The 68,994-nt window shown below is 58.9% G+C and overlaps 1 protein-coding gene across 4 annotated transcripts; it reads left to right on the forward strand.

The window, feature by feature from the left end:
• Positions 1-14,186: 14,186 nt before the first annotated feature.
• Positions 14,187-52,516, forward strand: Rxrg (retinoid X receptor gamma). 4 transcript variants are annotated; one of them, XM_005319858.4, is made up of 10 exons: positions 14,187-14,817; positions 27,574-27,821; positions 34,700-34,844; positions 36,700-36,879; positions 44,645-44,805; positions 44,905-45,034; positions 46,105-46,237; positions 46,952-47,043; positions 48,040-48,145; positions 52,058-52,516. In XM_005319858.4, the coding sequence occupies exons 1-10, from the start codon at positions 14,769-14,771 to the stop codon at positions 52,203-52,205; spliced, it is 1,392 nt and encodes a 463-aa protein (XP_005319915.1). In that variant the 5' UTR covers positions 14,187-14,768; the 3' UTR covers positions 52,206-52,516. The 4 variants fall into 4 exon arrangements, with proteins under 4 accessions (XP_005319915.1, XP_021578373.1, XP_013211646.1 ...); XM_021722698.3 differs by having other exon boundaries at positions 14,189-14,817; positions 27,574-27,671; XM_013356192.4 differs by lacking the exons at positions 14,187-14,817; positions 27,574-27,821 and adding an exon at positions 28,516-28,846.
• Positions 52,517-68,994: the final 16,478 nt, after the last annotated feature.

Consider the following 68,994-nt stretch of genomic DNA (forward strand, 5'->3'; position numbering starts at 1 on the left):
GATGTGTCTTTAATCTGTAATAACTGTTTCTTGTTGTTTGAGTCTTTAGTTCTTATAGCGACTGCTTTGGTTTTATGGGTGTAATATCTCTCTTAGTCTCTGTAAGCACACAACTGGAATGGTTTTAAAAGTTCTATTTTTCCAGGACCCATTGCACTTGCCTATAATACCAGTGACCTGGGAGCCTGAGGCAGGAGGATCACAAGTTTGAGACCAGCCTCAGTAATTTGGCAAGACCCTGTCTCAAAATGAAAACTAACCAGGGCTGGGGATGTAACTCAGTGGTAGAGCAACCTGGGTTCAATCCTGGTACCCCCCATCCCTGCCCCAAAGCACACACACAGGTGTGTGTACACGTAACACATCCTGAAAGCCCTGTTTTGTTGTCTCTGGGGTCAGGGCTTAATTTATTCATCTAGATTTTTTGTGTGTGTGTGATGGTGATTTTTCTCAAACACCTAGAGATCCTTGGAAATGTGTGTGTGTGTGTGTGTGTGTGTGTGTGTGTGTGTGTATTTCGTACCAGGGATTGAACCCAGGGGTGCTTAACCTCTGAGTCACATCCTCACCCTTTTTTATTTTTTGAGATAGGATCTTGCTAAGTTTCTCAGGGCCTTGCTAAATTGCTGAGGCTGGCTTTGAACTTGTGATTCTCCTGCCTCGTCCTCCTGAGTCACTGGGATTTTAGCTCCAAGAGTCAAGTGGTTGGTTTCTGATGTTGGCATGCACCTCGTGGGTGGATACAGTCCCATTTTGTACCCAGGTCTCTCTTCTAGGCGCAAGTCAGCAGGCCCCAGTCAGCAGGCCCCAGATCCCTGTGCTGGTAGAAACTAGAGTCTGAGGGTGCAACATCATCTTCACTGTGGGTCAGTGGATACAAAATGATAAAGATGAAATGACAGGGAGGTATCTGGGAGGTCTGTGCCGGCTGCAGTCCCCGGGGTGGCTCTCCTGAGGAGGGGACCGTTTACGGGGGCTGGCAAGGCCGACAGGGACAGACTGCAGGCTGGAAGATGGTGGGACAGGAAAGAGCGTGGTGCGTTCCAGGCGTCCAAGAGGCCTGTGTGACCATGGTCCATTCATCAGTTTAGGATGACAAAATAGCCAGGTCATGGGGACCTCAAGGCCAAGTTATGGACAGGGATTTCTTCTCAGTGCAATGAAAAGTCCTTAAAGGATTTGAAGCCTGGGAGTAGCCAGACCCAACTTAGGCTTTGAAGCCCACTTTCTGGCTGTCTGAGGCTCACGGTAGCAGTGGGGGCAGAGAGGTCGGAGGTGCTGCAGAACTCTGGGCAGAGGACGTGGCAGGACCAGGCGGGCTCCCGGGAGAGGACGTGGCAGGACCAGGCGGGAGGTGCAAGGTGGCTTCAGGGACGACCCGGGTTGCTGGCGTGAACAGCGTGGGAGACAGAAATGCCGTGCGGAGATGGAGACCCTGGAGGACCAGCAGACCTGAGGGAGAACCGGAGCCTGGCTGGGTGACGCTGGGTGTGACATGGACGGGGACCTGGAAACCTGTATGTCCAGGGGCCTCGGGGCACATGGGTCTGGAGAGGACTGCCACCAGGCTGACACAGGTGACTTACGTGGACCGTGGCTGTTGGGGCTGAGGGCTTTATGGGGGAAGATTAAGAGAGACCCCGACATCTTGGAGAGTGACAGGGACTGGTCGTGGGGCGGGACCATCCTCTGTGGGGTCAGCACTGCAGACCCACCTCGTGCTCACCGAGCCACCGTCCGTGTCATCGCCAGCTCAGGGTCTTCACCTGCTTCTTGGTCTCGTTCTTACAAATATCGCTCACATCCCGTGGCTGATAGAGGGCAAGTACAGTTTTCAAGGTCGTATGCATTAGGAGTCGCTCTGCCAGGATCTGGCCCCGTCTCCTGATCCACTGGACACACCTCACAGAGCTTGTGGTCCCAGGGTCTTATGGCCCGCCCCTCCAGGAGGGCCTGAGGGCGTCCTGGGCAGAGGGTCACCGAGCGGCCAGGGACTGCCCTCACTAACAGGACAGACGGTGGCACTCAGGTGAGCGACACTGTGAGGGCTGTGCCCAGGAAAGCTAAAAAATCGGGTTTATCCTGAAATTTTAAAAAAGAAATGAAACTATGCTAGGCACGGACATGATGCCACAGGGTCCCCAACAGTGAGAGGCCACCTCAGGGAGCCGTGAGAGGCCTCTACTTCACGTCCCCTCTTCCTGTGTGGAAGGGCAGCTGAGTGCTAGTGTTCGGCGGGTCCTCCGCTGCACGTGGCTCTCCAGGCCTGCTGGCCCTGGGTGTCTGCTACTCCTCGTCCTCTGGCCTCCACCTCCCCGTTTCCCCCCTGGGCCTGGCAACCTGTTCTGTCCTCCACTCTGCGTTTGCCGTTTAAAGAGACCTCACGCACAAGTGAGGTTGCGCCCGGTGGCGTGTGTCTGTCTGCCTGTCTGGCAGCACCTGGCCAGGCACACCCAGGTCGTGGCAGGGGACAAGACCGGGCTCTGTCACTGCACTCAGCAGAATGAGGCCTTGGTCTGGGCGCGGCGGTTCCCTTGTCCACTCTTGGCCACTGCTGCCTCTCGGCTGGTGAGTAGTGCACCATGAACTTGGGGACTGATGCCCTCGCAGGTGGGGTCTCTTGGAGTGTTATTGTTCAACACCCTCACTGTTTCCCACGATGACTGTACCTAGCAAGGTGCCACCACCAGGGCACCAGAGCTGCCTTTCCGCCCACCCCTGTGACACCGGCCATCTTCGGCCTCCTTGACCCTATCTGGCCTTCGGCTGGTGGCTCTTCCAGGGAGGCTGGTCTGTTTGTTGTTCCTGGCCGCCTGCCCAGGGCCGTGGTTTGCCCGTGGCCGTGGTTTGCTGTGGCCGTGGTTTACCCCTGGCCAACCAGACAGTGCATAAGGCTAGCGGGTGTTTCTGGGCAGAAGCCAAACATGTTGCAGTTCTTCCTCTTGTAAGCGCATCGTTAGTGGAGATGCCATAGAGAATCTGTGGAGTCTTGAGAGGATGGCGGGAGGGACCGGAAGTCACCTCACCTCTCATGACCCTGAGGCGCCCTGTGGGCTCTCTTGTGGCTCTTTCCAATCTCAGGCGCATTTGGCCAAGTCCACATTCAACTGTGTTCACATTCACAGGAATCAGTGGGCAGCACGTGGGCCTTCTTCCCCCGGGGCACTGACCTGACCCTGGAGCCCCCCCGCCCCCAGAGCCTGGCTCTGCTCTAAAACGTCCACCGAGGAACCATTCCCGCTGGCCTCCATGGCCCCCGAGCCTGGCGGCTGGGCCCTGGGTGGCTGGAGAAGCCGCCCTCACCCCTCCCCATCCCAGCAGCGGGGGTGGGGGTTGTTTCCTAAACACAAAAGGTGGCTCTGCTGCACCTGCCTCCACGGCTGCTGGTGTGTGCGGGACCAGCAGGAGACGGCCCTCCTCACGCTGCCCTGGGCTGGGCCTGGGTTCTGGCTGAGGAAGGAGCAGGAGCGCAGAGACAGCAAAGGCCCACAGGGGACATTTGGGACCATCTGAGGAGGAGCTTCATGACACAGGTGTCTGCCACAGACGCCTCCCTTTAGAAACCTCCCAGCTCTCACGGCTGGCCAGGCTGAGCTGCTGGACTCCTGGGCCGAGGCGGAGGTGGACGGCCCAGGCTGGCGTCTAGAGCAGGACTGTGTCGGCTGGAATCTCTGTCTAGTGTGCATGCACTGCACCGTGACGGGGACAGACAGGCATGTTCTTGGTGACAAGGGCTGCAGGCACAGCGTGGGCACAGCACACAGGCCCATGGGTTCTCCTCAGGGAGCACCTTCCGCGTGGGGCGGTGCCAAGCTGGACGGGGAGAGCGTCTGCCGAGGCCTCCGCCTGGGAACGGGAAGCAGCAGTCCTAACGCGTCTCTCGTTTTGGGTCAGATCGTAGCTGCAGGTTCTGCATGTTCTCACGTGTTGAAAGCCGCGGGACGGCCAGCTGGAGAGCACACGGGGTTGAAGCCGCACTGGCCCCTGGAAAGCACCTGAGCTGGGCGGCCCCGAGCAGAGGGCACCGTGCCCCTGCATTCCCTCCCGGGCTCACGCGGTCTGCCCACCTCTGCGCCCTCCTCCACCCCCGCCCTGGGCACGGCCCACCCCTTTCCCCCTGTGCAGGCTCTGGGTTCTTATCAAAAGCGGCTCCTCTTCCCCAGATCCTGTAATGCCCGTTACCATGGCGCCCGGGCACTTCGCATTATTAAGACAATCTCTATTAGCAAGTCTCCTCCTCCCAGGAAGCAGGCGCCGGGAGCCCGTTGGCAAGGCCATGAGCCTGCATCGCTGAGGCGCAGGGTGCGTCAGGGCAGGGCTGAGGTCCAGGTGGGCTCCCATTCCACTCCTGCCAGCAGCCCAGTGCTGGGCAGCGCCCGGGGCTCAACCACATGCCCTCCCTGACTCTCCTCCCTTCACCAGCCATGGTCACCGTCATGCCAGCTCACCTCCCATTTGACAGACGGCTTTCAAATACAGTCCACTTTCCATCCCACAACCTCCCATGCTCACCCTACAGGCTGGGGGAACTTGGGCACTGGGTTCAGAGGGCGCCCACCCCCCAGGTCCCAGACACTCAGGGGAAGTTCTGACTCCAAGCCAGACGTGGCACCAGCCACTACCTTCTCCCTTCACTGACACCAGGTGGCCAGACAGAGAGACGGGCAGATGGCGGGCACACAGACCCTGCACCTCTCAGATGGTGCTCAATCTTGATGCGCTGGTGTGTGAGCCCAGGATGCCTCTTCCTGAATCAGACCAGCAGGTGGAGGCCGACTCGCCACCAGTGGCCCAAGGCTGCGTCTCCGTGGAGGACCGGGCGTGACAGCCCTGCCCGTACCAGTTCTTATGAACAGGGCCCTGTTGGAAGGAGGGAGCGCCGAGCCTGCACCAGCCAGGCTCCAGCAGGTGGAGAGAGGCCCAGCACAGGGGGCCACTCCAGCTGAGACAGGTGCCGACATTCACTCTCCAGCTACCCTAACCCTACAGCCATGCCCCGCCCTGGGGCGCTGTCCACAGCCTGGAGGAAGACAGGTGTTGGTGTCATCCTCATATGCGCTGGAGATGGAGGGACGGGAAGACGGGACACAACACCAAGTGCTTTCTAAAGGAGAGAATTTTTTTTTTTTGGTACTTGGGGTTGAACCCAGCAGTGCTTTACCACTGAGCCACATCCCCAGCCCTTTTTATTTTTTTGTTTTGAGACATGGTTTCATTAAGCTGTGTAGGGCCTCACTAAGTTGCTGAGGCTGGCTTTGAACTTGTGATCCTCCTGCCTCAGCCTCCTGAGCCACTGGGATGACGGATGTGCACCACCACACCTGGCCTAAGGAAGAGACTTCAACTCAGAAAGGTAGGTGAGATGTCCTGCCCACAGGAGGAACGGAACCCTGCCACAAGCCCGGGTGAGGAGGCCAGGGAGCGCCCACCCGAGGCAGAAGCAAAGGGCGGGAGGCCGAGGTTTTCAGGCAGTGGGTGGAGCGATCCAGTGGGTGTGGTGCTCATTGGAGAATCCAGAGGTCACGGGCCAAGCAGGGTGCAGATCAGAAGCAGGTACAGCTGCTGGCGGTGGGTGCCGCGGAGCTTCAAGAGCAGGAAGAGACAGCGCACGTGGCACAGAGACGCTCATGGGGAAGACGGGAGATAGAGGAGCCTGCTGGCTGGCTGCAGGGGCGAGGGTTGCACTCAGGATGTCCAGGGACTGGCCGGGACTCAGAGGACGAGGGCGGGCAGGAGGGAGGAGGTGTTCACCTGGGGCACCAGTGTGAGCAAGAGCAGGCTCTGAGAAACAGGGCAGGGTCCCGGCAAGATTGAGCTGGGCCTCGTCAGCAGACTTCGAGAGCTGTCCACTACGGAGGCAAAGCCTTGGAGGAGTGGGACGCGGCCCGGTGTGGGCGCCGCTGCAGACAAAGGGGACCCATTAAGAGTCCGTGGTCCCAGGAGCCGTGTTGGAGCTGTGCTTTGTGCATTAGGAGGACCGACGGAGTTTCCTTACCTACAGGCGCGAGTGGCCCTCCCTGAAGTGTGGAGCTGTGGCCTTGGGCCTGTCGAGAAGGCCTGTCCGCTGACCACCACCCTGGCCTCCCTGGGCCAGGGGCACTCCAGCAAGGCCGGTTCCCAGGGTCTGGTCCCAACCCTTCTCGACAGCGGCCGTCTTGGATCCGGGTTTATGGTGTTCCATGCCCGTTTGTGACCGTGTGGGAGTGGCCAGCTGCCACCTCCCAGGTGTTGTGGTCACAGAGGTGCAGGACCGTGGTTTATTTAGGGGCAAGCCCTTCTTACAACCTGACGATCACAGCACAGAGCAGGGTGTGCTTCGCCAAGCTCTGTCCTGTGCTGTCCGCCTGTGGGCCTTCAGAGGGGACGGCACAGTAGCTTTTCCTGTCACATAAAGCCCACCCCTGGGAGCTCTTAAATGAAAACCATGTCAAGTATGATGGACACTTGCTCTTGTGTAAATATAGCTCTCATGGCCTTCGGGTCGTGCCGAGGCTGATGGTGGACGTGTGAACGTCTGCGTCTGCCCTGCCCTGTTCAGCTGCTGCCCTGATGGTCAGCCTCCTGCTGTCACTGGGTGGTGTATTTGGAGCCTCTGCCCCAAGAGTGAGTGGGATCTGGAAATAGACTGCTCTTCTGTGTGACAGGGCCACAGCCTCCAAACCCACACCTGAGTGTGCACAAGTCCGCGGCTGGGGCCAGCGCCGTGGTCAGTCTCCACAGAGTCCGAGCGGCAGGTGTGGCCTTGGGCTGGCTGTGCTGAGGACCCCCTTCCTCCTTGTCAGGGACTGGAGCAGGTGTCCCTGAGCCCCAGGACTGTCTCCTGTGGGTGAGGGCTCTGGGTCTGAGGGCCCTCATCTGCCCTGCGGCTCCTCTCCAGGGAGGACCAGACGTTTCCCGGGGCGTGTGAATCTTCTCGGCAAGATGGCGGTTCTGTGTCCTGGGAGCTCCCATGGGCATCGCAGCTGTGGTGGGCTGCTCACCAGAGGGAGGGTTCCGTGATCTTCTTGTAGCCGGGGAACAAGATCTGGGGACACCTACGTGATCCGCCCTCCACCTCGAGGATTTATGGCAACGTGGGTCTGTGGAGAGTCGTGTCAGGGGTCTCGAGCCCGCAGCCCACGGCTCCGAAACAGCGGGCAGGGAGTTGCCCTGTGGGTGATGTCTGCCTCGGGTCCACTGACGGGCGTTTACCAGACTCGCTGTGTCCAGGCCTTGGGTGGGGTAGGGCCAGTGAGGGCCGTGCCTGTGCCCGAGCAGACTCCAGCTCAGCAGCCAGACAAGGTTCAAAGGGAGACGACTTAGTGCAGGTTGGACACTGTTGTTGGACCAGGTGGAAGCGTTACCTGCTGAGAGGGAAGATGGATGGATGATGGGCCTTAGAGGAGTGAGAGTTGGACAGCAGAGGGTGGGGTGGGCACCAGCCCCCTGAGCACGCGGTGCCAGCAAGCCGGAGCCGGCGTGGGCTGCGTCTGCACGGCAGATGGCCACAGCCACCACCTCCCCTGCTCAGCCAGAGCTTCCTGGGCTCGCGAGCCCCGTGTCCTGGCAGACGGCAGAGCGTGTTGAGAGCCAGAGCCGAAGGGGCCCCAGCAAACTTCCAGCTGCCAGCTGATGATTGGCTCACAGCGGCCCCAGCAACTTCTAGCTGCCAACTGATTGGCTCCTCTGCGGTGATGCTCATTGGGCTGTTTCCCCGCCCTTTCAGACCACGGAGCTGCTCATTGGGGGACTCTTTTGGCTCCGCCCACACGACCCAGCCAATCAGCCTCAAGAGCAGGAGGGGTGTGGGGGTGAGAGGCGTGTGGAAGCCGGTGGTGGCAGTTGGGCTCTGAAGGTATTTCCTGAGGAGCTGTGTGGTGTGGCGTGTGTGGTTCTAAAAATAAAGTTAGTTTCTCTTGACAAGTGGCTCCTGATTGTGCCCAGCCAGACTGCGCAGGAGCGGATCTTGTTGGCTCCTTGGAGTCCCCCTGGGCAGCTGTTTCTCTGTGGACAGGCCCTTCCTGGCCTCTCCTTCCTCAGGTCAGTGCTGCTCAAGCTTGGACACCCAGCAGCCCCCTGGGGTTCCGAGGCTGCTGTGGCCTCCGCCCGAGACCAAGGTCTGGAGGTGACCCAGGCTTGGGGACCTCCTGAAGTCTCCTGGAGGTCCGGGATCAGGCCAGGTTTCAGACCGCTTCCTGAGGGGTGAGCAACTCAGTGGGCTGTGTCCCCACGACTGGACCAATTACCTGACACAAGGCTAGTCAGTTCCTAGGCCACAGTGACACCTCAAGGCACATTTTAGGTGACAGCTGAGCCAGTTCTAATGTGAAGCCAATGTCCTCCCTCACGTCTGCCCTTAGGGTGTCTCAGTCACGGAGGCTGATGGACGGCACTGACCCCATGTGGGCCTGTCCACACACGAGTGTGGCTTCAGGAGGATGTGGAGACCGGCTGTGAGACCTGCTGGGACCTGGGACCAGGTCGCTCCCTGCCCTGGCCAGCGCCCTGGCTGGCCTCGGAGCTCCCAGCATGGCCGCCGACCCTTCCCCCCTGCGCTGGGCGTGGGTCCTGTGTTAGGTGCTGTGCTTTAGGGGCCACAGAAACCCCTCAGCCCGCGTTGCCAGCCTGGGTTTCCATCCAGGACGCGGCTGCCTCAGGTGCATCCACGTGACATACAGAGGAACATGTTTAGGGACAAGAGTGGTCCCCCACAGACAATGGGGGTCCAGAAGGGGGAGAGCCGCCACCTGGGGCCACCCAAAGGTGGCCTGGCGCACCCTCCCCACCTTCCTGCTTCCCCCCGGGTTGGACCTGACTCGTCCTTTAGGTCCCAGTGCATTGCTTCGCCTAAGAAGCCTGCCCTGCCCTTCTGTCTGTGGTGTCCCTGAGCCTGTCCACTTAGTGTCCCTCTAGCACCTCCCATGGTTTATGCCCACGTGCGTGCTGAACATCCTTCTCTGCCGCAGTCTGGCTGGGCACAAAATCACGAGCCACTCAAGCAGGAACAAACTTTATTTCCAAATTCCCCCGAACGCCACCCACACGGCCCTCTCAGGGACACCACACACCAACCGGAACTCCCCCTCCCACTTCCTCCACCATCCACCGGCTCCGCGAGAACTCAACGGGAACTCAACGGCAACTCAACTCAACGGCGGAGGCAGCAGGAGCCGCCCTATTGCCGGACAGCAGGGGCCATATACAACTGAATACACAGCCTGTTTCAATCCAGCATCATCCAGTCACAGCGATTACACACAGCTTAACTTAATTATCATCATCTTAATGGCTCGCTGGCGTCACCTCCTAACCACTCCCTCTGGTAATATGCCAGGCGCCATTCCGACTCTGTGGCTCTCCACACTTCTCCTCAGCCTGCGGGGCTCCACTCCATGAGGCGAGGACCATCTCCATCTCTTCCCTCAGGACGTCCCACTGGAGGACAGATGTCAGCGCCCAGTGAGTGCCCGCTGTTAAAGTACAGAGGGAATCCACACGCGGGAGCCGCCTCGCCTGGCGCACACACCGCCTGGGAGAGGGAGCAGGGTGGGGGCTCCTTGGCAGCAGTCAGAGTCGGGGCCTGGTGTTTGTCTTTATTTTAAATTTTTTAAGAATGTAAATATTGAGTATTTATTTTAAAAATTATGAAATTGGGGTGATGTAGGCAGGGGAACCCAGTATTACAGGAGGAGGAGTGGAAAATTATCATCTTCCTCACTAGGAAGACACTGATATAAAGAATCAGCAGATAGCAGTACAAATACAGTGTTTAGAAGTCCAGAGACAAGCTGGACGAGCTGGCACATGCCTATGCTGCAGCTCCCGGAGGCTGAGGCAGGGGATCACAAGTTCAAAGCCAGCCTGGGCCACTTCTGGAGACCCTGTCTCAAAATGGAATAAGGAAGTGCTGGGGAGGGATATTGGCCAATTCCTACTGTTGGATTGTGTGCTGGACGAATATGCAAGAGCAGACCCGACCACGATAGTGCCACCAACTACAAGGCACCCGTAAAAATGTGGAACAAACTGGGCCACAGTTTTAGGCCCTATTATCTCCATTTTCACAAATTAAAAAAGTAAGAAGAAATCCTGGGATGCAGCTCAGGGGTGGAGTGCTTGCCCAGCACGCAGGAGGCCTGGGTTGAGTCTCCAGTATGAAGTAAGAGAGGGAGGGAGCGAGAGAGCGAGGAGAAAGGAGAAGCCTGGAGATAACCGGCAGGAGTCCCAGTAGGAAGAGAGGAGGTGAGGGCCTCTGGGGAGGGGGCAGGTGAGAGCTATTTTTCTTCTATTAAGTTTTTTACTTATTTTTCTTTCTACATATTTTTTGGTGCCTTATAGTTGTACATAATGGTGGGGTTTTTTTGTGTTTTTGTTTTTGTTTTTTTGCACCAGGGATTGAACTCGGTGGCACTTGACCACTGAGCCACGTCCCCAGCACTATTTTGTATTTTTTTATTTAGACACAGAGTCTCACTGAGCTGCTCAGCACCTCGCTTTTGCTGAGGCTGGCTTTGAACTCACTGTCCTCCTGCCTCAGCCTCCTGAGGATTTGCAGTTACATACTGTGCCTGCACACAACATAGCAACAAGATCACTTGGCCAGTACCCCTCCCCAGAACTCCCTTTTTCCTCCTCTCTTCCCACCCCTGGGCCTGATTTTTCTACCCATTCTGTCATTGTCTAGTTGTGAGACAATATCCCAAACCCAACTTGTTAGAGTAACTGTCTTCTCTGACTGCACGGCCTTGCGTCAAATTCCTCACTTATAAATTGAGATAACAGAACCTGTCCTGGTTTTGTCTAATATCTGGGAAAACATGTTGGAACATCATAACTGTTATACAGGCAAAGGACTACAAAACAAAAAACTGTGACCCACAGCATCAGTGCGGAGATGCTTTGATCTAATTCTGTATCCAGTGTTTATTGGCAATTGTCAAATGAATGGTCTTGGTTTTCATTGTGTTTGCTGCCCATGCTGTTTCAACTCACCGCTGGTCAGGCAGACAATGAGCGAGGCAGAGGCCAGGCTGCACTCTTGGGTTTCAGCGTGAATACCAGGCCGAGCAGGGACGCCTCTGTCCTTGACTCCAGGCCCTGCTCAGGTCTTCAGTGAAAGCTGAGCGTGAGAGGACCAGATCCTTCCCTCCACGAGAAGCCAGCCCAGAGTGGTGTGCAGGAATCCCTAACTCCTGCTATGGACAGGAGCATGTGGTCCTTCCTAATGCGCATCCAGCAGCAGCTGGAGACGCCCCCCCCCCCCCCCCCCCCCCGCAGTGAGCGCAGTTGTCTGGGAAGGGCTTGGCTAGAAATAGCAGCCAGTTGGAAGAACGTCATGACGCCAGTGATGACCTCAGACAGGACACAGTGGTGCCTGGCAAGGAATGTGTACCAAAGAGGAACGCCACATTCATATTTCTTGAACTTTGGCAAAGCTTTGGTTTCTTACAGGATGTAAACTATGTGGAAGGTATCACTGGAGGGCATGCTGGGGAGCGCTTCAGTATATTGTTTTTGGCATATTATAAGTATACCAAGCAGTTTTGATACAAATATATATATATCAAACACCTGTTGGCACTTTTTCGGGGGCAGGGGTAGTGGGAATTGAACTCAGGGACACTCAACCACTGAGCCACATCCCCAGTCCTATTTTATATTTTATTTAGAGACAGGGACTCTACTGTTGCTGAGGCTGGCTTTGAACCTGCAATCCTCCTGTCTCGGCGTCCAGAGCCACTGGGATTTCGGGCAGTGCCACTGTGCCTGGCCTATTGGCACTTTTATGGGGGAAAATCCTACATAATACACTATCGCCATCTTTGAAGACAAGACATATTCCAAGGAAAGACAGAAACTGTTCAGCTCCAGTGCACCGGGACACCTCAAGGCCACACGTGTTAAGAGGCAGCTGAACACTGGATGATGAGTTTTGTCCGACTTTGGCAGGGGGATGGTTTTGTGTGTGTCATGGTGGGAGCTGAGCAGGGGGGCTTTGACAGGTGGGAAGAGGAAAGGAGTGTGAACACCAAGCTGAAGGTAGAGAGAAGGTCTCATGCCCCACGGCAGACGCTGCAGCTGGACCTAAAGGAACCAAGAACGCATCAACTCTTGGCATTTACCACTCAAAGAAATGGTGCAGAATGGTGCAGTGTAAAAATGCAGACCACACCCCCGGAAACCTGGCAAGGTTGCTCAAGGTGGAATGCAGAGCGTTGTGGACCTGGGCCTCATGGCCAGACTCCTGAGTGCATCCTCTCTGTGGAGCTGGAGGGTAAGTGGAGACACAACCCTGAAGCCTTTCCAGGCTGGGTTTAGAAATTTGTTTTTTCTTCTGTGAGGAAAAGAAGCAGACGATGTACCTCACCTAGTGACGGGGAGAACAACCCAACCCACCAGCAGATCATCTTGACATTGACCTTGGATGAGAGTCTGGAGCGGGCATTTTAAAGGATGGGTTTGAGTCCTTGAGTACCTGGAAGAACCCTCACCAGCACGGAGTCGCCTAAAGCCACTGGAGTAACTCGTTTCCCCTGCGACCCGTGCGCAACAGAAAACCGTAGTCTGCACTTCAGGGAGACACGAACTTCAGGTTCCACCAGGAGAAAATGGACAGCGTGGACCAGAATAGGTGGCAGGCACGTTTGCATCCGCTTTTGAAGTTAAAGGGGATCTTGGGACTCATCGAGCCCTGCCCTGCCCTCTTACAAACGAGAAACAGGACACAGGTAAGGTAAAGTGGTTTAGGCCACCTTCCCTGTCACCGGCACACCATCTCATCAGCCCCCACATGCTGAGCCGGTGCTATGCACCTGGCGTGCTCTAAGGGAACAGGGTGCCCACTCTTACTGCTCACAGTGGCGCTGTGAGGTAACTGAGGCCCAGGGACACCCCACGGCATGAGATGCCCTCGGGCTGTGAGCTGTGGAGACTGGCCTCTGGCTGGCTCTCCCCGTGGGTGCAGCCTCTGCTGCCAGCGACTGGTGAGTGGTACAGCAGAGGCCAGAGGCACCCGTGAGCGGACTTGGCAGTGGTGGGCGCTGCTCCTCTGCCGCCTGTTTCCAGCGTTCTTACCCTGACGTGGATGCTCTGCAAGGAGGTCGCTGCATTGTCGGGGCGGTGAACGGGGCGGGAAGGAGGAGCCCTGGGCAACAGACAGGACCCAGCAGCCCTGGTGAGGAGCGAATCCCCCGAGTTCCCACTTCAGAGGGACATAGGCCCCTACTGCCCACGGGCCCCCTGACCAGTCTCCCAAGAATGGAATGAAGAATGCGTATCAAGGGGCCATGGCTTGGGGGCAGGCATGTGCCCTGACACGTGGGGCTGCCCCAGGTGCCTGTGGTGGGCAGAGTTCCTCCTGCAAAGGCTTGCGGCACTCCCTCCTTCCTCCTTCCCGCCCGTCCCTGTCACCTTGACTGTTCCTGCTCTGGTCTGGGCCTGCTCTGGCCCACCACCCTGCCATCCATGTCCTGTTTGAGCAGGAGATGGCTTGCCTGCAGTGCGGCCCCCTTAGAGCTCATCCGCCCCTTAGAGCTTATTCGTGACCCTGGCCCTTGGGGACTGTGCTGACAGCACGTCTGCCACCCTGCTGGCACAGTCACCTGGAGGGCAGGAGATAGGCTGTCTGGAAACTGCATCCAAGTCTGGCCAATTCCTTGCCCACCTTGTGGGGTCTGCAGGCTGTGGTGTGCTTGGAAGCAGGTGACGCCTGCTGCACACAGGCTGGCAAGAGGTGCAAGAGCAGAGAGCACGTGACGAGGGGCCTGAATTGCAGAGGACCCCAGTGTGACAGACCCCATAGGTCCAGGAAGTAGCTGAGGTCCTGGGGACAGAAGCCACGGAGGAGAGCCAGGTTCCAGCTCAGCAGAGAGCGCTTTTGTGGTGAGGACCACAGAGGGGCTGAACTGGGATAGTACTGAGCTCCCTGCTCCCAGAGGCATTCAAGAACAGGCCAGCAGCACCTTGTCACAAGGGCTGGACAACAGCCCTGCTATCAGCCGAGCTTAGACTCCCCTCTGCAGACTGGTGCCAGCCAGGGTTGGCGGTGCCCGTGGGCCCCAGAGTGGTCTTTGCATGAGCTGAGTCCATCCCTGGGGACCCTGAGGATGAGAACCACAGCCTGATGCAGCACGGCCTTCCCATCGTTCCCCACGGCTCGCCACGGCTCCGGCAAGCCTCCCTTCTGGGAGCGCAGTCCGGCAGGAGGGCCTGGGTTCCAGTCCTCCACAGCTGGGCCGGTGCTCATGAAAGGGCCCTGTTCTCCGGCCCCACCCCCGCCCGTCAGCACCGAGTGCGCGGAGCCGGCGTGGGAACACGCATCTCCATAAAGCCCCATTGATTTTTGTGGGTGCAAGTGGAGGAAAAGGCGCCCAAAGGGTCTCCCTGGCCTGCCCCTCCCCCTCCTGACCCACTGGGGCGGCCACACGTCGATTGGTTACCAGATAATAGATCGCGCCACCGGCGGGGACCTCTGGGGACGGCTGGGAGCGGAGTCGCAGCACAACCCGCCCGAGTTAATCAAACTAGCAACAGGGTCGGCGGCAGGAGCAGGAGCAGGAGCGCGCGGCTTTACGCGATTACTGACAGGCACCAGCTGCCGCGGCGGCTCGGCGCACCATGTGGACCTGCGCTGGGGGGCAGACGCCTGACTAATCCCGCTGGCCCGGCCCTGCTCCGCGGCTCGGAGGCGATGGCCACTCGCGCGAGCCCAAGTTGAAGCCGCGGGCTGCGCGGAGCCCGAGGGGCGTGATCCTCAGTGGGCGCAGGCGGAGGATGAACTGAGGATCAACATGTACGGGAATTACCCTCACTTCATGAAGTTTCCTGCAGGCTTTGGCGGTGAGTTGGCCGGCTGGGCTGCGGGACCTGTCCGGGGGGCAGGGAGGACGGAAGGGCCGGTGCTGGGCAGAAGGAGGGCGCCTGTGTTTACACGGAGCTGGGCAGCCTGTGCCCGAGTGCGCGGCCGGATGGGGAGCCAGGGTCCCAGCGGAGGAGGCGTTAGCACGCAGCTCGAGGGCTGGGGGCAGCCCAAGGACAGCGTCTAGCGGGGACGCTCTGAGACAAAGATCGAGAAGAGCATTGTCATACCCCACATGTTTGTGTGAGGACGCGCGGTGGAGGAGAGAGGGACGCGCTGGCTCCAACCCCTCATCTCATCTGGAGCGGGGAAGGTGGGAGTGGGAGGGCTTGGCCCCTGTCACCGTTGTTCCAGTTGAAAGAGGCTTTCACTATAATTGGATTTTCAAAAAGAAAACAGCCCTGTAACTTGCCACTCTTCTCCCTTTGACTTGCTAATGGCTCCTCTCTTCCCCCTGCGCTGCCCACCCCCATTCCTTAGCGAGGCTGCCACTCTGGGGGGTCAGCTCTGGGGAGGGGGTCCAGGCTCTCACAGGAGGCAACTGGCAGGCTGAAGACTCCAGGGGCCACACCAGGCGGGGCAGCCCGGGCACTGTTGCAGAAGCTTCCGCAGACTGGGTGCACGGTCTTCCTCCAGGCCCAGGCACACCCCTGCGAAGGGTCTCTCATTCAGGGACAGCCTCCCAGTTCCGCCAAGGGAGCCAACAGCTGACCAGCTGGCCTCTCGGGTCAGAGCGGCAGGCAGTGGCACGTAGCTGGCATTTGGGAGCCAAGGGGAGCTTTCCCCTTATGGATCTGGGCGCCAGGACAGACATTTTTGTAAGGTCTGAGAACTGAAAAGTTCCTGCCCCCTGCCCTCCTCTGGACAGCTGGTTCACCAGCAGACGGCACCCAGCCCACTTTGCAGGGTGGACGAGGCCCCTGACCTGGGGTAGTAGCCTGGGGCATTGCTCAGTCCTTCAGGCAAGCATGGGGTCTGGCCCTGGGAGGACCGATTGAGGAGGCCTGTCTGCCTCCCAGGCTGGGGCAGCTCTGAAAGTGAGCAGCATGGCATGTGCCCGCCCTGTGGGAGGCAGCCTCCTCTTATCCCTGCCAGTCTGAGACCTGGGAGTGTGCAGGCCAGTTCTGCGTCCTGGACACTTGGTCTAGTTTTTTGCTGGGCTTTTCCTCACTGCCTCTCAGCCCCGTCCAGAGCTCGGGCTTCCTTCCCCTGGGCTTCTCTGAGTCTGACTGTTGGAGGAGCAGACTTATCCTCAGGCAGATTCTTGAGCCCGCCAAGGCCCCTTGATCCTGCAGGGCAGTGGAGGTGAGAAAAAGGGACAGGTAGATAGGTATAGGAGAGGAAGCCCACTGTGAACCCCCGGGGCTGCCGGGGACCTGAAACGCTAGCCTCCAGGGCTGCAGAGACTGCCCTGTCCTTTTGTCCCTTAGATGTGTAATCCCAGACTTGTGGAAGTCAGGGACCAGTCTGGGACCACAGAGGTTGAGTTGCACAAAAGCCTCTCACAAACTTATGATGCTATTGCTTTAAATTGATGTAGTAAAGGGAAAGAGAGAGAGGGGGAGGGAGGGGAAGGGAGGAAGGAAGGAAGAGAGAGAGAGAGGAAGGGAGGAAGGAAGGAAGAGAGAGAGAGAGGGAGGGAGAGAGGGGGCGGGGAGGGACTGCTGAGTCTGGTTCCCAGCTTTTCACTTACCTAGCTGTGTGACCTTAGGCAAGCTCCGGACCTTTCTGGGCCTTACAGACTTCATCTCTAAAATGGGATTCAGCATCGCAGCCTTGGTTTCGGGGGAGTGTGAGGGGAGCTGGCCCTGGGGGAGGGCTGCTGCAGAGCCCTCCATACATTGGTGTCAGGTTTCCATTCCTTCCGTCCCACTCACAGACAAACAAGCAAATAAATGTAAAGGCACACACTGTAGAATAATGAAACAGGATCTGGAAAAATACAATTCAATCCTCATCTTTTGACTCACATATTTTGTGGCTCAGTTTCTCATAGTTGTGGGGCTCCGGTGTTTGCTGCAATGAGGTTTCAGAGAGCAGACACAAGGTGCAGCCTCAAGAAGCAGGTTTGTGCCTCCAGGGCGGGAGGGAAAGGCCTTGCGGGCTGTTTGAGGGTCCTGGAGGCAGTCCTCCCTGACCCCCAGGGGAGGATAGTCATCTTGTTTGGGTCTGTGGATGTTTTCCATTTTGTTTGCATGCGACAGTCAAGAGGAGGCTAAACACAGACCCCAAGGTCTCCACCCCAAGTCAGGGAGGCCTGAGGCCTTGCAGAGCTGAGGAGGGGGACAGGGCCTGTGGCAGGCCCGGGGTGCTGAGGACAAGAGCGGAGGTCACCCGCAGCCTCTCACCACCCTTGCCCCCATGTGCAAGCTGTGCTGTGCTCCTGATGACCTGGTGGACAGCTCCTGCCCGGGCCACACACGCAAGGGGAGCCACAGAGGAACCCCGTGAGAATCCCCGGGGAAGCAAAGTCACCCGTGGAGGTAACTGGGCTGTGCTTACCAGGTGCCCCAGAATCACCCACCAACCACCAAGAGACTGGTCAAGGTGGCCCGAGGCTCGTGGTGCTGGTGCCCACATTCCCCACTCAGCGCCTGCCTGCTGGTGGGGAGCCTCTCTCCTCCGCCGCTACACCCGGGCTGCTTGTTAAGAGGCCTGCTCTCCTGGGGCCAGGCAGCCCCACTCCAACAGTGCCCCAGGGCAGAAGGCGGTCAGCAGAGGGGCCGGCCTTGCTTCCTTAACCAGCATCCTGAATCACAAACACTGGCCCCAACACGAGCACTCAGCCAGCGTCTCCATGTCAATCCTCAGCACAACCCCAGGAGCAGGCAGGATCGCCGTCCTTCCTGTGGTCCTGTTCAGGAGGAGGAAGGCAGGGCAGTGAGAGGCCCAGAACTTCAGCCAGGCCTCCCAGTAGAAATGGCACAGCCCAGGACGGGGACCAGGCAGGCTGGCTGGGGGCTGTGCTCTGCTGAGCCACCTCTCAGTGCTTCTGTGGGTGACATGCTTGCTCTGCAAAGCTGGGTCAGTGGGGTGCCCCTGGGGGTCTGGAGCTCCCGTCCAACACAGGATCCGTCCTCAGCGCTGCACACACGGTGGCCTGGCACAGAGACGCAGCCGAGGAGCCAGGAGCTACCAAGGAGCCACGGGGACCTCGCAGAATTCCACTCATGTGCATGAGACCTCCTGACCCCCAGGGAGGACAGGACCCTCTTCCACCTGGGGACAGGTGCAGCGGAGGGTCGGATGGCAGTGCCGGCTCACACGCGTGTGCGCAGGCTTGCCTTGCTCCAACCCACCTCTCCCTCTGCAGATGTGTGGGTGGCGAATTGGAACATACCTTGGCGTAAGGGTTTATGTAGGAAGGAGTGACTGTTTATGAGATTTAGGAAGGAGCATATTTAGTATAAACTATTTTCTGAAACATTTACAATCTTACAAGAGAGGAGAGCTGAGGCCCAGCTGAAAGGAGGATCGTGCCGCCGAGTCCAGGTGGCCTGCCTTCTCCTTCCCTCCGCTGTGGCCTCTGGATCTGTGAACTTTGCCACCAGCCTTGGTGTCTGGCTGGTGAGGAAGATGGCGTTTGCTCTTGTTTTAGGAAACCAGAGGACACAGAGGCCCAGGGAATGGAAGTCTGTTTTCCCAGACGCCTGGGCTTAGGTGGCTCTCACAGGCCAACTCAGTTTGAGCTCAATCATCCTCACAAAAGAGTGAAAAACAGCGGTTAACATTTATTGGGCACCTACTGTTTGCCAAGCACTCCAGGGATTGGTACTCATCTCATTTAACACGCACATGGGAGGTCAGACTCTGTCACCACCGTCCCCATGCACCGATGAGGATGAGGACGTAGAGCAGGGAGGCTGAGCCTCTGCCCAGGAGACCTCACTGGTGAGGAAGAGCCGCTCCAGCCCCGGCAGCTTCAGCCAGGCCGGGCAGGGCAGAACCCCAGACCCGCCCCAGGGGCTCCGCGTCCCTGCACTCCTCACGCCCGCCAGCAGTCCCTTTGTCTTTGGAACACAGGTAAGTGCTGAAAAGGGACAGACACTGGGGAGCGCTGGGCGCTTTCCCAGCTGGACGGCGCCTTGTGTTAACAGGCAGAACCCCGTTCCTGCCCTGCCCAGTGCTCAGTCTCCTGGGAAGGGCAGGCGGACCTCTCAGGCTGTGCTCCAGGAGGAGGCTGCCCGGGCTGAGGAGCAGGCTTCCTGACTGCCCTTCCTTGGCAGTGATCCCAGCCCTTGGCTCTGACCCGTGTGGCCCGCTCCCTGTTGGGAGCTGAAGTTGCAGAGCGGGACGGGGCCTGTGCTCTTCTGGTCTGACCCATCGGTTACAGGTAACGACACTTGGGAAGGCAGATGGGCTCACCCAGGACTTGTGGCTGTTCTCCGTCCTCAAACTGGATTCTCCTGGTCCTGTTGGGGCCACCTGAGGTGACAGGAAGAGGAGCAGGGGCTGAGCCACAGACAGTCCTCCCAGTGCCCCCCACGGGCAGAGGATGGCCCTCTATGGCATGGGGACTAAACTTTTAAAAGCCTGGACGACTGTGAAAGAAAGCTTGCTCTCTTTCTGTGAAAATGTGGCGGCTGGTGTTAAATTCAGCCAGAGTCCCGCCTGTCGGCTTTGTCTAGAGGAGGCTGCGGGTTCTCAGTGTGCCGCCAGCGCCCTGCAGATGCTGCAAAGTGGAGGGAATGGTGCTCTACGGGGGCCGTCTTAGGAAACCCCACTATAGCAAATTCTCCCTGGACAGTGCTCAGGGGCCTTTACCAGGAACCTCCAACCTGTGATTCTCAGGAGACTGGGGCCCCAGGCCAGGGACCTGGATGTCGAGGACGGAGAAGTCCGTGATCTTCGATTCAAAAGGCTCCTATGAGAAGTCGGATGGGGGGGCTGCCTAACAGACATCTGGGGTGTTTTCTCCCAGGCTGGTGGCCTGGGGTCCTTCTGTGCCTCGGCACCTCCCTTGTCCCCTGTTCACTTTGCCGTCACCAGTGTCGTGTGGAAGCCTGCTCCTGGAGGGTGTGGCGCACAGAGCTGCTGTGCTTGGTCAGCCCCAGCAAGGTGGGAGCCCAGGAGAAGGCCCGCGGGAGCCCTGCCAGCCACGCACTGGCACGGCGTGCCAGGCTGTGCGGATGCCTTGACTGGCGAGTCCTTGCCCTGCAGGAGTGCAGAGATGGGCTGCCATCAGAAGCTGCCATCAGAATCTGGGAATTAATGACTTGTGACATTTTTTCTCGGGGTGGGTGTTTGGTCTTGGGGATCCAGAACAGACAAGGCTGTGTACGTCACCCAAAGGGAATGGCGCTGCAGGAGGTGGCTCATGGCGCTGCAGGGCGGTGTGGTGTTCAAGGACTCCAGCACCGAGAGCCTCCTGGGCACGTCTCGGTGGCCCAGTGGGCACAGGGGGTGCCAGCACGTGAAACAGGTGCAGAGGGACAGACGGGTCCTCTGAAGGGGACCCCAGGTGCCTCTCGTTTGTTAGCGACGGCATCCCATTCATCTGCACCAGCCAGCCTTGTGACCTGGTCCTGGGTGGGAAAGGGGCGCACAGGCGAAGGCAGGCACCGCCAGAGGCTCGACTCGGGTCCTGGGTCGCAGTAATTCAGGGCAAGCCCTGGGGTCCTGCTGAACCTGCTTCCTGTCTGTCTGAAGGGGCCGAGTCCTGCTCTGCGGATCACTCCCAGGCAGACTGAGGTCTGTGTGCAGCTGCAGCCTCCAGGGAGGGTCTGCTTGTCTGCCGTGCTGAACTTGGGGCCAGGCACAAAATCAGCATCCAAAAAATAGTTTGATTAAATCAGTACCAGTAATTGCCATGGAAATAATAGCACATATTTATAGAGTTCTGTGTGTGTCAGGCATGACATAGTGGCTGGTGTATACTCAGACCCATGAGCTGAAAGAGCTGGTGATTTTTGTGCTGTGCTGTGTGGCCCTGAGCAAATCTCTCAACCTCCCTGAGATGATTGCTTCTTCTATGAAATGAGATGCTCCTTTAAGTCCTAAAAGTCCGATTTCTAAACAAAAATAATATGGGCTTATTAATTTATAGCATAATTAATTTGGAATTGAGATTAAATGGGTCATGGTATTAACTAGTTTGTATTTTCTCATTCACAAAAAATAATAAGGAAAAAAGGTTGTTAAGCAGCTGAGATGATCCGAGAGGTGTTGAGCCCATTTAAGGTGCATCTGTTTTCAACAATTTAGAAAGCATAGTAGGAACGTCATTAGCATATTAACGGGGTGTTAATTACAAAAGAGTCTTTTAAAGCAGGTTTTATAAAATCCCCACTTAGTAACCATTAGCTTGTGGTACTTGAAACACAAACTATTCACGTGTGTTACTTAGAAGTAATAAAATTCTAATTTAAAAGTAATCTGCCAACTTGTCACGAATTTAGACTGATTTTTCTCTCAATTGATCCAAATGAGTGAGGTTTTGCTATAATTATATATAATGCTAGTAATAATGAGGCCGATTATCAATCTTTCCCTGCTTTTCACTACCTCGTCATTACAGATTTTAGGGGAGGGGCAGGGAGTAGGAGAGGAGAGGAGGGGGGCAGGGGGTGGGGAGGGGGAGAAGAACAAATGCCCCCCACCAGCACCGGCGATGCACCCCTTCAGCTGTCCTGGGGCCACAAGGGTCCAGGCAGAACCATCCTGTCCACCACAAGGGTTCAGGCAGAACCGTCCTGTGTGCCACAAGGGCCCGCTGGCAGCTGGCTCAGCTGGTCCAGAGGGCCTGGGCACAGGGCATCGGCCCAGAGCTGATGCCCGCAAAGACTCCGGGGAGGGGCCGGCCTCCTCACTCTCCACCTCGTTCCTTTATTTTCCACCTTGAGAAAGCCAGGAAGGGCCCTGGCCACAGAGAAGGCCCCTCCTAAACCGGCTTCCACTCTGGCCGCCCCTCATCGGAGACTGATGGCTGTTTTCCACCCCTGTTCAGATGCAGAGCTTCGCATCTCCAGAACAGGTCTCAGTACCTCCCCGTCCAGTCTCAGGATGGCCGTGCAGCCAAACCCTCACGGGAAAGTGCTTGGAAAACGCTGATAGCAGTTCAGGGACAAGAAGTGCCAATCGACAACCCCAGCGTCTGGCTCTTTTACAGAGGGGTGGGGGTTGGCCTGGGCTGGGGCCCAGCTGAAGGGAGCCAGGGCAGGCTCTGCATTGTGACGGGCTAGTGCCAGGATGGGCCGTTCCGGCCAGAAAGGCTTAGGGCTGGATCCTCAGGCCAAGAGTCGGGCTGGCGAGGGCAGGAAGGACTGTGGGGTCACCGTGGGAGGTCAGAGTCACAGCGCCAAACGTGCTGTGGTTCCTGGACTCAAAAGACACGTGCCCCGGTTACGAGCCACATTCCTTTTGGCCGGTCACTCTTGTCTCTGGATTTTGCCTCTGTACAGTGAGGGCAACAGGAGCAGCCAAGTCCAGCCTGTGGCGAGAAGCAGGTTAATGTGTGTGGTCGGGGCCTCGGGGCTGCTGCCAGTTGCTCAGTGACACTAGCTAGGCTGTTGATGCTGCTACTCAGCGGAGGAGATGACATAAAAGTGTCAATTAAAGTCCTTCATGGGGTGGGTGGACCTGCTGCCGAGGCTTGCTCAGCAGTCTCTCTGTTAAAAGCCAAGGAGAGGAAGGACACGTGAGTTTCCTTAGACAAAGAACAAGCCAGGTGTCTGGGTATGCTGTGATTGTCAAGTATGTGCCACATCTCTCCCCTGGAGGCAGGGAGGCAGCTTCGGTGGGGCCTGTCCCATCGCAGAGAGATTGGTGGGCTGGGGCCCTTCGAGGCACTGACTTCAGTGGAAAGTCCTGCTCTGAGGAGCACCTGACCCTTCCCCATCCATGGGCTCAGAGTTCCCATTCCCTCCTGAAGAGGTTGCCAACCACAGAGCACAGCCTGCACCCTGGCACAGCAGCCCAGGGTGGACGGCCGCGCCATTGGCTCCCTTGTTGGCCAGTCAGAGGGACTCAGGCTTGACATTTCCCTCCCATTGGCTGGGAGGAGGTTGCTTAGCAACTCCCTCACCTTGGTGGGAATCGGTACTTCTCCTGCCGGCTTCTCCTTCTCAGCAAGTCTCTCTCTCCTCTCCTGTTCTCTTGCTCGCCTGCTTGAGTGAATACACACACACACACACACACACACACACACACACACACTCTTCACTTGTTGTTCAGAGATTTCCCAGGGCTTTTGTTCTGATAAACATCAGCAATGTTGATTTCTTATGCGGAGGAGATGTTGATCAGCTCTACATCTAGTTACACACAGTGATCAGCAAACACCATACTGTTCATTAATTTAGTCACCAACTATCCTTTTTTGGTATTTACTGTGTTCCAGACACAGTACTAGGTGCTGCGAGATTGCCAACAGCAAAGGGAGGGAATTCAAGAACGTGCCCTCACACACAGGGGACTGGGCTGGGCTCTGTCAGTCCATCCTGTTGCTGTGACAAAACACTTCAGACCTGGAAACAGGCGTAACAGAAATGTGTGGCCCGGAGTTCTGGAGGCTGGAGGGGCCACAGCAGCTTGGGGCCAGAGAGGACTCTGTCTTTGCTTCCAAGATGGAGCCTCTCACCCAGTCCTGAACCCCACATGAGGGAAGGAGTGAAGCTGGAACAGCCCCGTGGGGTTGTAAGAGGAAGGGTGGAAGGGCCAGGCAGCTCCCTGGCTCCCTCAGAGGCCCTCGTGGGTGGAGCCTGGAGGCCCGCTCACTGCCCACAGGCACCTCGCACACTGCCCACCTGAGGGTTAAGTCCCAGAATGAGTTTGGAGGGACACACGATCAAACCATGGCAGAGACCGAGAGTGGACGGGCACAAGAGAGAAGCTGGACTTCAGATTCGGACTTGGCCTGGCCTGGGCTGAGGGACAGGGAGAAACGACTCGGGATCAATCTGCTGGAAATGCCACTAATTCTTAAAAAGGAGCCGCCACTGCAGCTCGGATGATGCTGCGGGAACTGGTTCATAGTTTTGTGCTCATTTATAGCTTAAGCAAAAGGCCCGGTGAAGAAAGAGAACAGACCAGGCACCACAGACAAGTGTGTTGAGGACTCCTGGCTTCGAAGGAAAAGGCCTGAGGACGGGGAGACTGTGAGCTGCGTCTGCGAGAAGGATTAACTTCCCCTCCAGAGCCCTCCAGTTAGAAAAGCCATTGTTCTCCATCTTTTCTAAACGCAAAGCTGTTTGTTTCTAACTCCTTGGAGAAGCAAAGTACCAAAGGTCATTTACGTGAGATGTAGGTATCCATTTTATTTTTAAAAATTATGTCATAAAACAGCCCACCTCTTCTCAGTCATTGACTTGGCAGAAATTAGCCACGTTTTTAAAGAACATTTTTTAGATGTCAATGGGCTTTTATTTTATTTATTTATATGCAGTGCTGAGAATCGAACCCAGTACCCCCCACATGCTAGGCAAACGCTCTACCACTGAGCCACCACCAGCCCCAGCCACATTTGTAAGATCATCAAAAACCAAACTTAAACTTGCTGTTTCATCTTCTCCCAATTTGCTATTCTCACCATTGCACTGACAGATTGCCTTAATTTTCATTAATAATAACAATAACTACCATGTACTACAAATTTCAGATCACTTTGATGATGCCACCTGATTCTGTTTTGAAGCGTCTTGTGAGTTCTTCGCGGTCCCCGTCTGCGTATTTCTGTGCGGGGCCTGGGTTTCTCAGACATCATGAATCTGCAGTCTAATTTCCATGATACTTTATACAGAGTATAAAATATACTTGGACTTTTTCTGAAATCAATTTATCATTTTTAAAAAAGCTTAAATAGCTCTCTTCTTAATTCTGTGTTTTATTGGTCCATCGTAGCTGGAGGTGGTGGTGGGATTTGTCGTCACGCATTGGCACTCGCTCACAACAGGACAACATGATTGGCCAGGGTCACTCCCCGCACTTCCCTCTCCACTCCCTTCCCCCTCCTGACCCCCTGTGGACTTTCCTTCTTCCCCTTTCTCCTCTCTGCCTTCCACTTGTGGGGACACATAGAACCTGGGCTTCTGAGTCTGGCTTATTCTAACATGACGGTCTCTGGTTCCACTCACTTTCCTGCAGTGACACCATCTCATTCTCCCTTATGGCTGATAAACTCCATGGTGCGTGTGGACCACAGTTCCTTTATCTGTCCATCTGTGGTAGACACCAAGATTCCGTAACTTGGCTGTTGCAAATCGTGCTGCTGTAAACATGGTCTGCGTGTTTCGCTGTAGGTGGTGATTGATTCTTCAGGGTAGATGCTGAGGATGGTGCTGCTGGGTCATAGGACGGCTCCAGGCCTAGCCTTTGAGTCCCTCCACGCCGACTTCCATAGCGGTTGTACTTACAGCCCAACCACAGTGTAAACCTGCCCCTTTTCTCTGCATCCTCTCCAGCGTTGTTATCTGGTTCTTCGTGACTGCCCCTGGGCCTGGTGTGAGATGAATCTCAGGTAGTTTTGATTTGCATTTCCCTAATTGCTAATGAGTTGACACTTTTTCATCTGTTTGTTAGCCATTTATGTTCTTTTTGGGAAGTGTCAGTTTGGTCACTTACCCATTCAATAGCTACCTTTAGGAAGGCCAGTCACTTGCTACCAACATAGAGACCCTCCTCTCAAACAACCCTGAAGCTCTTGGGGTTTTTAAGGTCTGGCTCACCCCCCTGTCAGGGTGGTACAGGTGCTGCTGCCCGCCTTTCTGTGCTAGGCTTGGGGCCAGGCCCTGCGCTTGACCCTGGGGGCCAGAAGTGAAGGCCCAGCTCCCGATAGCCAGTTAGAGCCGAGGACAAGAAGAGGCCCTGGGTAGGGCCTGGAAAGTGCCTCTTCCGATGACCTGCCCTGGGGAGTGTCCAATCAGGGCTGGCTCCCAGTCACTTGTCCCTGTCTCCGAAGCCGACTCAGGTCTGGTGAGCCTCCTCCACGTCAGCCTCCCAGGCCTCAGAAGAGCCCGGAAGGCTCTGTGCAAACCAGCAAGGCTCCTGGCTTGAGGTTTTGGAGGCGCCTCTTCTCTCTCCTTCAGGTGAACTTTGGTCTGCAGCTCTGTGATGCAGATGGCTCTCCACTCATCCTGTTGTCCTTGACAGCAGACAGGAGAGCGCGTGGGCTCTGCCTTCCGAACGCCGGAACCCCGGCTGGGCACTGTACTAAGGGTGGGGAAAGAGAGACAAACAGAGCTTTTCCTTTTGTTTAGTGGGAAAGACGGGAAGATTAACAAATATGGAAATAGAATCAGGGCTGAGACACCAGTAAGCGTGGACTGCAGTTAGAAAACAGAAGGGGCATCAGACCTGAGCAAGAGACGCCAGGAAGGCTTCTTGGAGGAGGTGACACTGAAGTTGACCTTGAGGGATGAGCAAGAGCTTTCTAGATGAGGGCGCTCAGGTGTCCTGAACCTGGGGGCGGCTGGGGGTGAGAAGGAGCTGCAGTTTTCTTAGAGGCTGCCCAGCTTCCCAGATGGACTGGAGCTGCACACGCTGCATTTCCGGGATGTGAGGGTGACCTTTGTGCCATAGAGAGCCGTTCATTTGGGACGCTCCCTGCTCTCCCCGACTCTGAAGGCAGCAAGTCCCTCTGTGGGTCCCCCTCCTCACCTGGCACTTAGCTTAGGGCAGTGCCTACAGCCAGTGGGCACACTCCAGGGCTTGTTCAGTGAACACAAGCCTCATGGCCAGTACCGCCTCTGTGTGGCATGGAGTTTGATGGGCAGTGAGCACTTGGATGTGGGCAGCTTCTGCAGGAGCCCCCGCCAGGCACTTCCCCTCTGCCCCCCTTCTTGCTTCTCCCCTGGGGACAGCTGCGGCTGAGCTGAGGGCAGTCCTCACTCTGCCTGTGGGTGCAGCTCTGCGTGCCTGATCCCCGGGGGCCAGAGCAGGGAGGGCTGCCCCTGTGTGTCCTAGCCTCTGACAACATGGAGCCCAAGGTCGGCAGCTCCCTCCTGGAGAGAATGGACACACGGGACTCTCAAGACCCTCTTCTTCTCCTTCCTCTTGAGTTGGCCACTGTCTGCAGGAGGGCAGGAGCTCAGCTGGGTGGGGGAAGCGTGCTGGACACCACTGGCCAATGCTGCTGTCCTGCCCACCCCAGACCCACAGGCACTGGGCCTCCATGGCCATGAAGCCAAGACCAGCCTCTCCAAGTTCTCCTCCCAAGGGCCAGTGACCCTTGCTGTAGAGCTGGGCAGGACAAAATCTGTGGGCAAAAGCTCCAAAAGACAAGGGCCGGGAGGTGCACGGTGTAGACTCTGTGGCTCCTTGGGTCCTGTGGCCTGGACTCGTGTGGGCAGGGCCGCGTCCACACACGAGTGCATGACCTCACACTACCGGTTCCCGGAGCTCCGTGGGGAAGGCTGGAGCAGCCTGCGCATCTGCCCTGCCCACCCCCACCCCCACCCCCACCCCCACTGGGGGCTTTGGCATTGACCCCCTTATTCCTGGACCACCGTCACCCAGGCCTGGGCTTGTGGGCCGCCCCCTGTGGCATTGCTGACTGTCCATAATCTAGAGTGGACTCCAGGCAGGGCCCCAAATGCTGGGACATCATGAGGGCCCCATCCCAGGGCAGGCCGGCTCCCTGCGACCCTGGGCTTGTCTCCATGGCTGGCTCAGTGCAGGTGTGACCCCGGGTCCACAGATATGCAGAGTGGCCAGAGGGGAAGGATACATGGAGCCAGGTGAGGCAGGCTGGCCGGCCCCCGACGTGTCTGACCCCACCTGTCCCCTGTGCTCTCTCCTTACAGGCTCCCCTGGCCACGCCGGCTCCACCTCCATGAGCCCGTCAGCAGCCCTGTCCACAGGGAAGCCCATGGACAGCCACCCCAGCTTCACGGACACCCCTGTGAGTGCCCCACGGACGCTGAGTGCGACGGGGACCCCCCTCACTGCCCTGGGCTCCCCGTACCGCGTCATCACGACTGCCATGGGCCCGCCCTCGGGGGCGCTGGCGGCCCCTCCAGGAGTCAGGCTGGTGGCCCCACCCAGCTCTCAGGTAGGCACTTTACCTGCAGGAGCCCGCAGCACCCCGAAGGCCTCACCCGGGGGCCGGGAGCAGAGCCCCTGTGGGCGCGTGCGTGCAAGGTGGTGGTCTTCCCTGCAAGCGGCCCCCTATAGCGCCTGGCCCTGCCTTCAGGCTGAGCAGTCCCGGGAGTGGATGACTCCTCGGGGCCCAGGAGAGGGACACCACCCAGGTAGCTTGGGTGGCTCACCCCTGGCTGTGACGTCGTGCCTCCCAGGCCTGTTTTGTGGTTGGGAACATGGCCCCCTGTGTTCTCAACCTGGCAATGGGTGTGGAGGCCGTGAAGTGCTCATGCTCTGGTTAGGATTCAGAAACCAGCAGGCCTGGTCTCTGCTCCCCCCAGGCGTTCAATGGAGAGGGGAGAGGCAGGAGCTGCACATAGACCTCCCCCCCCAGAGCCACGCAGGTCGTGTTACATCCGTGCCGTGCCGTCTCCAGCTGTGTGCACAACAGTGGGGAGCGAGGCTCGGGGGCCTGGGGAGGGCCAGATGCCCTCCCCTCCTGAGCAGCGGCCCTGCCCACTTGCTATGGCTGCATAAAACGGCTCCCGAATCAGGAGGCCTGCAAAAGCAAACCCTGGTCTCCCACTCTTCTCAAGCTGTGCACCAGGAGGGCTCTGCTTCAGACAGCGGGCGTCCTGGGCTCTGTGCAGGCTCGGGTCACCCACAAGGGTAGTGCTACTGGGCATGCTTCCCAGGGCGACTCACAGAGTGCAAAGGCCAAGCCCCACCCAGGGGCACAGCGAAGCCTCTGCACACGGCCCGTGGCGGATGCCAGCACTGACGGCAGGCGGAGGCTGTCCCTGCTAGTCACGGCACAGGACGGGAAGCCTTGGGAGGAGTGACGAGCTAGGAAGGACAGCCCCCGCGCGCCACACCTACTAGGTCTCTTCCTGGGGAACAGCCAGCGTCACTGCTGCCCACTCCCAGCACAGCTCCTCAGGCCACAGTGCCACCAGATATCTGGTCAAGCCTTGTTCCGGTGTCTCTGGATGACAGGTAGACCAGGCAGAGCAGACTGCCCTCGTGGTGTGGGGGGGCCCCACAACCCACCAGGTCTGAACAGATCAAAAGGCTGGTCCTACCTGAGCAAGACAGAGCCCTCCTGCCTGACGTCCTGCCTCTAGGCTTGAACAGAAACACGGGCTCCCCCTCGGTTGAGCCTGCCATACGGCATTCCCAGGGCCCGAGCTTGCCGACCCTCTCTGCAGATCTTGAGGCGCGGCAGCCTCCAGAACCTCACGGGACAATTGCTTATCCTGGCCCCGAGGAATCTTGTGCAGGGGTGCCATGTTGAAGGCACTATGGTAGATGAAGGAGCAGGAAGGGCTGTGACCTGCCTGACCTGTCGGCCTCTGTGGCAGCGGGGGTGCAAGACTGCTGGGGTGTGGGGATGGACATGGCCGAGCATGTGTTTATGCCACCCCACCTGTGGGTCGGCAGAGCACAGGTGCCAGCCCTTTGGAATGTGTGGGGCGCGCTCACCTTCCTCCCTGTGCCGATTCCAGGAGGGCGGAACAGACAGACCTGCTGCCTTGTGGGGCGGGTGCACCACTGTGCGGGCCTACTGTGTGTAGGTACTGCTCGTGACCACCTGGATCTGGGGACACACACTGAGTACAGTGGCCAGAGTCTTGTCTCACGGCAGTGATGCTGTGACAGTCACAACAGACAAGACGAGGAATGAGTGGGTCATTTCCCAGAGCAATCTGCTGTCTGTGAAGCAGCAGAGGGGAAGGTGGCGGCGGCAGGTCCCTGGGGCAGCGGAGGGCAGCCACTTCCCTCCAAGGCTGCTTTGAGCAACCACACTCCACTGACCAGCCCTGACCAGAGCACTCGTCTCTACAGCCGGAGCGGCAGGGCTGTCCCGGCCCCAAGTCTGCAAAGTGTAGGGAGGAGAGGTCAGCTGGGAGCGTGGTCCTGGCCAACTGGGCTGTGTGCAGAGGCCGGGCCAAGTTTGGCCTTGGGAGCTAAATTAAGCTGCCAAGTGCTGGCAGAGCTGTGACCGGACACTCACCAGCCTTCAGGGCTGGGGCTCCGGAACCACACGGCAGCGGAACTTTGCCCAACTCACCCGACTCCCCGGCTAGAAGGCCTCTGTGTTCCCGCGGGTCGTGGACTCGGACCACTTGGGGCAGAGCTCCTGTGCACCGGGTCATCCTAGCCTAGGACTGGCTGGGGTGGGACTCCACAGGAGCATGCTCCACCTGTGACCGGTAAGTGCGTTTGAGCGTGGAGAGGAGAGCCTGGGCTGGGGCAGCAGGCAGGCCTCCGCAGCAGGCAGGCCTCCCGGGGCGGCGCTCTGCTGTGTGAGTGGCCATCTGCTCCCCTTTCCATCTTGAGGAATTAGGAGAAGCTCTGGCGCAGGGGCAGGGACCCAGTGACCTTTTGCCAACCATTCAGCCGGCTCCTGCGGGCTTTCCTGTTCTCTGCTGGGGTTGCACATACTTGCCCTGGTCACCCGGCAGGGACTTCTGTGTCAAAGGGGACGTGGATTTGAGCAAGTGCTGTGCATAGTGCCCTGTGACAGGCTTGTGGTGACAGTGTTGTCATTCCCATACCTGGCTGTCCAGGTGTAGCATGCTGCCAGAAGGTTCTAGAGAGGTGCATTTCACATGCCTTCACGGAACCAGGCCCAGGACTGGGCACTGGAGAGGCTCAGGCTATGTGAGGGTCAGAGCCTGCCTGGGAGCATGCTAGTGGACTGAGCAATCTCCAAAGACACCAAGTGGGTAACTGGGAACACACTTATGCCCTTTTAGAGAGAATGGTCTGGGCTGCAGTTGAGTGTGTGTGTGTGTGTGTGTGTGAGAGAGAGAGAGAGAGAGAGAGAGAGAGAGAGAGAGAGCATGCGCATGCCTGGAAAGATCCTACAAGTCTTCAGAATCCTCCCTCCTGACCCTGCTGCCTGACCTGGTTCTGTCCTTACTAATTACTGCTTAGGTATTCATTGATAACTGAGTTATTGTCCTCTCAAATCTGTTTATATTTTTATAGTAAATACTTAGATTTAAAAATTGCCAATATTAGAACTGGAATAGACCTTAAATTTCATCTAATCTGATGACTTAAAAAAACTTAAGCCACAGTCTTTTCTTCAAGTGAGAGCATATTAGATGACATTACATGTCAAATGAAATCAGATTCGGTCAAGCAAGGCACAGGAGATGTGAAACCTCAGCCTCCCCACTTCCTGCACACACACACACACACACACTCACTCACACGCTGTAGATTTGAACACCCTGGACCCACCCTAGGGATGGGGAAGTGGAGTCTTGTGAGGTGAAGGACCTGGTCAAGACCCCACAGTGAGTCAGGGGCAGGTCCAGACCAGGAGCCGGGTGGAAGGTTCAGGCCTGTCAGTCCTTGTGAAGAGGACCTCGCCTGGACCGCAGGACAGCCCATGTGTGGGTTCTGCACGCGGGAACAGCAGCGCCTGCTGCAGCCAGCCCTTGGAGTACACAGAGCTCAGCAAGGTGGGACCGGCTCCGTGGAGGCTGCCGGAGCATCGAGGAAGCAGCGGTCCCCTCCGAGTCTGCAGACGAAGACCAGCCGGCTGCCCAGGGTGTTTCTGCCAAGGCCTGGGGAGCGGCCAGCGTGCTTGGAGAGGCAGACGCACTCCCTGCCTGGTGAACCCCTGCTCTGAGGTGCCCTGCGCAGCGGAGTGGGCTCCAGTGGAATAAGAGGGGCGGGCAGAGACTCCAGGCCGACAGACCTGCGCTCTGATGGACGTAGATCCACTGCGCTCTCGGTCCACCCAGTCCCCAAGTCAGCCAGAGAGAGGGGAGAGAACACCAGCCACCTGTCCCACCACTCTGTCCCCTCACCATCTGGACTCATGAAGAGGTGTTGGAGAGGGGCTGCTGGCTCAGACTGGGGACTGTCCCAAAGCTCTTCCAGGGGGTCCTGGCCCAGGAGGTGGGGTGGGAAGTGCTGGAGCAGGCGGGGACCGAGGTCCTCTTGACACCCAGGTCGATGACCTGGATCCGGGATGGAAGGTTCTGGCTCCCGGCTGGGACCTACCTGGGACCTGGGCAGGTGCAACAGCCTGGGGCTTCTCCTCAGTCCTCGCGTCACTTGTCCTGTCCTTCTCGGAGGTGGACCTGCCCTTCTGCGTGCCACTTGTCCTGCCCTTCTCGGGGGTGGAGTCTCAAGGGCTTGGCCCCTCTGCTCAGTCCTCGAGGGGCTCCTCATTGCCTCCTAAACCATCGCCTCCAGGCTCTGTCACAGCCCCCCTCAGCCTCGCCTCTCAGCCTCCCCTGGGCTTCCCTCCGGGCCTGGCTCGGGAAGCCTGTGTCCACACTGGTCCGTCCAATCCTGCCCACTTTCAAGGGCTCAGTTCAAAAATTCCTGCTCCTGGAAGTCTCCCTGACCAGTAGGATGTGCTCCTTCTCCTTCCTCCTCAGCTACCCACTGACTTTGATCTGGTGGCCGGTTTGGGAGACAGTGCCAGCGCCCCCTCCTCTCTGTGTCTTCACGCCATTTCTGAACGAGCAAATCGACAAACCACTTTAGGGCTCAGTGTCCTCGGACATGAAACAGGAAGACCTTGGGGTTGTGAGGATTGGAAGAATTGAAGAGCCCAAGCAAGGCTCTGTAGTGGTCCACAACAGGACCACTGTTCTGTGACAGCGTGGGCTGGCCGCATGGGGCCGTCCTGCTGCAGACGGGGTGCGGGGGATGGCAAGGTCCTCTGATCCACGGTGGCCTCCTATCCCTCGACCTCTCTGCCCGTCTGAGGATTAGGGGCAGAGCCGCGGTGCCAGCTGACCTTGAGTTCCAACCTCTGGGGCGATCCAAGTGCTGATTTCCACCTTCTTGAGGTTCTCGGGCAGAGCCGGAACCCAGTGCAGACGGGGGTCATTGTGCACCTGTGGTCCCTCCCATGGCCGTGCCCGGGTGCTGGGGAGCTGAGACACTGGGGATCAGGCTGTCCAGGTGGCAGGCAGCAGTGGTCTCTCTCAAAGCTCCAGTGTGCACCTGGGCCGGGGACCACCGTGCTGCCTCAAGACAGAGCAAAGGCACACACCCCGGGGGCCATCAGCCTGTGACACTGTGGCCTCCCACCACATGTGTGTAGCTGTTACACAAAACACGTCTTAAGAGCAACGGTGACTCTGTTTCAAAGTGAGGCACCAAGGGCTGTGTCTTCTCCCCACCCCTCACGACATGCCCCTGGACCCTCTGTCCACTCCTGTGCTCCATAAGCATCTCCTTTGTGAACTGAAACGCCAGTGACTTGGAGAATCCCATCGCGGGTTCTCTGGCTGTCTGTGTCTTGTCACTCAGCCCTGCGTCCCACAGCCCTGGAGTAGAGGAGGAGGGCCCAGCTGCTCACCCTGGGAATCGCAGCCGTCTTGGTGAGGAGACGGGATTCAATAGCAGAGGGGACAGGGATGCCCTCCTGTGGGAGACCAACCTTGCACATGACTGGGTCACACTCCCGGCTGGGTGCTGAGGCGCTCAGTCACAGACATGTGGCAGAGCTTTCCCCACCCTTCTTGGGTTCCAGGGTCGGTGTCTCCTGCACAGGTGTGTCTTCCTACAGCCCTGTGGGTGGAGCTGTGCTCACCTGTTCCTTTGTAATATAACCCCTTGCCCTGTTTAGGGTAGAATCTTCCATGGAAGTGCCTTGTGTGTGTCCCCTTCTCTTACTGTGCCCTTGGGTGTGGCCTAACCAGGTGTCAGTCAACCTGCTGACAGTGGACATCATGAAGATAGACTCAGCCCCCTGACCTGACCCCTTGCCTCATTTGAGTAGCTTCTCCTCAATAAAAGGGCTCAGCGCATGCTCTCTCTCTCTCTCTCTCTCTCTCTCTCTCTCTCTCTTCCTGTGGACCCTTAAGGTCAGGGGAGCCATCTCAGCGACCCCAAAGAAAAAGGTCCTTGGGTCTCTTGTGTGGTTATTTCGTGCAGCCCAGTCAGCCCAGTTCAACTGGAGTAAACCTGAGCCTTTTAGTCGTGAGAACAGAAACCCGGCACCCTCCTCCAGCCCCGACGGCCATGGGGCATCTGGGGACACGTGTGCACGACCCACCCTGCTCTACCTTCTGGTGCTTGTCCCTGTTCCGGCTCCTCCGTGGGACTGTGTTGAGGACAGGAGAGAGACCTAGGTTTTGTGCCTCCTTCTCAGTGCTGGCCCATGCCCAGGGGCACCCAGAGGAACTTGGGATCAGTCTCACGTTTGTTAACGTGTTTTCTCCCGTGGACATAAAACACGGAGCAGCAACTTCTCAGTCACCTCCCAAGAGCACTGGATGCTGCGGGGTGGGTGGGAGCTGGTGGGAGGCACACGGGAGGCCAGCTTTGCCCGCTCTGCCACCTGCTGGCCCCACATCAGGCGCTGGAGAGAGGAAGCAGAACTGTCTGCAGGTTTTCTGCTTTCATGGAGGGACATCTGTTACTTACGGGCAAGTTCAAAAACCTACCCTGGGGCCCTCGACATGATTTCGGTGCTTCTGCGATGATTGGGCACTTGGTGGCCCACCCCAGTGGGCTCCTGGGGTGAGCCTGCACCTCCCTTCCTCCTCATGGTGAGCTCCACCAGGGTGTGCATTTGTGTCTGCCTCTGTGCCCTGGAGCCAGGCATAGTGTCTGGGCTGGTGGCACAGCTGACACTGTCCCAGCGAGCAGTGGGACAGTGCGACCCGTGTGCGGCCCGTCTCTGTTCGCCAGCAGAGACGGAGTGCAGTAACCTGGGTCAGGGCCGCCTTCCTCTCTTGCATGGCTTGTTGCCTTAGGCTGATGTCCCAGTGGCAGTTCCCGACCTCTGTGCTGGGAACGGCTCCCTGCCGCGGGCCCCGGGCACAGGTCCACTCTGGCCAGGCTTATTCATGTGTTTTCTTCCAGCTCAATGTGGTCAACAGCGTCAGCAGCTCGGAGGACATCAAGCCCTTACCGGGGCTTCCTGGGCTTGGAAACATGAGCTACCCGTCGGCCAGCCCCGGATCTCTGGTTAAACACATCTGTGCCATCTGTGGGGACAGATCCTCAGGTACATGCAAAAGCGGGCCCCTGAGGAGGGGAGGCCACCCTGCACCCTGGACTCTTTGCACACAGGAAAGGGAGACACCCTTCATCCCTACTCCTGCCAGTGGGCTCACAGCCTGAGTCCTGGGGCACCTCAGTCTGGGTCCTCTCCCAGGACGGGGCTTCCTGGCAGCATTTCAGGGATCCCGCTGCAGGGGCACCATGGCTGTGTGCATGGGGAAGAGCTGCACTCATTAGCTGGAGTGTCCTTAATTTTTAAAAAGGAATTTTATGATTATAAAATGTCCCAAATAAATAATTATAAAAGCAATAGGCATTGCCAAAACTTTGAAGAATTAGAAAAGTACAAAGGAAAACTAAAAATTACCCATAAAGTCCCCAAGACAGACACACTCTTTCAGACTTTAGCATATTTTCTTTTGTGGCATTACAGATTTTTAACGTTTCTACGGGCATGCACAAATGTGCTTGACTGACTTGTCTTCTTTGATCCTCTTCCCTTTTTGCCCCAATTATTTTTTGGTTGCATCCAACTCTGCTGTGGTGGTTTGAAGAACGAGCAGGCAGGGAAGGTCCTGGCTGGTGAATGTTGCCTCCTGTCCCCCACCCCTGGCTCCTACAGGAGGCCACTCTATTGCAAGTCACAGGTGCTGGAGCGTTCTAGCCAGTGACTGATAGTCACTTGCCCAGGAAGTCAGTTCCAAGTCCTGCAGGCTGGGCCACTGCTGGCCACCGCCCCGCGGGCATCTGCTGGCTTGGGTCACTTCAGCTACGATGTGGGGTTCGCGCTCATGCTGCAGAGTCAGGGGGTCTGCCACACGGTGGGTGGAGGGGTCCTGTGTTTCTTAAAGACAATGTGTCAGAGCTGAGAGCAGCAGGTGCTTTGAGCCCAAGAACAAACACTGGGCTGGTCACTGCTGGGGACTTGGGGAATCTGCCTGGTCATCTACTTAGCCCGGTGGCCCTGTCATCGGCCACCTCCAGCCGCCTGTCATCGGGTGCGTCCTCTGAGATGCAGGCTCTGGCAGGCGGCTGCCCGTGTCTGCTCGTTCTCAGGGACTCCGGCTCCCTGCAGCGTCAGAGTTCCAGCTCCTGGGGTCCCCCTGGCCCAGCAGTCAGCCCTGGGCCTGGGTGAGCGGCTTCCTTGTGCTTGTTGAGTTCCACCGTGTCAAGCACTTGGCAGGGCAATGTGGTCACTCCGCAATGCCCATGTGGGGGTGGCCTGGTGTCCCGCCAGACACATGAGCCATTCCCGTGGGGGCGACTGGGTAATAAAGCAATGTGGCAGATTATTCTAGGTAAGCGGAATCTCCTCTGTCAGATCTTTGTGTCACACCTCCAGGTGGAGTGTCCTGCTGTGTTATAAAATCACGTGCTCAGTTGCTCATCAGCAGGCACTAGTGCTTCAAGACTCGTGGCGTGGGATTCTGTTCATGGTTTATGGCACAGGACGCTGATTTTAAGTGGGGCTCCCAAGCCTCAGCTCCCCTTTGGAGAAAGTCTAGTTGGGCCGAGGTCCTTCTCCTGCTAGGTCATGCCTGGTGGGTAGACATGGTTTTATTGACCACATACACCAAGATCTCCAACTGAGGCAGGATGTTGGCTTCACCAAATCCAAGAGTTGCTTCTAGAAATAAAGTCAAGTCCCAGGCCCGGTGCTTTCTAACCAGGCCATCGGCCTTCGGGGAAGAGGGAGGGCAAGGGGAAGGACGGCACCCCCCGCCTCAGTTCGGTTCCTGACACCCAGCTGCTCCTGGGCTGTTGTTCTGTGGGTGCCCAGGGCACGTGCTGCTCCTGGGAGAGCCGCGGGCATCTCGGAGTGCACAGAGAGCGCCTAACTTGTCCATTTCTGGTGGCAGGAAAGCACTACGGGGTGTACAGCTGCGAGGGCTGCAAGGGCTTCTTCAAGAGGACCATCAGGAAGGACCTGGTCTACACCTGCCGGGACAACAAGGACTGCCTCATCGACAAGCGCCAGCGCAACCGCTGCCAGTACTGCCGCTACCAGAAGTGCCTGGTCATGGGCATGAAGCGGGAGGGTGAGCAACCTCGGTCGGCGGGCAGTGTGTGTCGGGGAGGTGGCGACAGAGGGGGGACTGGCGGGAGAAGACTTAAAGTCAGGTGGCTGTGGGTTCTGTGGTTTCTCAAGAAAATGTGCTCCTAGAGCACGAGGGCAGGGCGCCATGCTCCTCCACGCTCACCATCCTCCCTGGGGCCCAAGAGTGAGCCCACACTGAGCCTCTCCCTCTTCCTCCCTGCAGCTAGGCAGCAGGCCTCAGGGCTGAGGTGTCGTTGTCCTGTGCCCTGGTCCTCGTACACAGGTCCTCAGAGCTGAGGTGACCTGGTCCTCATGGAGGTCTCAGGGCTGAGGTGACCTGGTCTCTGATGGAGGTCTCAGGGCTGAGGTGACCTGGTCCTGTGCCCTGGTCTCTGATGGAGGTCTCAGGGCTGAGGGGACCTGGTCCTGTGCCCTGGTCTCTGATGGAGGTCCTCAGGGCTGAGGTGACCTGGTCCTGTGCCCTGGTCTCTGGAGGTCCTCAGGGCTGAGGTGACCTGGTCCTGTGCCCTGGTCTCTGGTGGAGGTCTCAGGGCTGAGGGGACCTGGTCCTGTGCCCTGGTCTCTGATGGAGGTCCTCAGGGCTGAGGTGACCTGGTCCTGTGCTCTGGTCTCTGATGGAGGTCCTCAGGGCTGAGGTGACCTGGTCCTGTGCCCTGGTCTCTGATGGAGGTCTCAGGGCTGAGGGGACCTGGTCCTGTGCCCTGGTCTCTGGTGGAGGTCCTCAGGGCTGAGGGGACCTGGTCCTGTGCCCTGGTCTCTGGTGGAGGTCCTCAGGGCTGAGGGGACCTGGTCCTGTGCCCTGGTCTCTGATGGAGGTCTCAGGGCTGAGGTGACCTGGTCCTGTGCCCTGGTCTCTGGTGGAGGTCCTCAGGGCTGAGGGGACCTGGTCCTGTGCCCTGGTCTCTGGTGGAGGTCCTCAGGGCTGAGGGGACCTGGTCCTGTGCTCTGGTCTCTGATGGAGGTCTCAGGGCTGAGGTGACCTGGTCCTGTGCCCTGGTCTCTGATGGAGGTCCTCAGGGCTGAGGTGACCTGGTCCTGTGCTCTGGTCTCTGATGGCGGTCCTCAGGGCTGAGGGGACCTGGTCCTGTGCTCTGGTCTCTGATGGAGGTCTCAGGGCTGAGGTGACCTGGTCCTGTGCCCTGGTCTCTGATGGAGGTCCTCAGGGCTGAGGGGACCTGGTCCTGTGCTCTGGTCTCTGATGGAGGTTTTCAGGGCTGAGGTGACCTGGTCCTGTGCTCTGGTCTCTGGTGGAGGTCCTCAGGGCTGAGGGGACCTGGTCCTGTGCCCTGGTCTCTGATGGAGGTCCTCAGGGCTGAGGTGACCTGGTCCTGTGCCCTGGTCTCTGGTGGAGGTCCTCAGGGCTGAGGTGACCTGGTCCTGTGCTCTGGTCTCTGATGGAGGTCCTCAGGGCTGAGGTGACCTGGTCCTGTGCCCTGGTCTCTGATGGAGGTCTCAGGGCTGAGGGGACCTGGTCCTGTGCCCTGGTCTCTGATGGAGGTCCTCAGGGCTGAGGTGACCTGGTCCTGTGCTCTGGTCTCTGATGGAGGTCCTCAGGGCTGAGGTGACCTGGTCCTGTGCCCTGGTCTCTGATGGAGGTCTCAGGGCTGAGGGGACCTGGTCCTGTGCCCTGGTCTCTGATGGAGGTCTCAGGGCTGAGGTGACCTGGTCCTGTGCCCTGGTCTCTGATGGAGGTCCTCAGGGCTGAGGGGACCTGGTCCTGTGCTCTGGTCTCTGATGGAGGTCTCAGGGCTGAGGTGACCTGGTCCTGTGCCCTGGTCTCTGATGGAGGTCCTCAGGGCTGAGGTGACCTGGTCCTGTGCTCTGGTCTCTGATGGAGGTCCTCAGGGCTGAGGTGACCTGGTCCTGTGCCCTGGTCTCTGATGGAGGTCTCAGGGCTGAGGGGACCTGGTCCTGTGCCCTGGTCTCTGATGGAGGTCTCAGGGCTGAGGTGACCTGGTCCTGTGCCCTGGTCTCTGATGGAGGTCCTCAGGGCTGAGGGGACCTGGTCCTGTGCCCTGGTCTCTGATGGAGGTCTCAGGGCTGAGGGGACCTGGTCCTGTGCCCTGGTCTCTGATGGAGGTCTCAGGGCTGAGGTGACCTGGTCCTGTGCCCTGGTCTCTGATGGAGGTCTCAGGGCTGAGGTGACCTGGTCCTGTGCCCTGGTCTCTGATGGCGGTCCTCAGGGCTGAGGTGACCTGGTCCTGTGCCCTGGTCTCTGATGGAGGTCCTCAGGGCTGAGGTGACCTGGTCCTGTGCTCTGGTCTCTGATGGAGGTCCTCAGGGCTGAGGTGACCTGGTCCTGTGCCCTGGTCTCTGATGGAGGTCCTCAGGGCTGAGGTGACCTGGTCCTGTGCCCTGGTCTCTGATGGAGGTCCTCAGGGCTGAGGGGACCTGGTCCTGTGCCCTGGTCTCTGGTGGAGGTCCTCAGGGCTGAGGGGACCTGGTCCTGTGCCCTGGTCTCTGATGGAGGTCTCAGGGCTGAGGTGACCTGGTCCTGTGCCCTGGTCTCTGGTGGAGGTCCTCAGGGCTGAGGGGACCTGGTCCTGTGCCCTGGTCTCTGGTGGAGGTCCTCAGGGCTGAGGGGACCTGGTCCTGTGCTCTGGTCTCTGATGGAGGTCTCAGGGCTGAGGTGACCTGGTCCTGTGCCCTGGTCTCTGATGGAGGTCCTCAGGGCTGAGGTGACCTGGTCCTGTGCCCTGGTCTCTGATGGCGGTCCTCAGGGCTGAGGGGACCTGGTCCTGTGCTCTGGTCTCTGATGGAGGTCTCAGGGCTGAGGTGACCTGGTCCTGTGCCCTGGTCTCTGATGGAGGTCCTCAGGGCTGAGGGGACCTGGTCCTGTGCTCTGGTCTCTGATGGAGGTTTTCAGGGCTGAGGTGACCTGGTCCTGTGCTCTGGTCTCTGGTGGAGGTCCTCAGGGCTGAGGGGACCTGGTCCTGTGCCCTGGTCTCTGATGGAGGTCCTCAGGGCTGAGGTGACCTGGTCCTGTGCCCTGGTCTCTGGTGGAGGTCCTCAGGGCTGAGGTGACCTGGTCCTGTGCCCTGGTCTCTGATGGAGGTCCTCAGGGCTGAGGTGACCTGGTCCTGTGCCCTGGTCTCTGATGGAGGTCCTCAGGGCTGAGGTGTCGTGGTCCTGTGCCCTGGTCTCTGATGGAGGTCCTCAGGGCTGAGGTGACCTGGTCCTGTGCTCTGGTCTCTGATGGAGGTCCTCAGGGCTGAGGTGACCTGGTCCTGTGCTCTGGTCTCTGATGGAGGTCCTCAGGGCTGAGGTGACCTGGTCCTGTCTTTGCTGTCCCCATGGAGGGTCACACTGAGCCTCTTGGTGGACGGGTCTCTCCCTTCCAGTCCTGGGCCTCTGGGGTCGCTGCCCATACTCGTGACCCTTCTGTGCTGCAGACCCTTGGTGTTGGAGGATCTGTGTCTTTGGACTCTGACGTTACAGGTGTGACAGTCGTGGCCTCTCGGGGACCTTCGTGGTGCGTTGGAGGGTCACATCTCTAATGTAGGTGGCTGCTCTGGTGCAGGAGAAAAGACATGGAGGTGGGTTATTGCTCCTTTATGGGACTGAAGAGTCCACTGAGCAGCGGCTGAACGGAAGGGATGCTGATGCCTGCGGACGGCAGCCGTGTCCTGTGCTGGTCCTGGGTCCTGGTGCTGGCGTGACGTGGGCTCTGGAGTGAGGGTCCTCCCTCTGGCAGCAGGTGACAGTGGGATCACCCAGCAGCTCCTCCCGCTCCTTCCATGAGGAGGAGTCTGACGGGAAGCACGGAGGAAGAGCGAGGTCCTTGAGCCTCTGAGAAGAGGGAAGGCCACCCAGAAGGGGATGTGTGGAGAGGGTGGCCTTCAGGGTCACTGTCCCCGGGAGCCACTTCATAGTGGCGCACACAGGCCCAGCGAGGTGAAGGGTTTTCCAGGTCCGTGGCGGGAGACGAGTGGTGCCGGTCCCCACCCCCCGCGCTCAGTCCACTCGGCCTGTCCTGCAGGAGGTGTGGAGCTCAGTGTGGCCTAGCACTAGGGCTCAGGGGAGCCTGGGCTGTGCCAGCCCTAAGCTGAGGTCCTGGCGTCCCGCTGCCCGGCTGTTCAGCACACACCCGGCCTCAGGAGAGGCCACCCTCAGTTGTCAGACCAACCTGACCTCCTCCTTCACCACGTCCTCCTTGTGGACAGGGAGGTTCACACTGCGAGCGGAGAAGGAGTCTCAAGCAGGGGCTCCGTTAATGGCAAAATCAGGGTCGAATTCCCTGAAGCCGAGGTTGCTTTCTGTGAAGCTTGAAGGTGATTTTTTCTTGAGTGTCGCAAGTGTAGATTGCTTGAGGTCCGCAGAGGGGCCTCCCTTAGCTTGCTTCCCGTGTCTCCAAGTCAAGAGGACAGAGGCCCTGAGAACAGTTAACACAGGACGGACTCGGCCTTAGATCTGCCTACGAGGAGAACGCAGACTGTGATGTCCACGGGGTCCCTGGGTGAGGGCCGGGGAGAACGCAGACTGTGATGTCCACGGGGTCCCTGGGTGAGGGCCGGGGAGAACGCAGACTGTGATGTCCACGGGGTCCCTGGGTGAGGGCCGGGGAGAACGCAGACTGTGATGTCCACGGGGTCCCTGGGTGAGGGCCGGGGAGAACGCAGACTGTGATGTCCACGGGGTCCCTGGGTGAGGGCCGAGGAGAACGCAGACTGTGATGTCCACGGGGTCCCTGGGTGAGGGCCGAGGAGAAAGCAGACTGTGATGTCCACGGGGTCCCTGGGTGAGGGCCGGGGAGAACGCAGACTGTGATGTCCACGGGGTCCCTGGGTGAGGGCCGGGGAGAACGCAGACTGTGATGTCCACGGGGTCCCTGGGTGAGGGCCGGGGAGAACGCAGACTGTGATGTCCACGGGGTCCCTGGGTGAGGGCCGGGGAGAACGCAGACTGTGATGTCCACGGGGTCCCTGGGTGAGGGCCGAGGAGAACGCAGACTGTGATGTCCACGGGGTCCCTGGGTGAGGGCCGAGGAGAACGCAGACTGTGATGTCCACGGGGTCCCTGGGTGAGGGCCGGGGAGAACGCAGACTGTGATGTCCACGGGGTCCCTGGGTGAGGGCCGGGGAGAACGCAGGCTGTGATGTCCACGGGGTCCCTGGGTGAGGGCCGGGGAGAACGCAGACTGTGATGTCCACGGGGTCCCTGGGTGAGGGCCGAGGAGAACGCAGACTGTGATGTCCACGGGGTCCCTGGGTGAGGGCCGGGGAGAACGCAGACTGTGATGTCCACGGGGTCCCTGGGTGAGGGTCGAGGAGAACGCAGGCTGTGATGTCCACGGGGTCCCTGGGTGAGGGCCGGGGAGAACGCAGACTGTGATGTCCACGGGGTCCCTGGGTGAGGGCCGGGGAGAACGCAGACTGTGATGTCCACGGGGTCCCTGGGTGAGGGCCGGGGAGAACGCAGACTGTGATGTCCACGGGGTCCCTGGGTGAGGGCCGGGGAGAACGCAGACTGTGATGTCCACGGGGTCCCTGGGTGAGGGCCGGGGAGAACGCAGACTGTGATGTCCACGGGGTCCCTGGGTGGGGGTCGGGGAGAACGCAGACTGTGATGTCCACGGGGTCCCTGGATGAGGGCCGTGGAGGGAAAGCAAGGACGAGAAAGGAGGACCGGGAGGAAGAGGCCCGTGAGGCCAGGGGCTGGAGAGGACCAGAGGCGAGCCCAAGGGCCTGGAGAGGCCAGGGCAGAGGACGTGGCTGCTCTGTTGAGCTGCGCAGCGACTCACGGGTCCTCCCAGATCACTGCAGTTGGCCACTGCTTTGCAGATAGGGAAACCAAGGCCCCTAGGGGGGAGGGGTGGACCTGCCTGTGGAAGGTCCCTCCCCTCCCAGGCACAGGCTCCTGCCCGGCCCCTGCTCCTGCTCTCTGCCTCTCCTCACGGCCTCCCCTCCTTCCTACCCCTCCCCTGCCCCCATCACAAATCCCCATGTCCCCAGGCCTCTGGGTGAGTCTGCTGGGCTTGGAGACCCATCTGGCTGACCTTGAGACCAGCCATGACCCTGGCACTACAAGGTCAAAGTCAGCCCCTGTGCCTGTCCAGCCTGCTTGCCACAGTTGAAGTGGACTGTGTGGGGAGGACAGAGGAGAATAGAGGCCAAGGGCCAGTGCAGTCACAGAGTGAAAGGTCAGTGGGCCAGTCACGGAGGGCAAGGTCAGTGGGCCAGTCATGGGGGGCAAGGTCAGTGGGTCAGTCACGGAGGGCAAGGTCAGTGGGTCAGTCACGGAGGGCAAGGTCAGTGGGTCAGTCACGGAGGGCAAGGTCAGTGGGCCAGTCACAGAGGGCAAGGTCAGTGGGCCAGTCACAGAGGGCAAGGTCAGTGGGCCAGTCAGAGTGCAAGGTCAGTGGGCCAGTCATGGAGGGCAAGGTCAATGGGCCAGTCACGGGGGGCAAGGTCAGTGGGCCAGTCACGGAGGGCAAGGTCAGTGGGCCAGTCACGGAGGGCAAGGTCAGTGGGCCAGTCACGGAGGGCAAGGTCAGTGGGCCAGTCACGGGGGGCAAGGTCAGTGGGCCAGTCACGGGGGGCAAGATCAGTGGGCCAGTCACGGAGTGCAAGGTCAGTGGGCCAGTCACGGGGGGCAAGGTCAGTGGGCCAGTCACGGAGGGCAAGGTCAGTGGGCCAGTCACGGAGGGCAAGGTCAGTGGGCCAGTCACGGAGGGCAAGGTCAGTGGGCCAGTCACGGGGGGCAAGGTCAGTGGGCCAGTCACGGGGGGCAAGGTCAGTGGGCCAGTCACGGGGGGCAAGGTCAGTGGGCCAGTCACGGAGTGCAAGGTCAGTGGGCCAGTCACGGGGGGCAAGGTCAGTGGGCCAGTCACGGGGGGCAAGGTCAGTGGGCCAGTCACGGGGGGCAAGGTCAGTGGGTCAGTCACGGAGTGCAAGGTCAGTGGGCCAGTCACGGGGGGCAAGGTCAGTGGGCCAGTCACGGAGGGCAAGGTCAGTGGGCCAGTCACAGAGTGCAAGGTCAGTGGGCCAGTCATGGGGGGCAAGGTCACGGGGGGCAGAGTGAAGGTCAGTGGTCTGCTTACACAGGGGCTTTAAAACAAGATGTTGAACAAGATGGAGGGCACAGCCTTCCAGGGGATGGACACTCAGCCGACAGCGGCCACTCTCCTGCTGGAGAGAGTGGTCCTGAGTCTGCCTTGCCTCCTAACGTACAGACCAGAGTAGGAGTGGACCTTGATAAGACCCCGGAGATGGCTCCAGCTGTGCCCTTGTCTGTGTGCCCCCCAGAATCAGCCCTGACTCTGAATGTCATCTCGGTGACCTCCCTCCACCCTTCCCCCACTAAAGTGGCTCCTCCTCCCTGACGAGTGGGGTCAGGTGACGCTGTGTTCAGGCTGCACGAGGCACAGACCTGGTGGGAAGTGAATACAGGATGATATGGGATTCGACAGGGAGCCCTGGGGGTGTGGTCACCTCCTAAGGGGGCAGGCTGGCAGCTCACCAGGGTGGGGGCCGAGCAGAATGTGGGAGGCTGCAGTGAGCGAGGGGCCGGGCTCCTGAGGAGAGAGGTGCATGGCGGCTGTCCACCTCAGAAGGCAAACTTGGTGCAGTGGGAAGGATGTGGACGGAGGCCCCCAGCTCTGTGCCACCGAGCGCGTCTGTCAACAGGTGACAGCTGCCTCAGGGCCAGGACCACCCCTATTTCACACCAGGAAGCTGAGACCTGCGTGGTCCCAGCTCCTTGCTGCCTGGGTGGCGCGTGACTCCACGTGTCCTGCTGTTCACCAGCTGTGCAGGAAGAGCGGCAACGGAGCCGGGAGAGGGCGGAGAGCGAGGCCGACTGTGCGGGTGGTGGCCACGAGGACATGCCAGTGGAGAGGATCCTGGAGGCCGAGCTGGCGGTGGAGCCCAAGACGGAGTCCTACGGGGACCTGAGCATGGAGAGCTCGGTACGGCGGCCTCCCGCCAGGGCCCGTTCTGGGGCGGGGCGGGAGGAGGAGGCCTCGCAGAGCCCCAGGCCCTGCCCTCACGACTTTGTCCTTTCTTAGACCAACGACCCCGTCACCAACATCTGCCACGCAGCCGACAAGCAGCTCTTCACGCTGGTCGAGTGGGCCAAGCGCGTGCCCCACTTCTCGGACCTCACCTTGGAGGACCAGGTCATTCTGCTCCGGGCAGGTAAAGCTCACCAGGGCTCCTCTGCTGGGGGGCCGTCACTGAGCCTCCATTCTGAAATGTGCCTCCGACCCTGGTGGCCCACAGTGGCTTCATGACACTGTCACCTGTCCCAGCCATGTGGCAGGTCCACCCTGAGGCTGCCCTCTTCGGTCTTCTCACAGGATCTGTAGGGTCTTCAACTTGGACGGCCTTCCCAGAGCCCCCTCCTTCCCCAGGGGGACCCTGCCGCGTGGTGGCGGAGGGGGACTCTGGCCCACAGGTCACTGTGGCTCATAATCTGCGTCTGAATTTAAAGACTCTTGTGTTCTATTTATTGAGGATCGTCTGAGGCAGAGCCTCCCAGTTGTCATGAACTGCTGAGAGGAGAGGTCCCCACGTCACAGAGGAGACAGGGGCCAAGGTCTCTGCTCAGGTCTATCCTAGGTGGAGTTCCAGCCTCTCGCTCACAGACGCCATGAGCTGTGTTCTCCCTTGTCATTTCTGGGACACTGTGCAGTCCATTGGCAGTGGCCATGCCTCCCCTTTGTCACGGAGCCATTGGAGATTTGGTGGAGATGGGCTGGGTGTTGGGAACTGGCCCCTCACACCCGTTAGATCACCATCTCTGAGCGTTGGGGGAGCCTCACACTGTGCCCGTGTGGCTAGACGATGCCCAAGGAGCCCAGCCGGGCTGTCAGGGCCGGGCACAGGCTCAGGTGCCTCCACTGCACCCACTGGGCCGCTCACACAGTGTCTGGTAAAGGTCCATCCAAGGGGGTCCTTGTCCTCAAGCTGCCCGGGCTTCATGGAGAGACCATGGGGTGCAGAGTCCTGGAGTCGGCGGCCCTGGGCCTGCCCTGTCCTCTCCGGCTAGCAGTGGGGTCTTGAGCTACATCTCGGCCTCCCTCTGTGTCCAGTTATGCTTCTGGATGCCGGGTAGTGACACAGGTACTGGGTGTCACCAGCACAGGGGGCTGTGTGGTCCTCCCTCAAGGCCTCCTCTCCTGCAGGGGCTGTGTGGGCCTCCCCCCAAGGCCTCCTCTCCTGCAGGGGGCTATGTGGGCCTCCCCTCAAGGCCTCCTCTCCTGCAGGGTGGAACGAGCTGCTGATCGCCTCCTTCTCCCACCGCTCGGTCTCCGTGCAGGACGGCATCCTGCTGGCCACAGGTCTCCACGTCCACCGGAGCAGCGCCCACAGTGCTGGTGTCGGCTCCATCTTTGACAGGTGTCTCCCTTCCCCGGATTCTGTGTGTTGGTTCATGTGTGCACACCGCGTGCCCCACCATGCCTGGTGTTTCTGTGGGTAGTGCTGGGGTCTGGCGTAGCCGTCAGAGGTGCATGTGACTGTGTGGGACCATTAAGCACCTGGACACGCAGCCCTGGGTGAGGGGCCTTGAGAGAGGCGGAGTCACGTCTAGTGGCGTGACATGGGCCGGCGGATCCCCGCTGGGCTCGGGGGAGAGGTCGGGTCCCTGGCATCACTGGTTGGCAGGGTGGGAAGGCTAAGAGGCTTATCCTGGCAGACGGGAGGGGTACGGGCCCACGGCTGCCCGCAGGAGGCCTCCAGGTCCTGTCCTTTCCCACATGTTCCCTAGGAAGGCCAGTGTCCCTGGGGTGCCGTGGCAGGCTCCCTGGGGGCTCTCATCCTTGGACGCGGCCTCTGCTGGCCTTGCTCTGCCTACTGCGCCTCTCACAGACCTGCCCGTCCCTGGCTCTGCACCCGTTGCGTGGCTCACGCGGCTCCTTGCTGAGCGTTGCTGAGCGTTGCTGGCTGTCTCTGAGCCCCTGAGAGGAGGCTGTACACCAGACCCACCTCTGTTCCCAATCCCAGAGCACTGCCTGGGGAACCCGGTGGACCACCCCGGGGTCTGGCTTCCTTCTGCTGGGCCTGGGCCTGGCACTCACGGATTCCTCGCCACCCGCCCTTTTCTGTGCGCAGAGTTCTGACCGAGCTGGTTTCCAAGATGAAGGACATGCAGATGGACAAGTCGGAGCTGGGGTGCCTGCGAGCCATTGTGCTGTTCAACCCAGGTGACCGCGAGGAGCATGGACCCCCTCCAGGGCGGGCTCCGTGCCCAGTGGGTTCTGGTTCTGCAGCTCAGCTGAGCGAGAGCAGGCAGGGCCAGGAGTCCAGGGCGGGGGGGGGGGGTTCTCTGTTGGTGGCCTCTACCCCAGGGCCTCCCTGAAGGTGGTGAGTGGCAGGGAGCATGTGTGCCTGGGCGAGGACCAGGAGGACAGTGCGGTGGCCGTGAAGGAAGTGGTGGAGGGGTGCCGTGCTGGGGGTATCTCCAGGTGGCACCCTGGGTCTGCAGATGGATGGGGTCTGAGACTCCAAGAGAGAAGTCATATTCCATAACTCCGGGTCTTTGGTCCCCGAGCCTCTGGGAAAGGGAGTGCTCCTTCCTGCCTCGGGGAAACTCCAGGGAAGGCCACTCTGGTCCTGGGGGGAGGATCGGGGTTTGTCTTTGAACATTCAAAGGGGAGGTGGCAGTGGACCGAGAGGCACTACAGGGGGAAGCCAGGGCCTGGCACGAGGCTGAGGGTGCAGCGTCTGCTGGGGACAGGAAAGACGGCAGGCGGGTGGGGCCCAGCTGGCTGCTAGAGGAGCAGGACCCTGGGAGGGCGTCGGCAGTGGACGGACTCCAGGGTGCTGGGCGGGAGGCTCAGGGAGGGTGTCCAGGGAGGAAGGGAGCAGCTTCACCAGAGCCGCAGGCCACAGAGCGGTTCACGCAGCGACCTGCCATAGGATATGTCCTCGAGGCAGGACACGGGCAGTTTGGCTCTCAACCTGTGTGTGGGTAGAATGGCCCAGAAAGACCAGGCTGCCCCCCCCGGGGTCAGTGGGGGTGCACTCGTGTTGACAGGAGGCACGGAGGCCCAGTGCAGACCCCAGCGCTGTGGGTTGGCTCCATGGTGGAGCCTGTGGTGTCCCCTCCACCTAAGGGAGTGACCAGGGTGATGGGGACACCTCTGCGGGCGGGTGCCCCGTTCAGGGTTAACGGGGCCTAAAGCCACTGTGTTTTGCAGATGCCAAAGGTCTGTCCAACCCCTCGGAGGTGGAGACCCTGCGGGAGAAGGTCTATGCCACCCTGGAGGCCTACACCAAGCAGAAGTATCCGGAACAGCCAGGCAGGTGAGGCGCTGCACAGCCATGCTGGCAGCCAGAGCCGGACCCTCTGCAGGCAGCGTGTGCCTCTGTGCAGAGCCGGGCCCCTGTTCCCAGCTGAGTTCCCACACAGGCCTGAGCCTGGGCTCTGCGAGGTGGAGGGCCGCCTCCTGCTCTCCGTCCCCTGTCTGGTGTCCAGGCAGAGGTCCACAGAGCACAGTAGGCCTCCACTGCAGCCCCCCCAGCTGTCTCAGTCCCAGTGACCAGTCATGGTCCAAAGATATTAAGGGGAACATTCCAGAGATAAGCAGCTTGTAAGTTTTACAGTCTTCACTGCACACGATGAGACAGTTGTGTTTCCTGTTATTGGTGTTGACCGCTCGCTGCGCCTGATTTATAAATCGACTTTGGCATACACAGGGCTTGGGAGTGTCCTGCTTCAGGCAGGCATGGGGTCTGGGGAAGTAGCTGCTGCACAGGGGTCTGGGGTACAGGCCTGGGAGGGCTGCGCCAGCCGTGGATGCCTGGATCCCTGTGGGAATCGCGTGTCCACCCTGGGGAGCCGTAGAGGCTCGGGAAGGTGTCCCTGGTGGCAGCGAGCTGTGGTCTGATTTCAGCCTGCGCTGAGGTGACTGCATGGCTCTCAGGGCCCGCCCCCTTGGAAATCCCAGGCAGCAGCGAGCAAAGGCTCTGGGGTCAGGGAACATGGCCACTGGTCCCTGGGGTTCCTTCTGTGTGGCCCTGCTGAGCCACCTGGAGTATGGCTATTCCTGAGTCATTAAAGAGATGTCAACGTCTTCCCAAGTACAGCAGACTCTGAGAGGAGAAAATGTCCTCCAGTCTCACAGAAAGCTGGAGTGACAGACCGGCTCAAGACTGCCATGGCAGGATGGTTTCCACGCCCCCATCCTCACCGTGGTTGTACTCCTTGGTGAAGTCTGACTTGGGTTTGGCTGGTTATCCTCAGTCCTCCCTCCGTGGGGGACAGTCGGTGGTCCTCACTCCTGGTTGGTCTGTGGGCGGTTCTCTCGCTGGCTGTCTCTCAGGGACCTGCCATCTGTCCTGCGGCCACGTCCCATAGTCACTCTGGTTGGAGCAGGTGATTGGAGGGAGGAGAGGTGGGGAGCAGTGAGACGTGGGTTTGAGCAGTGCCCACTGCACCCTGCCCTGGCTGGCGCTGTGCCTGGCCCTGCCAGCCACACAGGGGCCGGGGCTGCAGGGGAGGAAGGAGAGGACGGGTTCCAGGCCCCGCTGGCTTCTCCCTTCCCCTGCAGCAGGAGACGCTGAAGGCCCTGCCCCGGCCATGGGGAGGAGGCCAGGGTGAGCCGCGGTGCCTGAGGCCTGGGCGGGATGCTCTCTGCCCACTCTTCCCACCCTGAAGCAGCACAGGGTGTTTCTGGGGCACAAGGTGTTCCTTTCCTGGAGTCAGCTCCAGGCCCCACTTTAATCTTAAAAAAGACACCCAGTTCTTTTTTCCTAATTATAAAAGAGATATTTGCTTTGGTAGGAAAAAAGAAAATTTTAAAGCAGGTGATACGATTCGACTGTAAATACGTTGGCACATTTTGTTCCAGCGTCCTTGTGAATTTGCATAGATACGTGTAAAAATACGTATTTGCAGATATGAGATTCTAGTTTGGCGTATTATTTTCTTCCTTCAGCAATTCTAGAAATTTTTATCAGATTACTGAAAAAGTATAGAATCATAATTTTCAATGGTTTTGGAATATTTTTCAATGTGGATGTGTTTTTATGATTTAGTCATTGCCCCAGAGATGACATTGAGGTTGTTCCTATTGAATGCCACTTTTAGGACTTTGGAAGGTGACTCTTCCAGGAAGAGGCTGCCAGGGGCCTGGCTCCCTCTGCACCCTGGGGAGGGACGCCAGTTCTCTGCCTGGGTGAGGCAGAGCCTGGAAACAGAGAGGGCCAGGGCTGTGTCCTGGGGCCCTGGGTTTGTCCAGCACAGCCTGGCAGAGGGCGCTCGCCCAGTCAAGGGTTCATGGGAGGCTCCGCAGGCACGTGGGGCAGTTGCTTGGCTCCAGCAGACGGCAGGGAAAGTGCGCAGGAGGCTGGTCCCCTTGCTGGGACCGGTACCCAGGAATCTGGGGGTCAGCGGCAGAGTGTGCACTTTTCTCAGCGGTAGAGTGCTGCCACCATGTGGTCACTGTGGAGAAGTGCACCACATGGGCTGGGTTCTTTGAGTGACAGATCGCAGAAGCCCAAACTCAGGAGGCACACAACTCACACAGGTTCTCTTGCACACACCATGGGCACTTTTGCAGGCCGCAGCTTCCTCTTGCTGCAACATACAAGGGAAGAATCAGGGTCACTCTGTGGCTGTGCCCATTAACGGGTGAGTTCATTGCATTGCCCTGAGCTTAGCCTACATCCAGCACAGACGGCAGAGAGAACAGCCATGGCTGTCCCATACAGGCGTCGACATTTTGGAGTGGAAAGTCCACCTTCAGAGTTAATCTCCTGTCAGTCTGACTTGCACATGACAGCAAGCCACTTCCCTGCTGGGCTCTGCCAGCTCTAGTGAGCTCAGAGCTCAGCCTCCTCCTCCAACCACCGCTCAGCTACATGGTCCTTCTTTTTCTTGTTTAGAATTTTAATTTTTAAAAGTATTTTTATAATAGACGGACACAGCATCTTTATTTTATTTTTGTGTGGTGCTGAGGATCCAGCCTAGTGCCTCCCACAGGCTAGGCAAGGGCTCCCCCCTGAGCCCCAGCCCGGCCGGCAGGGTCCTTCTGGAGACGCCCTCTTGTGCTTTAGCATGGAAGCTTCTGAAGCTCTGCGTTGACATCAGCCTTCACCTGAGGCTGGTTCAGTTAGGAAGAAAGCGGTTCCTACTTAAGATGGCGCCACTTTGCTCTCCCATATTGCTACCTGTTCTTCACGTGTCACCTGACATGAGCACAGAAAGGTGCACATTCTCAAGGAGCACTGGTGCTCCGGTCTGAGACTTGATGAGATAATGCAACACCCTGGGAAGCTCCAGCCCAAGTCCGAGATCTCTGAGTGAGGGCCACAGTGAAGAATGGGAGTTGGTCTCTGTGCTACTGATCGACAGTCGTGAGTGGAGCAACTCAGTTCCTAGTGTCCGTGGTCACATCACAAGGAGTTTCACTGGCAGGAAGGGACTTTGAGAAGGGCAAAGGGCCACTCAGGCCTGAACAGATGCACAGACGTGACCCACTGATCTGGCAAATGGCCTCAATCAAAGGACAGTGCGTGTGAGGGCGCGAAGCCAGGATGTGGGGTGTGGGTGGGTGGGCAAGCATGTGGGGGGTGTGAGAGCACTGGGAACACCCCCTGCACGTCCAAGCAGGGAGACTCGTGGGGAGGCACTGTGCACCCCTGTGTGGTCCCTGCTTCCACTCTCCCCGACTCCCTAGCTTAAAGCTGGTCACGGAGATCAGGAACAACTGGGTGACAATGGACACTGACTGGGCACACCAAGGTCACACAGCCAGTGACTGCACATGACAGGCGCCCTCCCCGGGGAGAGCAGGGCTCTCTTGGCCTTGCTCATCCTCTGGCCCAGAGCCTGAGGTGTGCCTGGCACACAGTGGGTCCACCTGCTCATCTGGCAGTGGCTGCTGTGAACCTAGAGCTCCTGGCGCCTCGGGCTCCAGCTCTCCCTGCAGGGGCCCCGGGAGCTGTACAGGGCTGGCCGTGTGGCCCCCTCCACCACGTGACAATGGCCATTCCTGCATATGTGCAGAATTGGAGACCCCAGGAGACCCCAGGAGGCCCCTGGGTCCCACTTCTGCCCTGGCCGGCCCTCTGCCTGGTTTCTGAAGCTCCCTGGGGCTACAGGCTCCATCGCCCCCACGTTCCCTCCCAGGCTTTCCCTGCAGCCTGGCGACAAGGCCAGCAGCTGCCTTGTGGGCCCCTCTGGGTCAGCAGTGCCCTCCGGCTTCCCTGCAGGTTCGCCAAGCTGCTGCTGCGCCTGCCCGCGCTGCGCTCCATTGGCTTGAAGTGCCTGGAGCACCTCTTCTTCTTCAAGCTCATCGGGGACACCCCCATTGACACCTTCCTCATGGAGATGTTGGAGACCCCGCTGCAGATCACCTGAGCTCCACAGCCGTGGCCCCCCAGGATCCCCGGCAGGTGTGTGGCGCCCACCTGCGCTCTTCCCTCCCCCGCCCCTCCCTGCCCCCCAAGATGATGCTCGTAATAAAGAAGACCCTTCTCCACGTGAGCCTTTGATAGATGGAGCTTTGTACAGACGTAAGGTGACCCTTCTTTGCTATCTATGGGGCTGGGTCTCTCTGGAAGGTCTTGGGAAGCTGGCCAAGCCTCTGTACATAGGACTGGTTTAAATTATTTTTTCACTTGCCATGGAAAGCGAACAAAGAACAAAATAATAAATATGATGTTGGCAAAGCTTGGTGCTCGTGTGTTATTGTGCAGGGGGCTTCTCCCCCGGGAGGGGCTGCGCTGCAGCTGAGGTCCCGGAGATAGTGCACCCCGGAGCCAGGTGCTGGGTCGCTGGGGGTCTGGGCAGCTGGCTCTGCGCCAGATGGCCCTGGGGAGACAGGGCGGGGACCCTGCCTTCCCGAGTCAGCTGGGTTTCTCCCTCCTAAGATGAACTGGTGGAGGAGGACTGCAGTGGGTTTACTGGACCCCCAAACCTACAGCAGGAGGGACAGAGGGGCCCCCAGTGTCACGAGTGTGCCACCTGAATGACTGGGTTCAATGGGGCTGCTCCCCTCTCTGTACCGTGGACCTGACCCTGCACACAGTAGGCCCACTGCAGTGTGTGCCGTGGAACCTGGTTCCACCCACTGAGAAGAGTTCCCTTGAGGGCGTGTGGACCGCAGGCACCTCTTCCCCCATGGACAGGTTGCCCTCTGCCCCCCCCCCCCCACAACTGACTCCACCATCAGGAATTGCGCAGCAAGTGCAGCCGCCTTGTACCCGGAAGGAGCGCCGAAGGATCCGCAGCCTTGGAGCCGAAGCAGTGGGCAGAGGATCTGAACTCTGCTGACGGTCCCTTTTCGTGTTATCTGCATTTGCTGTGGACTATAATGAACAGTTGGGCGGAGGCTGAATTTAACCGTAGGCTCCTGACCTCCGCCCTCCACAAGGCAGTTCACAAACCCAGTCAGTGTCTCAGGAGAGTGGGGCCTCCACTGGGTAGAGTCCTGTCCCACGTCCATCTCTTCATCCCCAAACCTGAGCTCTGCCTGCAGCTGACCAGGGCCGGGCAGTGTGGGGGTCTGCACACCCATCAGCCACGTCTCCCAGAACTGCTGGCCCCTTCAAGGCTGGCACCATGACCTTCAAAGCCCCAAAGGTCCCCTCCTTCCCCCTGGGTGCCCTGTGGCCTAGGAAAAGCAGCGAGTGGTCTATCAGGCCTCCAGGCCTCCAGGCCTCCAGGGACCTTCCTCTTCCACACCTCGCACTGAGGAGTGGATCATCCTGGGGGGACACAGCTCCCGGCTGCCCAGCCCAGTCTGGCTCACACAAGTGACCCCGGGGAATCCAGGGCGGGATCCAGCCTCTGAGCTCCTGGGCCCTGCAGCCTTGTCCCCAGCGTGGCGGAAGGCAGGCCCACGGCTCTGGACTGGAGGTGAGGGCTCTGGTCTGCTGCTGGGAGTCGGGCGATTGGGGAAGCTGCTTAACCTCACTGGCCTGCTTCCCTCCCTGATTTGAAAAGTCGGGAGAATGATCCCACCTCATACAGGGAAAGGCCAGAGAGCCACCTGGCTCAGCAGCAGAGCTCCTGCCTTGGCACAGGACCTACTCAGGATTGGGGCCTGCGGTGTCCGCTCCCGGAGGACTTATCCGCCTGAGCCTCAGCGGCCCGTCTGTAGACCAGGGTTCTCGGGAGGATGGTAGGAGCTGGGGACAGCAAAGCTCTCAGCGCCATCTCTGGCATAGAAGATGGCAAAAATATTAATTTATTTTCTGCCTAAGAGTGAGATTCTAGTTAGATGCCATTTTGGGTCTTTGAGATTACTAGAACATTCTATTCCCAGCCTGGCCTGGTTCATCCAAAGAAACTTGGGAGGAACCCAGAGGTTCTGGTTCTAGGTTGTGCCTTCACCAGTCCCTTTTCCTGATGGCCTGGGTCACAGGGGCTTGTGGGGAGAACCCGAGCCAAAGGCCTAGCTGCCTTTAGGGCAATGTCTGTCTTCCTGCTCTGAAAGCCAGCCCCTGGCCCCAGGGACCCCTCCTGACCCCCAGGTGCTTCTCCCCCTTCCTGGGGCCGCCCTCCTCGGAGCCCTGTGCTTCCTGAGGAGCACTGGCTGGCCTGCCCCCTTCCTGTGGCTCCGGGAAGCTGACCAGGAGCTCTGGGCTGGAACTGTGGGGTGCTTCCTGCTCAGAACCCCCAGGGGCTTTCTTTTGCCTATTAAGCTGTCTCACCATGAGCAAGTGTCCCACTGCCTGGCCTTCCTGTGGCAACGTCTTGAGACATTCGACTCGGGGTGTGTGTGTGTGTGTGTGTGTGTGTGTGTGCGTGCGCGTGCGCGTGTGCGTGCACTACTGGGGAAAGGCCAGGCTGCTGCCCAAGGAAGGCTGTGGAGAGAGCTCACTGAGTCTCCCTGCAGAGACCCTGGGGGACACACTGCCCAAAGGGGCTTTTCATGGCTTTGGAATTCTGACTAAAGCCCTCGGGTGGAGCTGGGAGATCCCCTCCTACTGTAGAGAGAAACTTATGAAGGTAGAGATGGTTCTGTGCCTCTCAAGTCTCCCTGAGCCTGAAAGCTGAGAGGAGCGTGTCCCAGGAGCAGGGCACTCGGGAGGAGAGCGGAGCCTCACCCACCGCTGCGGGGAGGCCTGCCCCAGCGGGGGGCACCCACCTGCACCAGGCAGGGATGCATGGGAGGCCCGGATCTCTGTGAGCATGGAGATGTGTCCACCGCCCGGGCTTGGCTTCCCAGATGAGGCCTCTCCTTGGTCAGCTGCACAGAGTAGGCTGGGGCCCTGACCCTAGGAAACGGTGCCTTTAGCAGGGCACTGGGCCTTCAGAGGGTGGACCAGAACGGGGATCGTGAGGTCCTGCAGAGCAAGGTTGCCCCCAGCTGGCCATCTGCTGTGCCGAGTTCCCAGGGGCTTCCCCAGCAACTTGCCGCTAGGAGGAGTCGTCTGTGTCCTCACCCTTCCTCAGGGCCTGAGGGATGAAGGAAGACCCGACAGAGCAGTGGGGGAGGCGGGAGAGGAGGAAACAGCTGACCACAGCTGCAGCCTGCAGCCACACCAGGCGGAGGCTTCTCCCCCGGCACTGGGTGGCGGGAGTACGGCAGTGGGGCCTGAAGCCAGGCTGAGGGACACCCAGTCTGTCCTGTTGGCCTTCTGCAGGACGCGCTCCGCCTGGCAGCGTGGTCCTCACTCCCCCAGTGAACAGGACGGCCCAAGCCCTAGCCACGATTTGGCTTTGCCTGCAAGACTAGCATCAGCTCTCCAGCGCGGTATCAAGGGCGGCCAGGGCTGGGGCCAGGGCCCAGTGGTCTGCTGGGCCTCTGCTCAGACCCTCCTTGGCCAGCATGGCTGTGCGTGGCTCCTACCCAGGCCTGCTCACCCTTCAAGGCTGGCTCCGTTGCAAGTCTCTGTGAGCACTGTGATCCCTCCCTCTCCGTGCGTTTGCAGCACACTTGGCACCTGGTGTGGCATTAGTGACCAGTTTTATACACACCATTGACTTTACAAGAGCAGAGAGGAGCCTGCCTTGACCGGGTGGCCACAGGGGCTCTGAGCAGCGTGCCGGCCCAGGCTGGCTTCAGTCCAGGGCAGCCCACTCGGTGCCCTCAGCTTCAGTCCCAGTGGCTGGTGGGCCCCTGCTAGGTCCAGCCCCAGCAAACCCCAGGCCACCCGCTGCCACCGGGGGCCAGGCTTGGAAGGAGGTACAAGGCCTCTGCAGTCTGCAGGTACTTTTCACAGGTGTGGCTGGCACTGACCAGAGGCTCTGAGGCAGGTTCCTGGCCTCGTGGAGTTTAAAATGAGAAAAGGAGAAAGCAGAGGGTTAGGGGCACTGAGAATGAATGGGTCTGTGTTACCTCAGTTTACAGAGCACACACCAGCCTGGGGAGCCGAGGGGCCATTGTCACCGTCATTGCCTCTCCTCTGTGCTGGTGCACACAGGATTGTGCACGTGGGAGAGGCGCCCATCTTACAGATGAAGAGACTCAGCTCTGGAGAGTCTAGGACAGGCCGCAGGACACAGCCTGTGGTCAGTTACCCTCACTGCATGTTGTTGGCAAACATTTTAATGACCGTGATCAAAAGACCTGGGAGGAACTGTGTTAGGGAGGACTTTTGTATCTGGAGCTCATTGTCTAGAGGTTCAGTCCGTAGATGGCCAACTTCATTGCTCTGGGCCTAAGGGGAGGCAGGATGTCGTGGTGGAAGGGTGTGGCAGAGGACAGCAGCTCAGAACGAGGCCACCAGGAAGCAGAGAGAGTCCACTCACCAGGGACAAAATACCAACCCCAAAGGCACACCCCCAGTGACCCACCTCCTCCAGCCACACCCCACCTGCCCACAGACACCTCCAGTTAATCCACATCAAGGCATCCATTCACAGATCGGACGCGGCCTTCATAACCCAATAAGTTCACCTCTAAAGCTTCCATTGTCTCTCACACGAGCCTTTGGGGACATATCTAACTTGTGACGCTACAGATGAGAACAGGTGCCGGGAAACCTCAAGGCCTCCGGTCTTCGGCTGAGGAGGATCTGCAGGTTGAGGAGCTGGTAGGCAAGGAGCAATGTACAATGAGAAGGAAGGTGCTTAAATAAACGTGGAATTTGGGTGAACAGATCAGCGGTTTGCTGGCATTTTCTGAGTTTTACCACAAGGCATTTTCTTTTTTTTGGATATTTTATTTTTTTTAGTTGTAGTTGGACACAATACCTTTATTTTATTTATTCTATCTTTATGTGGCAGTGAGGATTGAACACAGGCCTCATACCACAGTCACAACCCCAGCCCACAAGGCATTTTTTTTTTCTTTTTCTTTTTTGGTACGGAGGATTGAACTCAGGGACACTCGACCACTGAGCCGCATCCCCAGACTTTTTTGTGTTTCATTTAGAGACAGGTCTCACTGAGTTGCTTAGTGCCTTGCCGTTGCTGAGGCTGGCTTTGAACTCACAGTTCTCCTGTCTCCTGGCCCCTGGGATTACCACAAAGGCATTTCTTTGGAGAGCTCTTCGTTTTTGTTCTCAGAGCTGGTTTAGAGGCCACTTCCCAAGGAAAGCCATCGCAGGATTTTATATTAAAAACTCGTTAAACAACCAGAAGGGTCTGCACAGGGCTCAGGCTCAGGCGCCATGCCGACCCCCAGGCTCTGCAGGCCCCGGGCCAGGGCTGGTCCTCTCTATGCCCACTTTATTTCCTAGGTCTCCATTAGGTGTTCCCAGCTCTGCTCTCCCTCTGCCACCACCTCTGGATCCCAACAAGGGCTGGGTTCTGCAGCCGCCTCCGCCCTGAGCTCAGGACTCCAGGCCAGGACCGACCTCCAGCAGCCCTCCTGAGGGACCGCTGACGGCGTGGCTGGGAGGGGCTGATGGGAGTGGAAGGGAAAGCTGGAACCGCCCCTGTCCCCCAGGGCAGCAGGGAAGCCAGGGGAGAGGCCCCTGCCAGCCAGCGACAAGAACTGGGAAGAGCTGTTTTGACCCTCCTCCCTGGAAAACTCCATGGAAATGCCTCCCGGGACAGTTTTGGAGCGCACGGCCATCTCTGACCACAGACCACAGAAGAACTGGCCCGGGGCCCGGACTCCCCCAGGAGGCTCCCCAGGCTGTGCAGCTGCAGGGAGAGCGGCCCGCCCGTCCCAGCTGGACGGCCACGCAGGAGTGCTGGGCACGGTCGCCCCCTGCCGCCGGCGCAGGGCATCACACCCCGCTTCCCGGCTGCACGTGGGTCAGGGCAGATCTCTACCACCTGGCCAGGTAGGGCCCAAAGGCCTCTCACTGCGGCTGCTGACCGAGACTCCGGGGAGGTGGGCCCTTAAGAGGGGGAAAGGGCGGAGCCTGGTGGAGAAGGTGCAGAAACGCCGTCCAGGCCTGGCCTGAGGGAACAATCTCGGTTCCCTGCTGTCGGCCTTGCCACCTGGAGGGGACCCACCCGGGCTGCCACCCACAGGACTGCAGAGAAAGGCGGGCCAGGCCACAGGCTGTTCCCACCGCCATACTGACAGCCAGACCTCCTTCTTGGAAGTCATATTTGGGACTTTTGAGAGTGGCTGCGTGGCAGTGTCCCGAGGAGTCCACTTGAGGGACTTTTCTGTAGCCTTTTTTTTTGGTAGTGCAGAGTATGGAAGAGCCAGGTCAGCCCTTCCCGAATCTGCAGAGCCAGACACAAGCCAGGCACATTCCAGGCAGCCTGAGGCTGTCAGCGCACTCAGAAGGGAGCGGGTGCCAGGGCACCTCTGGGAGGAGCAGGGGAGCAGAGGCTGGCACCCTCTGCCGGGCATGCAGGGGCAGGCCTGGCGTGCAGGGCCTGGACCTCCAGGGCTTGGTGTCCTCTGTGGTGAAGTGGGAGGTTCTGACCCCATGACCCCTCAGCTCCCTTCTCCTCCCAGAGTCGATACTGTCTTTTCGAGATGGACTGAAATTCTGTGCCTCCCTTGAAGCAGGGAATCACCCTGAGTTCTAGGAAGGTGGACAGTCCTTCCCCTTGGGAGGCCTAGAATGTGCGTGAGTCACGGACTTGGCACGTGCTGTGGGTTTTGTGCTGTCAAGGGCACAGTTACAAAGGGGGGTCCGTCCGAGGCGGAGGGAATTGGCAGCCGCCCTCTCAGGTGGCAGGACAGACCCTGGGAGGCATCTCTTTGTTCCTTTCTCTTTTTCGTCTGCATTTCAGATTCGAAGCCCTCTAAAGCTTGCCTGCTTTTTATTTTTTCCTAGGAGGTCCTTGAAATTCGGCCTTCCCTGTGGCCACGGGAACACGCGACACCCACACTGTTATTTTGTGTGCCTTTGTCACCTGCGGGAGTTCTGCGGCCACCTCGCTGAGTCCTTCCTTCTGTGCTGTGCTTGGACTCTGCTCCCTGCCCCGCCAGCCGGTTCCTTTCTGGGGCTGGAGGGGATTCCAGCAGACAGGCAGGTGGCCTGAGGTGGCCTTGATAGACGCTCTTGTGCTCCTCCCTGTTTCCTGGGTGGGAGCTCCTCTGCTGGAAGGATGTTCACACTCCTTTTCACTAGTTCTTCCACACTCATACAGTGTACGTGTGCCGTCAGGGCAGGGCATTTCCACCTCCCCTCAGCATGTGGAGCAGTTCAGATGTCTCATCTTGTCACTGCTGTACAGAGAGGGGCATGGCGTCTGGCTTGTCTTCTGTGTTTCTGGAAGGCTGGGCGCCTCTTGGCTGTCCATACCCATCTGGGTTTCCCGTCTCTGCTTGTGGCTTATCTCAGAAGAACCAAGAGTCAGGCCTGGCCTAGGAGGGGTCGGCGGTCTGCTCTCTGGCATGTGCCTGTCACGTGCCGCTTCGAGGTGAGTTCCCAGCCCAGGTGATGGCTGGGAGGGGGCCTTGGGAGGTACTCAGGGCCTTGGCAGGCTGTCCCCTTATGAATGGGGTTAGTGCCATTAGAGATCCCAGAGAGCTTCCGGGCCCTTCTGCCACGTGAGGACATGTGAGAGGGCAGGCAGTGGGCCTGGAGGCAGGCCTCACCAGGCACCAAACCTGCAAGTCTGCTGCACTCTGACCTTGGATTTCGCAGCCTCTGACACTGAGAAACAAATTTCTGGTGTTTGTCCACCATGTAGTCCGTGGTGGGGGGCAGCTAGGAGATGCAGGGACCTCTGGTCCGTCCTGTTTGTCTTGACTCTTCCTTACTGGGTGGCAGGAGTTCCCTGGACACTCCCTCTCTGGCACCCTGAAAGCTGCAGGTGCTCCCATGGCTCCTCCGCAGTCCGGCGCCTCCCAGGAGCCTGAGCGGGACCCTCAGTGCTGGCGTGGTCTGGCCACCGGTTCTCACTTGCAGTCTGCAGCCTGGGAGTCTTGTTGGAGAGATGGCCTTCATCCCAGCACACACAGTCTGTTCCAGCGGCCAGGTGAAGGGTCTGCGGCTTCCTGCTTCCCAGGGCCAACTGCCCATGGCCACGGGCAGGGCTGACCCGACTCACCTGTTCTTCCAGGGGGCAACTGGCGAGGACAGCAGCTCGGGGAGGACCAGCCAGCAGGTCTAGCTTTCGCTCAGCCACTTGCCCACAGAGAAGCACACTGAGGCACTGGCTGCTGGCCCTGGTCCCACCCTGATGGGACCAGACATGCCACAGGGTAGACAGAAGCCAAAGGGTCTCCTTCCGTTCTTTGGTCTCCAGTAGAGAAGTCACGTCCTTCATCTTTGGGCTGAAATGGAAATGCAAGATCAGGAAGGGAAGAGCATAGCAGTTCTTTTCATTAGATAATCATAATACCTTCATATTGCATTGCTAGGAACGAGGCTCAGACACACAGCAAGTGGTGGAGCCAGAATTCAAAACCAGTCTCCTCAAACTGAAGTACAGGCTGCCATCTCTTCAGTTCTATCTCCTCCAACTCAAAGACCCCCTGGCTGCTACAGCTCCAGTGACCACTTCTCCCACTGCCTGATCTAACTGCTGATGTTCTGGGGACCCAGAGCACAAGGGGACTTGCCCACAGCTGCAGTGGGAAGCGGCAGAGAAGCCTGTGCTCCTGAGCACACCCCGGTAGCTCCCCTTCACTGCCCACACTGCCAGCTAGGGCCTCTGCTCTGACCGCAGCTATGGAAAATGGCCGGAGACTGGACCAGGCACCAAGGAAAACACATTGCCTCAAAAACCTGAGGAGTCTGCAGGCCGCCGGCCCAGCAGGCCTGGTGTTCTGGGGGGGCTCAGCACACTGGCCCCCTCCTGGGTCGCTCTGCTGTGTGGGCGGTGTCCTGGCAAGCTTGCCCACGGGGACGGCAGGCTGTAAGCCGGCTCTCAGGCCAGCGGCCCTGGCCTGAGCAAACTCCCGCTGTCTGACGCGGTCCAGCAGAGGCCCGCAGGGGCCCGAGGCAGACAGTCACCTGCTCTGATTGGTCAGAATGAGGTCCCAGGTACACTGTGAGTCACAGGTGCTGTGCATGGGAAGGAATGGTTCCCCGAACTGAAAACAAGTGGTCACCAGGATAGGCAGGAACGGACCTGAACGGCCAGCTGGTGAGTTCAGCCCCCAGCTGCTGCGCCTTCCTGTACAGCCAGGGTCACGCCTGCCTCCAGGAGACCCGCAGGCAGGGATGTGCGGGCCTGTCCTGGGCCAGGCTTCCACGCCCACCCGTGTCCTCGAGTCAGCCCCAGGCAGGTCTGGGAGGTGGGGTGCTGCCGTGACCCCCGTCTTAACAGTGAGGATCTCGAGCTCATCCATGTTCCTTAACTTAATCATGCAGTTGGACTCGAGGTCACCTAGTGAGTCTTGGGGAGGACCCCAACTCAGACTCAGGGGCGCCTCACTCACACACCTGTGGCCCCAGACAGCTGGCTCTGGAGAAGAGCATGGCCCCCAGCCTCGCTCTGCAGAGAGCAGACGCCCCTGCCCGCCCCAGTGCAGACTCCACTCTTCTGATTCCCTTCTTGACGTCCTGGGTTTTCGCGCATTCCTCCCGTGGATGAGCTGACCACCCACGCCGGCGGCCAGCGTGATAAGGGGACAGTTGTTTGGGGTTGTCCACAGCCGGGGGCTCACATTATTTGTTTTTCAGCTGAAGAAGGATATTCTCCCCCAGGCAGCCTGATTCCAAGCTGGCTGAACCACTTCTGTTCAAACTTTCCAAGCAATTTCATCCCTGGGGTGGAAACAGAGCATGGAATGATTTGGAGCAAAAGGACAATTTTTGACAATTATAAGTGAGTGAAAACAGGAGGTTCTAATGCAAGCTGTCTTTCAACCCTTGACTTCAGCCTCTTGTAGCCGGGAATTCTGCCTCTCAGGTTTTGGTGGTGGGAACGCAGCGCTGATCAGCGTCTGGAACTGCTTCTAGATGTTCAGTAATCAGAAACAGCCGCGGGCCAGGAGCCCGTCCCTGGACGGCCCAGGGCCGCCGCCTAAGGAGAAGGGGGAATGCTGGAAAACTGTAGAACTAGGAATCGAACACAAATATGTCAGATGTGTTTTAAAAGGGACTTGTATTTCTCCTTTCAAAATTGCATTGTCAAGTGCCTGATATTAATAATTCCTTCATGAGGAGCGGGCTGGAAGGCCGTCTCCTGTTGGGGCCATGTGGTCGATGGGAGGAGACAGCGTGGTTAGCACTAAGTCAGGGGACACAAGGAGGAAGTTAATTTGTTTGCAAAAATGTATTTTGAAATTTGGTCCAGGATGAGATCCGTCATGTTCCAATTTCCTCAAAGAGATTTAAAAGCTGGAAAGCGCCCAGCTATTGTCCACGACTCGGACACAGGCTGCCTGGAGACAGATAAACTCTGTCTGGGGGTCCTTCTACTTGGCTTTCTCGGTGCTTTGGTCCTTGCATCTGGCAATGGGTGCACCGCAGGGGCCGGGGGTCTGCGCACGCGCACTCCGCGGGCGCTCCTGGGGCAGAGCCCGGAGCAGGAGCAGCCCGCGCAGGCGGAGGCCAGAACTCCGTGGGTGCCGAGCAGGCACCTTCCTCGGCTGCCTCTGGGGCCAGGCCAGGTGGAGAGGTGCCTGACTGTGTCTTCTGTCTTTCCCCAGTGTGGACTCACATATTGCTTCTGAAACTCTTGTGACATCTGTCGTTTCTGGTCATGAGATATGCGTGTATAAATGTGCAGCTGCTTGTCACTTAACAGGGTGTGCTCCAGGACATGCGCCCCCAGGCAGTGCTGTGAACTGCACCGGGGTGCAGCCTGCTGGCTCCTGTGTTGTGAGTGGACGCCTAGTTTCTCCCAGCACCTCATGAGCAGCACAGACAGAAGGCTGCACTGGAGAGGTGCCATAAACCAGGGACCCGGGAGGCGCCGTCAGGTGACACACTACTTTACTGTCCGCTTTTTTAATAAGTGGAAACACTCTCTGAAATAGTAACAGACCAGGGTAGTATATTGTCATGGTTGGGACATGTGGTGACCCCAGGGCTCCTGTGTGAAACAAGGCACGAACTTTCAGAGAGGTGAGCTGACTGGGCTGTGAGAGCCGGAACCTACTCAGGATGGATCCACTGATGGATTAACTGAGTGTGGCTGGAGGAGGCAGGTCCCTGGGGGTGGGACTTTGGGGTTGATATTTGTCTCTGGTGAGCAGAGCCCTCGGATTCCTGATTGCCCTGCCCCCAGGGCTTTCTCCACCACACCTTCCCACCATGATGCTTCACCTCCTCTGGGGCCCAGAGCAATGGAGTCCCCGTCTATGAACTGACATCTCTGAAACTGTGAGCCCCAAATAAACGCTCCCTCCTCCTTGCTGTTCTTGTCAGATCTTTTGGTCACAGTGACACACAAGCCCATAAGCAGCCGCGTGCTGAGGGCAGGCATCACGGCTGTCTGCGGTGGGTGTGCTGCTCTGCAGGCCGGCTGTGGGGAGGCGTGCTCTGAACCTTTCACAGCCCGGGCGCACCTGCTGCTGCAGACTGCCTGGCCGAGACGTCGCTGGGCAGGGGGGTTCTCAGCTCCTCGGTGCTCCTCTGGCCCGTGTGTACATGTGGGCCACCGTGGGGTCCACTGAACCCCCCTCGTGCAAACCATCCTTCTGTGTGGTCTGTTGGTTTTCTGCCTCCCTCTTGAGGAGAAGACTGTGGGAGGTGCCAAGCACCGAGGCCATCGACTTTGTTCATCCTTTTATCCCAGAACCCAAGAGTGTCTGGCACAGAGAAGGTATTCGATAAATATTTGTTGATTAAATGCATGAATTATTTATAAAATAAAAATCACAGACATGTATGTGCTCCAAACCGAGGGCTCGCGTCTCTGGAACAGAGCCACTCACTGTGTGAACCTTCAGGGCCCACGCCCATGAGATGGCACAGTGGGACATCACACTTATGACCATGTCACAAACAGATCTGAGAGGTGTTAAGAAGAGGCAGAGGCAGAGGCTCTGGGCTGGAAATGGAGCCCAGTTCCCTCCGGAGACCACTGGTGCAGGCCTCGGGGAGAAGGGGGCCTGAGGAGGACTTTGGAGGGAGGAGGGCTACTTTCCTGGGCTGCTATAAACAGACCCGCAGAGCCGCCGTGGCAGGAATGTATGCCCTGCAGTCCTGGAAGCCAGAGTCCCTGGAAACCTCCTCACCTCTCGTGGCCTCTGCTGGCTGCCGCTCCAGTCCTGGGCGACTCTTGGCTGGTGGCTGCACCTTCGGGCTGCTGGACCTCACGGGCCTTCGTCTCTCTGCATGGGTTGTCCACTGTCCCGGCCTCTCTCTCAGGGCACACCACAGCACTCGAGCCACTGGGTGATTCAGGCTAGGCCACTGCCCAGGATGCTGAGCTCGGGGCTCAGTCCCATCTTCTCAAGTGAGTGACACTCACAGGTTCTGGGGCTCAGGAGATGCACGTGACATCCAGGGACATGGTTTCTGCCATGCACAGTTGGAGAGGGTTGGGGGTGTGCAGAAGAGGGTGTTCTAGCGGGAGGTCAGAGCTGGGGTAGGGATGGGGTCCTGCTCAGGCTGCGGTGCCGTCAAGAGGAAGCTGAGTGCTTGGACGTCACAAGGAGGGCAAAACACGACCCCCACAGAGAGTACTATGCCAATGTTCACTGCAGCCTGATCCACCCAAACCGAAAGGGTCCTTAAGAAATCCATGGAAAAGCCAAGTGGCCCTCAACACGGTCCTCACTCAGCTGCAGCAGGAATGACGTTCTGACACATTTGAGGACATCGGTGAGTCCTGAGAGGTCCAAGGGAGGAAGCTAGACACCAGGGCGCATCGGGTATGATCCCACGTGCGTGAGACACCTAGAATCCGCGCTCTCAGAGAGGAGTCGGTCACCAAGAACTCTTGGTCCCCAGGGCGGGGGCTGGAGAGTGGGGGACGTCGCTCAGCAGTCACAGAGTCTCTTTTTATGGTGCCGCCAGGCTTTAGGGAAGGCACAGTGAACATTCACGGAAGGGGAGGATGGTCACGTGTGTAGAAACAAGAAACAATGAAGAGGGCGCTTCACGGTAGAAGGGAGGTGGGCACATGCCACGCTGACGGGATGAGACGGCCACAGGGCGTCCTCTGGCTGCTGGGAACCCAGCCCTGAGGCCCAGGGCCAGGCTTCTCCCTGGGTTTGCTCTGGTTGCATGGAGCTGCCGCCCCAGGGGAGGGTGGGCGGTGAGCTCTGGCACAGGGAGAGTGTCCCGGTGGAAGCCCACAGTGCAGCTGGAGGACGGGAGGACAGAGGCGGAGGACGGTGGGGGCCCCGTCCAGTCGGCCTGTGGTCAATGATGGCAGAAGGGAGAGAAAGGGCTGGGTGGAAGGGGTGGAGCTGGCAGGCGAGGCCCAGCCCGTGGGCCAGCTGAGACCCCATCCTGGGCCACCGTAGTGGTGTCTGACCTGTGGGAAGCCTGGGGTTGGACGGGAGGGGAGTGGATCTGCGGTGATGGTGGGCCTGCTGATGCAGGAGCAGGAGAGGGTGGGGTGGAGGGAGGCCCCCAGGGAGGTCACCCAGGGTGACCAGCAGCTCTGTGGGGGAAGTCCACCTCTGAGGAGGGGCTGGCGTGGGAGGCCCTGGGGAAAGAGGGGCTGGGTCAGACACTGGTGAGAACAGAGGACCCTGTCTGCACATGTGCTGTGTGCCACATGCAGCCATCCCCAGGCAGAACACAGGGGCAGGACCCTGGCTGGTGTGTCCCCAGCCCAGCCCTCACCCCCTAAGGGAGGCCGCCCCCACCTCCCGTGCCCCAAGCCCTCAGGCCCCAGCTCTGCACACTGCGCAGTGTGAAACCCCCACTTCCATCCTTGGTCTGACCCCACAAAGCCATCTCACCCTGCGTGAGCTGTGACTAAGTATCTGTAGTCACAGGGCCATCAGTGCACACTGCTATTCAAGTGTGTCACCCCCACTTCCACAGAAATATTGCCGGAAATGAGCTTCCTAGGCAGGACCATTGGGGCACAAGGGCTTCTGGGGTTACCACTTTGTTGTTCAGTGACAGTCATAGAAGAGTGTTAGAATGATCTCGGTCCTTCAGGTGGGAAGAGATTGCTTTGTCATCTGACCTTGCCCTTACAGACGGGGCTCCGCACGCCCCTGTGTTGACAACAGCTGTGTGTCCGGACGCTCAGGCCCGGTGTTGCAGTCGTGTGCAGGAATCTGTGGTCCCGGGTACCACCTTTCTTTCTGTTCCTGACATTCTCCCAGTTTCTTCGATGGCCGCCCCTTGGCCTCCTTCCTTGTCTTGATGGGTGGGTAATGGGTAATTTGCGTAAGGTTTATCAGGAAGTGTTTGGAAGTAGGAAGATGGAGAGACTCAGGAGGAATATGAGGGCAGGCTCTCGTGGCAGTATGAGCAGAACATAGCTCCATTTTGGAACCTGGGCTGCTTTGCTTCCCAGATCACACCCAGGGCCATGAGGGTGCAGGTGTGGCCGTGGGACCAGGATTGAAAGTGAACCTGAGCGTCCCTGGCCCTGCGTGGTGTGGCGCAGACGGAGGCTCCAGGGCCTACCAGGCCACCAAGAAGGGCAGAGGCAGTCGGAGAACGTGCCGAGTGCCTTCAGGCCCTGCAGAGAAGGGCCCTCCTGCCACCCTGAGTGTCCCTGGGTGGTTGAGGGTCCACGCGGGGAGCGGAGCCAGGTGAGGCTCTCACGGAGCGGCCTTAGGCTTTGAGTGCCTTAATTGGTGGCTAATTGGCTGCACATTCCACTGGACTCTGGAGCGGGAATGGCTCTCCATCCAAAGCAGCCGCAGCCTGGCCCTCTGTGCAGTCTGGCACCAGGGCCAGGCGGGACCCCGCAGCCTGCTGCCACACACCACCAAAGGGCCACCCTGGGTTCTGCCAAGAGGCTGCCAGGAAGCCGGTCTCCCTGCCGATCCCCTGGCACTGCTGAAGCCTCTCCTTCATCCCAGCCCACAGCTCATGTGCTGGTGACAGAGCCAGGACTGGGAGGTGCAGGGCCAGGCCTGGGAAGAGAGGGGCCTTGGAGCAGGCTGGTCACTCCCCGTAGCCAGGAAGCCCGGCCTGCGGGTGGCGCTCAGGGAGAGAGTGAGGTCCAAGGCCAGAGCAGGAGGACCCTTCTCCGTGACACTCCTCTGGCCTGGCCACATGGCCTCCTGTGCTGGCCACACGGCCTCATCTGCTCCTGGCCTCCAGCGCTTCCAGCTGTGCACACCAGGGAGGGGCCCATTCACAAGGGCATCATGGGGAGGTGGGTGTGGTGGCCCTGGGGTCCCAGTGCTGGAGCTTGTGTGGCTCCATGGTCTTGAGTGGCTATTCGGTCCTGGCAGACGCCTGGCCTGGAAATGGCCGAAGCCCCTGGACAGGACCAGATCCTTCCTGAGTGTGTGCCCCACCACCAGCTCAGCAGGGCGCTCTAAGTCATGTAGCCTGGAGTCCGCTGGTTCCCTCCTTCCACAAGCTGTGGCCCCGACCCACTGAATGGACCTCTGAGGGTGGGTGGGGCTTTGTCTTATTCAGGTCCCCAGCCCAACAGGCTCATTCCCCACCTGCAGGTGGGCCAGGAAGGTGACTCTCCAACCCCGCCCAGCCGGGTCTGGATCCCAAGCCTTCCGAGCCGCCCATCTTACATTACCACGGAGGACTGTTCTGGGACGAAGCTGCCCTGCCCACCCCAAGCTCCCTGGGCCCTGACCTCACCAGGTCACACGTGCTCCCTCCTCCCGAGGGCTCGAGGGGTGCCTGTCCTCTAAGCTGCTTCTAAAGGGAGAGAAGAGCTCGTCACTTGCGTTCCTCATTGGATCGTGAGGCCATGACACACAGCCCACAGTTCCCGAACACGGCTGAGGGCCCCACGGGCTCTGGAGAGACAGGAAGTCAGGTTTTGTCAGGGTGAAGACGACACAGTCTCCTGGAAAGCAATCTACTGTGCAAGCAGGCATGTTGGCAGACAGCCAGTTTTTGCATCTAAGCTTTGGATCCTGGCCTTGCTGGGCTTTTACTCTTCTGTGAAAGGGGGCTCCTGGGTGGCAGTGGTGACCACATGAGCTCACAGATGGGAAAGCTCCTGCTCTGTTATCATAGGTAGACTATTGCCTGTATGAGAGTCAGGAGAGGCTAGGTTGCTGCTGTAACAAACACTGCCCAACTCACTGTGCATGAACTCAGGCTTCATTTCTCTCACACGTTAGATGCTGGAGGAGGGACTGGAAGGGTGATCTGTCGATAGTAGACACTGAGACTCAAGCTGCAGAGTCTCCATCACCCACAGAGCATCAGACTTCAGGTTCACAGTGACAGGGAAGAAGATGCGGAGAACCACACGCCAGCTCTGAAGCATTGTCCCCAGCAGCAACACACGGTGCCATTTATGTCTTGGCCAGAGCAAGTCAAAGGGCACATCTGACTTTGAGGGCAGGTTTCAGGAGATGAGAATGAGAAGCTTCGGTGAGCACTAGCCACATGCAGATGAAGGAAGGCCTCAGCACCATCCAGGCGGCAGAGAGACTCGAGCAGCCAGGTTCTGCCTGGCCACACCATGCGGGCCGTCCCTCCTGAGTCCTTTGCTCTCACTGGACAGTCACTGAAAAGGGAGACTTCCAACAGGCTAGAAAGACATCTGAGCCAACGTAGTGAATGCCACCGTCAAGCCTTGCAGCTGGAGCTTGGGCACTTCTCTCGGGTCCCTAGCTGCTGTCATATGGCCAATGGCTGGTGCCTGTCGGCAGTAGTGCTTCCCAGAGCAGTGAGATTTGAGGGATGACGTAGGGAGGTATCTCACTCCTCAGCACGTGCCTTTGACTTGAGGTGTGGGTTCACGTCCTGAGTCCTGTGGTCACCCGCAGTGAGCCGTCTTTCAGCCAAGGTCTGCAGAAACCTCTCCAGCATGT

The sequence above is a fragment of the Ictidomys tridecemlineatus genome, chromosome 10 (assembly GCF_052094955.1).
Source record: "Ictidomys tridecemlineatus isolate mIctTri1 chromosome 10, mIctTri1.hap1, whole genome shotgun sequence".
Classification (NCBI taxonomy): Eukaryota; Metazoa; Chordata; class Mammalia; order Rodentia; family Sciuridae; genus Ictidomys; species Ictidomys tridecemlineatus.

Coding starts and splice junctions, on each gene's coding strand:
- Rxrg (XM_005319858.4), top strand. CDS start 14,769: ATGTACGGGAATTACCCTCACTTCATGAAGTTTCCTGCAGGCTTTGGC. Junction 34,845..36,699: donor CTGTGGGGACAGATCCTCAG/GTACATGCAAAA, acceptor TTCTGGTGGCAG/GAAAGCACTACGGGGTGTAC. Junction 47,044..48,039: donor CATTGTGCTGTTCAACCCAG/GTGACCGCGAGG, acceptor TGTGTTTTGCAG/ATGCCAAAGGTCTGTCCAAC.